A 72,089-nucleotide genomic window follows, 5' to 3' on the forward strand; every position below is an offset into this window, starting at 1 on the left:
AGAGTATACTTATCAAACTATGCCAATAGATCCTTTGCTTTACCCAAGTAAGCGACCATCTTCCAGCCCCTGGCTTGGTATTCTCCAATGATCTGATTAACCACCAACTGGGAGTCATTGTAGATTTCTAGTGACTTTATGTTCATGTCTCTGGCTAATCGTAATCCTACGAGCAGTGCTTCATACTCTGCTTCGTTGTTGGATGTCGTGAAGTCGAATCTAATCACGCAGTGAAATCGATGCCCTTCAGGTGTTATCAAAATCACTCCGGCTCCAGCATGATGCTCATTAGAAGAATCATCTGTGAACAACTTCCATGAGGGAGCTTGGCTTTGAGGTTCAGGCGCTTCGATCTGCTCACTGTCTGGAAGCCCAATGAGCTCTGCAACAAAGTCAGTCAGTGATTGTCCTTTTATTGCTGCTCATGGTAAGTAAGAGATATCAAACTGCCCAAGTTCAACCGCCCATTTCAATAATCGACTCACGGCTTCTGGCTTCTGCAGAACTTGCCGTAGAGGTTGGTCTGTTAAAACTGTGATTTGGTGAGCTTGGAAGTACGGTTGCAGCTTTCTGAAGGCTAAGATCAGGCAGTAGGCTAATTTCTCAATAGGAGGATACCTCAGTTCTGCTCCTATTAGCCTTTTTGCTTACATAATACACGGCCTTTTGCACATTCTCCTATTCTCTTACTAGAATAGCACTAGCAGCATATTCTGTGATCGCCAAGTAGATGAACAGGATTTCTTTATCAACCGGCTTCGATAGAATTTGTAACGCCCTAAACTCCAGGGACCGTTATGGTGCACATTATAAACAGTGCTAAACTCGCTAATCGAGTCATTTGGCCATAAATGTGTAACTAAGTATGATTAGCGGTTTAGGGATTAAAATTTTTGGTTAAGATATAACGTTTCATTAGAACATTTACTGTATACATTGGGATCCCAAAAATATAATTTAAATGTCTATTACAAGAAAATATTTACAACCAGCCGATCTAAGCGGCAAAACAGGGTTTAACCCTAGTTCCTCTTTCAACCCTCAGTCGTGGTGGTCGAGCAGCCGCATATGTACACATCACCGCCTAAACTCTCCAACTCAAGGATGGTCCAGCTTTCTTTTTCCTTTACCTGCACCACATAGCACCCGTGAGCCGAAGCCCAGCAAGAAAACTTAATATGCTCATGAACAATCATATCATGACATCAAATCATATCTGGCATGCCTAGCAAACATAGCTCTATTCATCAAGCATGCAAATAAATTCAGATAATGCTGGGGAATCTAGGATAAGAAATCCTGCCCTCCTGATTGGATGACTATCAAGTCAATCCTAATCAGATGAGTGATTTAACACTTGAGGTTTTGATAAACTATACTTAGTGACTGACAAGAAAGTCACCACGAGGCTCAGCACCCAAAGCCATGCAAATGATGATCAGAATGATCATACCGAGATTATAGCTCTGATCAGATGAGTGACTGATGGGTAAGTCAGTAGCACTAACAGATGAGTGATTGATGGGTAAGTCACTAACTTAAACAAATGAGTGATTGATGGGTAAGTCACTAGCTTAAACAAATGAGTGACCGATGGGTAAGTCATTAGCTTAAACAAATGAGTGACTGATGGGTAAGTCACTAGCTTAAATAGATGAGTGATTGATGGGTAAGTCATACGGGGCTCGGCACCCACAGCCCTGTGACTAAATAGTCACTATGGCTCTAAGTAACTAGCCTTTGGCTAGACAAGCGCTTATAGTATTCATCGAACTTGAGGTCAGTCCAGCATTAACGCTCTTCTGAGCCATTTAATGCAGATGTCGATTAGATCTAATCTTTTATCGGCTCTGCGTTCATAACGCTTGTGCCGTTTCTGGCTCTTAGGTCGGTAACACGCAACCAATGCCAAATCTGAATGGTCAGGGCCATGCACAAGTAAGCAATTCTATCAAAAACATATCATATGTCAAATATCCAAATACAGGGCATTCAACATGCTTACTTAACAATTGCTAGCATAATTGGAATTATGCATAAAAACAGAGGCTCAAGCTCTGAACAGTCTCATATTCAATATTCACGGCATGCCCTAATCACATGTTTCTTGTGCATCACATGCATCACATTTAAACATCCAACATGCCTCAATAATAACCATATACAAGTGAGCAAGATTGATAAGCATTCAATATGCTATCAATGCTCACATTTAAACATCCAACATGCATCAAGAATAACCATGCATGTCACATATGGGGTGCATATCCTTATTCCAAGCCCCTAGTGATAACCTAGTCACAACCATAAATGGTGATCCAATGAGTTCAAGTTCTAAAACCAATCTTGGAACCAAGAACTAGCCTTCGAGACATCGATTCCCACTAAATCGAGTAGTAGGAATGATCCCGAGGCCTAAGGTTTGAGTTCCCATGCTCAAAACATCACTTCGGCCATAAATTCCCTTAAGCGTCGCGGCCCCCAACCAAAAACAGAGGTGCCAACATCAGGCATCAGCACCAAGCGCCGCGGCGCTACTATTCAAGGGCCGTGGTGCCCAAACCCCTTCAGCAACCTTCACCTGCTTCTTCAAGCCTGAGCCGCGGCGCCCAAGAACAGGGTCGTGGCCCAACCTCAAACTAGCCATTTTTCCCCGATTTCTCCATTTTAAAACCTTCCAAAAACCTATCCAAACATCTCCAAACTCGAAAATCAAAGTTACCAAACATCCCCATGATCCAAAGCCAACAAAACCCAAGTCTCATATCATCCAAAAACTCATCAAAACACAAAATTCAATTCAAGCTTAAAAACTTAGAATTTAAAATTTGAATTACCTCTGATTGAGTTGTTTCCCAACTAAATCCTCCAGCTAATAAGATTCAATTTTTTCCTAGGATCGCTATGCCTCAATCCTCACTTGAATCCGAGTCCTAGAACTCAAGTTTCCTTCGAAAATGCGATCGGGAGACAAAAATGGAACTTTGAGGGAGAGAGAACGTTCTAAACGTTCTTTGTATTTCTTAAAAGGTTACTTCAAGCTTAAGTAGCCTCAAATAAATCCTAACGCTCGGGGTCCCAAAAACACCCCAAGTGACAAAATAGTTAAAACCTCCAGAATTTCTCCTGATCTTACTAACTCCAAATTTATCACCAAATATTTATTCTCATTACCCAATAACCTGGTAATGCTCTAAATACCCCTCGACTCACTCTGATTCAAGCATAAATCACATTGTGACTTTCCCACTAGCTTACCTCCTAGGATCGTCTCGCCCTGAGTAACCTTAGCATAACCAAATAATAATAAATCACCACACACATATCACATATATGCCAAATATGCCCGAAATGGCCAAAATATGAAAATCACCCAATTAATCAGAAATGGCTTCACATGCATATTTAATACACCTAAACATGCATATTATTATTTAATAGCATATTAAATCAATTATGGCCCTCCTGGACTCCTAATCAAGGTCCTAAACCTTATTAAGAATTTTGGGTCATTACAGAATCGGTGGTTGCGACATGTGCGTCTTTAAAGCTTGAAAATCCTGCTCGCACTCCTCCGTCCATTCGAACTTCTTGTTGCCTCTAAGTTGATTAAAAAATGGGACGCATTTGTCCGTTGATTTGGAGATAAATCTACTTAGAGCAGCAATCCTTCCGGTTAAACTTTGAACATCTTTAATCTTCATTAGCGATTTCATATCGACCAGGGCTTTGATCTTCTCAGGATTTGCCTCAATTCCTCGTGAGTTTACTATAAATCCCAAGAATTTCCCTGATCCAACTCCGAAGGAACACTTGAGGGGATTTAGCTTCATCTGATATTTATTCAAGACGTTGAAGCACTCTTGCAAGTCCCCTATGTGTCCTTCTGCCTTTTTTTACTTAACCAGCATATCATCAACATATACTTCCATGTTTGTACTGATCAACTCCTTGAACATGTGATTGACTAATCACTGGTAAGTCGCACCAGCGTTTTTCAAACCGAAGGGCATTACTTTGTAACAGTAAAGCCCTGTATTGGTCCGAAAGGTAGTGTGATCCTCATCAGGTGGATGCATACTGATCTGATTGTACCCGGAGTATGTATCCATGAATGTCAAGATCTCATGTCCTACAGTGGCATTGACCAGCTGGTCGATCCTAGGGAGTAGGAAACAATCTTTAGGGCAAGCTTTATTAAGGTCTGTGAAATCCACACACGTTCTCCACTCTCCATTCGGCTTGGGAACTAGTACGGGATTAGAGACCCAGGATGGATAAAATGCTACCCTGATGAATCCATTCTCCTTTAGCTTATCGACTTCTTCCTTCAGAGCTTTTGATCTGTCTTTGTCGAGCAGCCTTCTTTTTTTTTGTACTGGTGGAAAACTTTTTTCTATGTTCAGGATATGGCTGATAACTACCGAGTCTATCCCAACCATGTCTTTATGCGACCAGGCAAAGACTTCCTGGTTCTTCTTTAAAAATTCCACCAGTCTTTGTTTTCTTGTTGTCTCTAATTTTTTACCGATTTTCACAACCTTGGTCAGATCTACTTCATCGAGTTGGACCTCTTCAAGATCCTTGAAATCCCAATCCTCAAAATCCCCAAAGCGAGGATCCAAGTCCCTATCCTCGCTTTGGGCAACACCCTATTTGGTGACACAATCACCTGATTGGGCTTGCACTTCATTGGCTGTTTGCAACTCTTTTCCGACGGTTTCCCTCGATCTACCTTTCTTTGCCTTAAATATTGAGGCGTTGTAGCACTTCCTCGCTTCTCGTTGGCTTCCCAATATGCATCCTACCCCTGCGTCAGTTGGGAATTTCATGGAAAGGTACCAAACCGAGGTAACAGCTCGCAGGTCAACCAGAACAGGCCTCCCTATTACAGCATTATATGCAGAAGGACAATCAACTACTATGAAAGTAGTGAGTAATGTCCTGTTTTTAGGCGCAGTTCCTACCGTAACGGGGAGCCTAATCGACCCTATTGGCACAAGCCCTTCGCCAGAAAAACCATATATGGTTTGGTTGCACGGTTCCAAGTCCTTGACGAACAACTTCATCCTCTCCAATGAAGACTTATATAAGATGTTGAATGAGCTCCCTGTGTCAATAAACACCCTCTTAACCATCATATTGGCAATCTGGACGTCCACGACTAGCGGATCTGAATGTGGGAATCGTACATGCTGGGCATCATCCTCAGAGAAGGTAATCAACTCCTCCTCTGTTCGAGCTTTCTTAGGTGCCTGATCCTCCACACTCATCATCTCGATGTCTTGGTCGTAGCGTAAGGTCCGAGCGTATCACTCCCTTGCCTTCCCACTATCTCTTACAAGGTGTGGGCCGCCACAGATGGTGAGTAATGTACCTACCTCAGGAGCTAGTTGTGAAGGTGGCGAGTGTTGACGTGTAGGCGCCTGCTCGTTGCCTCCTTAAGCCTCTCGCTGAGACCCTCCTATGGCTCGTACACACCTCCTTAAGTGTCCCTATTTGATAAGGAACTCAATTTCGTCCTTCAACTGGTTACACTCATTGGTGTCATGTCCGTAGTCGTTGTGAAAATGACAGAATTTTGTTGTATCTCTCTTGGAGATATCCTTCCTTATATGCGTTGGTCGCTTATAAGGGACATTGGCATTGGTCGCCTGATAGACCTCTGCTCTACTTTTGACAAGGGTCGTATAGTTGGTGAATCTTGGCTCATATCTATTGCCTTTGGGGCGTTTATTTTTGGACGTTGATGGCTCATTGCTCGCCCTTTTTCCACCATTTTTGCCATTTCCATTCCCTTTGCCATTGCCATTGGGTTTATCCGACCCATTGTCAGCTTTGGCGGGATCTTCCTTTGGTCCCTTGTCTTTCATAGGCGACTTCCCCTCATTGGCGATCGCATCATCGAGCTTGATGTATCGATCAGCTCGATCAAGAAATTCCTAGGTACTTTTTACCCCATTCTTTCTTAGGCTGTTCCAGAGGGGAGAATGGCACCTAACCTCAGCAGTTAGGGCCATCATCTTTCCCTCATCACCCACTATTTTGGCTCCAGTCACTGCTCGCATGAAACGTTGGACGTATTCTTTTAAGGGCTCTCCCTCCTTTTGGCGTATCTCGACCAGCTGGTTGGCCTCAGTGGTGTGTACGCGACCCGCGTAGAATTTTTCGTAAAATTTCTTTACAAACATTTCCCACGATACTATACTAGCAGGAGGGAACTTAAAGAACCACTCCTGAGCAGTGTCAAATAGGGTGGCAAGGAAGATCCTGCAGCGGGCATCGTCCGACACCTTCTGAATATCCATTTGTATCTCAAACTTTTTTACATGAGATACTGGGTCCCCGTACCCATCAAATTTCAGCAGCACTTGCTGGGGGTTTCTACCAAAGCAATCCTCTGAACAAACGGAGTGCCTCTCCTCCGATCGTACTCAATGTGGGATGTCCGGCTCCCGACCAGCTGATGTACCACCTGATTCAGAGCATCAATTTGAGCTTGAACCGCGTCTGGGATTGCTAGGGCGACTGGTGCCGAAGGAGCGTACTCATCGTGCCTCTCACGCCTATCATTGAGCACATCCCTCAGGTTATCATCTCTGCGCCTTTGTTCGCTAGTGCCCAGCCGATCAAAGACGTTATGTTGTCGAGGCTGCCCCCCAGCAATATGGCTCGCATGCCTTTTTTTCTCTCGGTTAGGGGTTTCTGTCTCCACCTCTTTCCTCACGCCCTCGACCAGCATTCCTCCTGCCGAAATCAGCCTCATTATATTCATGGTCATCCCTAAACTGCAACCGACTATGGCGCGACTGGCTGGTCACGCTGTTTCCTCCTCTACCTGGCATCTCCCAAGCGTCAGGGGGAAGCCTACGTTGGTCGGTGGGTCCCCGTGCATTATTATGCCGTGGGGGGCCCCTGACCATAGAGCCTGACTCGTTGTGCCTTCTGTTAGCAGAAGGACGCTGCCCCTTGCTCGGCGGATTTGGTTCATCGTCCCCTAGGCATCTAGGCTTCGGGGAGGTTGCCCGGCTCTATTCTACCTCTGCCATTGGGGATTACCGCGACCAACTTGAGAAGGTGGCTATTGCTCAGGATCCTGAATTGGGACATCCTTTTGAGCAACAGGCAGTTGCTCCGGCCTTTGAGGGCTTGCTGGCTGGAGCGGAGAACTTGGATTCGGGGCCCGTTGCGGTGGTGCATTTGGTGGCTGATCCGGTTGAGAGGTCGGGGTAGCTTTTCCTTAGGCCAACTGAATGGCTACTTCAAGAACGACCGTGGCATCTCTCTGCCAATGGTCCATGTCTGCGTGCTGCTCATTCAGCTCCTGACGCTGACGCTCAATCTCCATCTACTACAGCGCCAAGGTCTCTGCCGCATTCTCCTTATCGGCCCTCAGATTGGCCAACTCGTCCTGCAACACACTAAGTGTTATCCTCAGCGTCTCAGAATCCATTTCTTCCTCCTCAAAATCCAAGTGTGGCTCATTTTCAGCCACATTTGGAGGAGGAGGTTGAGAGGATGCAGCGCCAGCAGCCTGTCCAGCTCTCTTGGATGTCTTCACCATTTTATCTTTAAGAAGTTTTTTATTGATCTCTCAATGAAAGCACCAAAATGTTGACCCTTGATTTGGTCAATGACACGAAGTCAAATAAATGACAAAGAACAAAAAGGAAATCCATAAGAGAATCAAATGGGAAGAAAGTGACCCAAGCAATTTATAGTGGTTCGGCCCCAACTAGGTGGTAATGACTTACGTCCACTTAGTGTTCTTATTGGTATTGAATCCCAAGACTATGATCAAAGAACTAGGGTTCATTAAGTTTCACAAGCCTTAGGAGAATTACAATTTCAGTGGATAATCACACTATGCTTTTCTCTCTAAATACAAAGATTAAAAGTGCAAAAGTCAAAATTCCCTTCTTTGAGCCCTCCTCTTCTTATTTATAGGCTCAAGAGGGTTATCTGGGCCGATGGGCCTTAATTACAATTAATATTCGCATATCAAGGTAATAAAAGGAAATATTATTAATGTAATTATTACAAGATTGTGTATCTTAAAGGAAGTAAATAGAAGTATGCGACCAGACTGGTCGCACATAAGTGCGAGATTTGATGAAGCAATAATCATCTGGTCAATAGTCGAACAGAATCCCTTCACTCAGAACTGCCACATGCCAACCACGTGTAAGAAATTCTTACCACGTCATCTGGAGCCATTTTTGGGTAAACAGTTTATATGTTATAGTATGTGTTATGAATATATGTATATGAATATGTTTTGTAGTCACTTGGGGCTTATAGTTGCTTAGATAGCAAACCACAGGTTTTTATCATTATCGTGGTTTAGAGTTATGATTTACCCACCTCGATTAGTAGACTAAGGACCTAGATGGGTTATCATATATTACCTTGTGATCTAACCTACCTCGATTAGTAGACTGAGGACCTAGATGGTTTTGTCACATGCCACAGTAATGAGTTAATGGCCATTAATATTGTAGTTCTATATCATATACGTTTTTTATAGTCATATGTTTTATAGTATATGTTTATTAATAGTCTTATGTTTATGATTTATGATACATGTTATTAGTAGATTTTCCTTGCTGGGCATTAGGCTTATTCCTTTCTTTTTAGATTGATGCAGGAAAGTGAACGTGGAAGGCGGGAAGGATTCATGGCAGCTTGGCATATGTGTTGAGGATGAATGGATTGAATGGCCTGCTGGAAGATCGAGGATGACGTTGTTTTTAAGACTTTAAATTTATGTTTTGATGTATTTCTGCACTTAGTATGTTAAACAATTGATTTAAATTTTATGTTTATGTTTTATAACAATGGGATCCCATACTATATATTGTATTTCGTACAATATTTTGGGTTTTAAATAAAGTTATGTTATTTTATATTAATGTATTTCAAAATAGTAGTTATGTCATGGTAGTTTTTAATGGTCCGAGATCTTAAAAATAGTCGGGGCATTACAGTTGAGTTATGAGAATCTAGAGCTGGAGGTAGATTTATCCTATGAGGAGCAGCCAATTCAGATTTTAAACAAGAAGGACAAGGTACTAAGGAACAATACTATACCTTTGGTTAAGGTTTTATGGAGGAACAATGAGGTCGAGGAAGCGACTTGAGAACTAGAGTCAGATATGTGGGATCAGTATCTCAAGTTGTTCTGGTAAAATTTCGAGGACGAAATTCCTGTAAGAAGGGAATAATTGTAACATCCCAAATTACCTAATAAGGCTTGGAGCCTTGATTAGGGGACCAGGATGGAAAATTAAGGAATTTATGTGATATATAGGGGTGTTCGTGGTGTAGGTGGTGCGGTTTTTCTCTAATTTTTTAGACCGCACTGCATATGCGGTTTGAGCAATTTTCCAAATTGCAACTCGCACCGCATAAACCTCAAATGCCATCGCAAAAATGCGGTGTGGTGTAGTGCGGTGTGGGCAGTTTATACCTATCGCCGAATAATTTAAAAATTAAACATATTAATTAATAAATATTCATAATAAATCTCATAACCATAGAATGTTTAACAAAATAATTAAATGTACAACAAACTAATAAACTTTTAGCAAAACAATAAAAATATAATAAACTAATAACAAAGAAAAAATGTAATATAGAAGTAAAGATTTTGGTTAATGAGGAATATCTTTATATTGAAGTAGAATATGTGTTAACATCCTATAAAACATTATATATTTTTTATAGATATTGTGTATATTTTACTATATAATTATTTATGCATTAATTTTAAATGTGGTAAAAAATACAAAAAAGTTAATATATATAATGGTGCGGTGTGCTGTGGTTTGAACTGGATTTATAAAATTTAAAACTGCTAACCACATTGCACTGCACGGTTTAACAAAAATACAAACCGCAACCACACCGTGAAGGATTCTAAACTGTAAATTGTGGTGCAGTGTGGGCGGATTGTGCGGTGTGGGCGGTTTTATGAACACCCCTAATATCTGTGTGTATCATTATTGTTAGGAACGAGTTTCCTAATGCGCAGTGGAATGGTGTTGGGTTGGCCCAGTGTACAACAAAAAATTTGTAACATATTTTAAGTACTTTTAAATATGCAGACTCATTAATATACATACATTAATCATAAGCAAGAATATAAAATATATCTCTTGATGCCTATCAAGTGTCCTTGATATCTTTTCGTAATTTGAATGAACTTCCTGTCTAAGCTGCTCCCAGGTACTCACAACAAGATCTTCCACAACGTTCTCTACACCTCAAGAAGTGTGTGGGCACTTAGAGAATAAAGGATAGTTAATTTATGATTCTACTTGATGTACTCAACACATGAGATCAAGAGAATAGGCCTGAGAATGGTTCTTTATCTTTTTCAGGGAAAGATAGAAAAGTATCGTTCTTTTCTTTAGAGCGAATAAAATTCTATATTGAGTATATTCCTTTTCTATTTTCTGATAAGTCTAACTTAAATAGAAAATATTCAAATTTAAAAAATAAATCTATAACCAATTTACAATTTATATTTTAATTAATTAATTATCTTATTAATGAAAATATCCAAAAACTAACTTTTGAATTTTCTATTAATTAATTCATTAAATTGAAAAATCTATCCTTGAAAAATTGTGTAGTACACACCACACACAGTCCATGGACTGTGTGTGTCGTGTACTACCCTATATTTTAGGGATATTTGATTTTTCCATAATTATTTAATTATTTATTCAAACTACCTTATTAGATAAAAATCCAACAACTTGATAATTAATTCAAATTTGAATTAATTAATTATTTTTTTAACTAATTATCAAATATAATTAATTATTTAAATAAATTTCAATCGTTTAAATTCAAATCTAATTTGAGCTTATCAGATTATTATCTCCCACTCAAATAAAGATATTTAATTAATTCTACTAATTAATTAAAACCAATTTAAATTAAATAATAATTTCAAAATTAAATATTTAATTTATTATAATTTCAAAAATTATAATTATTTAATATTGTACGCCCTAATTTTCCACAGGCTATTAGCGGGCTGAGGTATGTCATAATTATATCAGCCACGTGGACGCCATGTGGCCGGAGCTGCTGTTATCAGGTCCTACCTCTTTAGCTCGAGGTAGCCGAAAGTTTATCAAGATTACTAAGGAGCCGAGTCAGAGGTCTGAAGATCGTGGGTTAAGAAGCCATCCAGCTCGAGGACGAGCTTGAGTTGGAAGTCGTGACCCTTTATAAAGTCAACCACGCAATGTAAACGTGCATATATCAGACATCACGTGTCTGATATATCCCTAAATTCTCGGACACACAGCATAAACGTGTGTGTTCAGGCACCCACGACTGGGTTGGGCCGTGCGGCCCATTATCCCCCTTACCTACTGATTAGACCACACTTCATTTATCAGGTTTTAGGAATTAATCATGAATGTCACAGAAGTGACATGATGGGTAAGAGGTCACGGGATGACCCCCCTTGCCAACCCCCAGGTGTCCTCTCCTATAAATATGGAGAGGTTGGGAGTTGCAAAGGGTTGGATTCTATTGTGTAAAGAAATACCCTGTAAAGAATACCAGAAATATAGCAATAACAGTGGCTGGTGGAGTAGAAGTATTTTAACCTTTGAACCACCTAAAAAAGTATTCGTACCATCAGTTCATTTTAAGATCATTCATCTGTTTCGGTTCATTACTTTGCACTAATCTCATTCTCTTATTTTCTTAATTACCTGTTGGCAAAGAACCGCGTCAATAGTTTGGTGCTTTCATTGAGAGCTTGTTAGATTGGTGCTATTGCAAATACCCAACCATGGTGACCACTCGCTCAAGACACGGTAACGAGGCAGACCAACATGATGGGTAGGAGGCCCATCATGCCACCTTCTCCGGTGAGCAGAACCTTGAAGTTCAGTAGCGGCCGAGCAAGCAGCCAATAGGCCAAGATGACACTGGAAGTTTGCCACCCCGGCCGCCTAATCCAAACCCGGATTTTTACACGGAGGTAGAAATGGAGAATGCTCAGCTGAGGAGTCAGCTGGTGAAAGCTAACCAGCAGATTAAGGAGGTGTTGGCCCGACTACCCCCTCTTACAACTGACGCTAACGTCGGAAAGAGGCAAGGCGAGACTCATAAGTCCCGTCGGGGTAATCGGTCCAGGCCTAGCCGGTCAGCCAGACCCCCAGCATCCAACTCTACTCCCTCATCGCACCGCAGAGAGACAAACTTCGAAGAACTACCCAGGGCCGAGCAACAGTATAGTCGTTCGGTCCGAACTTCAACTCCCAGCTCGCTACCACCCTCGAGCGCACCCAGGAGGGCTCGAGGGAATTCTAGAAGGAGATCCGGGGAGGGCTCACAGCAACAGCCCGTCCCGGCCAGCCGTCCTGCACCCCGCTCAGACCGCCAGGCGCAAGACCCGTAGGTTGGCAGGGTTGAGAGACCCCTATCTAACCTAGTCCGCCCTGACGGGACCAGGATTGCATCCTCGGTCAGACACCCTCCTTCACCGATAAGATTTCCATCTCCTCCTCGGCCAGTCCGAGATATTCCGGCTTATGGGGGCAGTAGGCGAAACCCACCTTCCGCTGGCCCTTCCCCTCGTAGCAGGGCGCCCAGAGAAGTCCCAGATCCTCATCCCCAGAGGCGGGCTCCAAGCTTCTCGAACGGGAGCTATTGGACTGGAAGCCGCCGTAGTGACCTTTCTGGCGAAGACCTGCGCCAACGCCTGAGCTCGGCACAGAGTCCTCAAGCCATCCCGAGGGGCGATCTCCGAGATCGTCTTACTTGTCAAAGGGGACACCCAGTCGGAAATGGCAGCCATGCTCGTCCAAGGGAAGACCTGTCTGAGGTATGCGACAGCGGGAATGTCCCATATAACCTATCTCAAGATAGGATGGACAATAACCCGCCAAACGCGTACAATGGATCCGAAGCTGTTGAACAGCCCCGGAATAACCAAGGAAATCAGGATAAAACCCTTGAGCGTCTGGCTCAGATGGAGGAGCTAATGAGGAAGCTTCTGTCAGAGAAAGAAAAAGACGAATATGATTCAGGGGATGAACTTGAGCTCTTCGCCCCCAGCATAGCAGCAACGGCGTACCCGCCCAGTTTACGTATGCCGCACCTGTCCAAATTCAACGGAGACGGAGATCCGTCAGATCATCTGGGTATGTTCAATACCCTGATGATGGCATACAACATTGGCCCCGAGCTGAGGTGTTTAATATTTCCCTCCACACTGACTGGGCCGGCCAGGCAGTGGTTCAAACAAAGCAAGAAACAGTCAATCAGCTCCTGGAAAACTTTCTCTGCTGACTTCAAGAGAGCATTCCAAGCATCCCAGGCTGCCCACGTCAAGGCCGACTCCCTGGCCAACGTAAGGCAACAACCCGATGAGCCTCTGAAGGCTTACCGGAGCAGGTTCGCGAACGTCGTTGCTCGGGCTAGAGACGCAGATGACAGTTCCAAACTCATGGCTTTGAGAACTGGAATCCTCGTCGGGGGGGGGGGGGGGGGACTTTGGAATGAGATACAAAGGAAGGGAGTCAGCTCCATAAATGAATTCCTAAATAGGGCCCAGGGGTGGATCAACTTGGAGGAGGCCCAAGCCTCAGCTGCAGGAACCAGCCAGGTCCCTGAGCAGCCCGCTGGAGTGGGAACAGAGGCCGTGACAGTGACCCAGAACGTTACACAGAATAACCAGTTTGGTGGAGGCAAGAGAAAGGGGAACGGCGAGAGCAACCAGCACGGCCCAAAGAAGAATAAGTCCGTAGAAAAATTTAAGCCAGTCTATGCGACTTACACGGAGCTCACCCACTCCAGGGAGAACATCTTCCTAGCAAACTCTGTTCGCCTCCCCTGGAAGAAGCCGAAGCCGTTAAAGCACCAGAAGGGGAAGCGAGACCCCTCCAAGTTTTGCCGTTTCCACAACGACGTTGGCCACAATACCGATGACTGCAGACACCTGAAGGATGAGATTGAGACTCTCATCCGAGCTGGCCCCTTGGCTCAATACGCGTGGAACAGAGTTCCCGCAGCCCGTCAAGCTCCAGAAGTCCCGGTCACTCAGCCCGAGTCTCGGGTAGATCAAGACGTCCCTCCTCCAGTGATAGGAGGAGAGATCTCCACAATTTCTGGAGGTCCTCATTTGGCTGGCATGAGCAGAGGTGCCCATAAGAGGTACGTCAACGAACTTAAGGCTCATAATGGAGTAGAGTTTGTCCCCGAGCAACATCTGCCAAAGCAGCAGCGATTGGAAAGGCAACCAATCATTTTTACTAAAGAAGATGCCAGCCACGTTCAGTGCCCTCATAACGACCCTCTGGTCGTAGCAGTGCAGCTCGCTAACCGAAGGGTTAGGAGAGTGTTGATCGATAATGGGAGCTCGGTAAACCTTCTATTCCGTTCCACACTGGAGAAGATGGGTTTGTCTGTCGCCGAGCTGAAGGTGACCTCCATGATGCTTTATGGTTTCTCTGGAGAAGGATCAACGGATATAGGGATGATCGAGCTGGTGATCACCTTAGGAGAAAGACCTCGGACAGTCTCAAAACTCCTTGAGTTCGTGGTCATCGACTGTCCCGCCGCATACAATGCCATTGTGGGTCGACCTACACTTATAGCTTTTGAAGCCATCACCTCCATCTGCCACCTCGCGCTGAAATTCCCTTCTTCCACAGGGATATGCACTGTCCGCGGCGATCAACTTGCTGCCAGGGAGTGCTACATCATTTCCATGAAGGGAAAATTGAAACCCGGGCAGTTAACAATGGCCATCCAAGGTGGAGAAGAGGAATCTCAGGAGCCTTTGCCTAATCCTGAGATTGAAAAACCTCAGAGCGCTAAAGGGGAAAATATCATCCTAAGTGAGGATATTGACCCCCGAATAGGCGAGGATAACTTCGAGCTCCAAGCTATTGAAGAGCTCGAGGAAGTAAATGTCGATCCACAGAATCCCTCACGGATGGTTAAGCTCGGGAAAAACCTTTGTGGCAAGAGGAAGGCGAAGCTGATCAAGTTCTTGCAGGAGAACTTGGATGTGTTCGCATGGTCACACGAGGACATGGTAGGAGTCATTCCAAATGTCATCATGCACACCCTTCATTTGGATAAGAGCGTTCCTGCAAAGTCCCAGAAATAGAGACGCCTGGGAACAACTCGAGCTGAAGCCTTAGAAGAAGAAGTAGCCCGGCTCAAGAAATGCGGCTTTATCCGTGAAGCCAAGTTTCCAATTTGGGTCGCCAATCCTGTGCTGGTCCCAAAGCCCAACGGGAAATGGCGGACCTGCATCGACTTCTCCGATCTGAATAAAGCCTGCCCCAAAGACTATTTTCCCTTGCCAAGGATCGACCAATTGGTGGACGCCACGGTGGGGCACGAGCTCATGTCCTTTATGAACGCGTACTCAGGCTATAATCAGATTGCCATGAATCTGGTAGACCAGGAGCACACTAGCTTCATGACCCCGACTAACGTCTATTGTTACAAGGTCATGCCATTCGGACTGAAGAACGCCGGGGCTACATACCAGAGATTGGTGAATAGGATGTTCGCCAACCATATCGGGAAGAACATGGAGGTGTATGTGGACGACATGCTGGTCAAGTCGAAGACTACCAGCAACCATGTTTCCAACCTAGAGGAATGCTTCAAGATACTAAGGGAGTACGGCATGAGGCTTAACCCACAGAAATGCACTTTTGAGGTCGCATCTGGGAAATTCCTGGGTTTCATTGTCAACACTAGAGGAATCGAGGCAAACCCCGATAAGATCAAATCATTACTCGAGCTTCCATCACCTAAGTCACGAAAGGACGTCCATGGTCTGACAGGAAGGGTGGTAGCCCTTAATCGATTTATTTTTAAATCCACCGACAAGTGCCTGCCATTCTACAACCTGCTCCGGGGAAATAAGAAGTTCGAGTGGACAGAGGAGTGCGAAAGTTCCTTCCTCAACCTGAAAGCACATCTGGCCGAGCCGCCTGTATTGTCCAAACCAACGGCAGGGGAGCCTCTCTTCCTTTACCTAGCTATCACAGAAGATGCAGCTAATGCCGTATTGGTCCAAGAAGAAGACCGGGTTCAAAAACCAGTCTATTACATCAACAAGAGACTTCTCGGGGCCGAGTCCCGATACCCGCTGATGGAAAAAATGGCATTATGTCTTATCATGGCCTCCCAAAAGCTCAGGCCATATTTCCAATCCCACTCAATATGCGTCATAACCGATCAACCTTTAAGGCAGGTTTTGCAAAAACCTGAAGTGTCGGGACGCCTGTTAAAGTGGGCTATTGAGCTTAGCCAGTTCGAGATTTTGTACACCCCACGAATTGCGATAAAAAGCCAGGCCCTGGCCGATTTTGAGGCGGAATGCATAGGATTCAGAGAAGACTCTGTAAAAGACTCACCCCAGGTCACCTCGGTCCAGGCGTCATGGAAGATCTTCGTGAACGGCTCATCTAATGAGAACGGCTCCGGGGCTGGAATCATTTTGATATCCCCAAAAGGGCATAGATTCCACTCTGCGATAAGATTCGGATTCAAGGCATCCAACAACGAAGCCGAATACGAAGCTTTGCTGGCCGGGCTAAGGGTAGCCCAGGAGCTGAAGGCTAGCTCCGTTCAGTGCTTCAGCGATTCCCAGCTCATGGTAAACCAGGTGTTAGGCGAATATCAAGCGCGGGGGACCAAGATGGCTGCTTACCTGGCCAAGGTGAAATTCGAGCTGTCCGCATTTGGACGGGGCTCAATCGAGCAGATACCTCGAGAGCAAAACACTAACGCATATGCCCTCGCCAAGCTCGCTACCTCCAGGGAGACGGAAGCTTTGGGGTAAGTACCGGTAGAATTCTTGGAGAAACCAAGTATAGAAAAGGTCGGGGCGGAGGTCGAGATGATCGACACCAGACCGACCTGGATGGCCCCCATCCTTGAGTATCTCGCTGAAGGAAAGTTACCCGAGGGGCATAATGACGCACGGTGGATACGGTACCAGGCTCCAAGGTATACGATGGTCGAAGGACTCAATCTCATACGTCAAGAAATGTGACAAGTGCCAGCGATTCACCACTGTTGCCCGAGCTCCCCCAGTCGAGCTGAAGATGATCTCGTCCCCGTGGCCATTCGCGGTCTGGGGAATCGACCTGGTTGGCGCCCTCCCTACTGGAAAGGGCGGGGTCTGCTACGCTGTCGTGGCTATCGACTACTTCACAAAGTGGGCTGAGGCAGAACCTTTGGCAACAATCACTTCCAAGAAAGTCCTCGACTTCGTGGTCAAAAGCCTTATCTGCCGGTTTGGGCTGCCAAAGAAAATCGTATCCGAAAATGGGACTCAGTTCGACAGCGACCTCTTCATCGAATTCTGTGAGAGGTACGACATTGAAAAAAGTTTCTCCTCTGTGGCCTACCCCCAGGCTAATGGGAAGGTCGAAGCCGTCAATAAGACGCTAAAGGCGAGCCTTAAGAAGAGACTGGACGAAGCCAAGGGGATCTGGCCAGAACAGCTCCCCCAGGTACTTTGGGCATACCGGACCTCGCATCGGACTCCTACGGGTCATACTCCTTTCTCCCTGGCTTTTGGGAGTGAGGAAGTCCTTCCTGTCGAGATAAAGGTATCCTCGCATAGAGTCCGGGTGTATGACCAGGACCGCAACCACGAACTACTTTGCGCGTCCCTCGACCTAATTGACGAAAGACGAGAGGATTTGCAGCTCCAGCTCGCGCATTACCAGCAAAAAATCACTCGTTACTTCAACTCAAAAGTCAAAAAACGCGCCTTTAGCATTGGCGACCTGGTCCTCAGAAGGGTCTTCTTAGCCGGGAAGGATCCCAAAGATGGAGTATTGGGACCAAACTAGGAAGGGCCATATCAAATAACCGAGGTCATAAAGGAAGGAACCTACAAGTTAGCTCGGCTTAATGGAGAAGCGGTCCCATGAACTTGGAACGCCATCCATCTGAAGAAATATTATCAGTAACACCCTTGTAAGGCTTATTCAGTAACATCAGGCAATGAGAATTAAATATTTTTTCATTATTGTGTATAGTTGCGAATGTAATCTTAAGTAACCACGAAAGACCCGTTCCTAATTACTTGGGGGGCATATGGTGCCTGGATATAACCAGGTCGCCTTAAAGGCTTAGAAGTTGATTCAAATTGATTGATCGATGTTTTTCCTAAAAAAACATGTGATATTGATAAAGGATTAACGCAAACTAAGTCCCATCCTGGACATAACCAGGTCCTAAAACTTAGAAGTTGATTCAAATTGATTGATTGTTGTTTTTCCTAAAAAACACGAGATATTAATCAAGAATTAACACAGACTAAGTTTTCAAATTAACGTCTTGGATATAACCAGGTCCTAAAACTTAGAAGCTGATTCAAATTGATTGATCGATGTTTTTCCTAAAAAAACATGTGATATTGATAAAGGATTAACGCAAACTAAGTCCTATCCTGGACATAACCAGGTCCTAAAACTTAGAAGTTGATTCAAATTGATTGATTGTTGTTTTTCCTAAAAAAACACGAGATATTAATCAAGAATTAACACGGACTAAGTTTTCAAATTAACGTCCTGGATATAACCAGGTCCTAAAACCTAGAAGTTGATTCAAATTGATTGATCGTTGCTTTTCTTGAAAAACACGAGATATTAATAAAAAATTAACGTGAACTAAGTTTAAAAAAAAAAAACAATGTCCGGGATGCAACCAAGACTTATCTTAGAAGTTTACTCAAAATTGATTATGTTTTTTCCTAGAAAAGCATAAAATATCAATCGCAGCACCAACAAAAACTAAGACTATTGCCAAAACGCATAAAGGTAACATAATTCAAATCAATTAAAAGCAAAAAGTTGGTAAAACCAATTGTCTCGAGGTTAGAAAACCTCATACAAAGTTACAAAAAAAAAATGTGCATGCAAAGGGTAAAAGGAAAAGAAGTCCTAGGCCCCACCGGGCTGCTCCGATGAGGTCACCACCTCGCCATCCTGCTCGGCGGCTGCAAAGTTCTCCCCGGTCTTGGAGGGCGCCTCGTGCTGAAGGCGAGCTTTGAATTTCTCCAAGAAGCACTCCCACGCATCCACCCCCATGAAGGAGAAGTCACCATCTGGGTTATAGACCCACCAATGGTACAGCATAGCCTCCATGGAGGAGCTGGAAGCTGCCCTCTCCGTCGCCAGGGCGGCCCTGGCCTCCTCGGCCTCGGCTTTCGTGGCGTCCAATGCTGCCCGAGCAGCCCTGGCCTCCTCGAGCTCAGCCCTCGCAGCGGCTAGCGCGGCCTCGGTAGCCTCGGCCTCCTGCAGCTTAGGTCGGGATGCGTCCAGCTCGGACTGTGCGGTTGCCAGGGCATCCTTAGCCTCCTGCGCCTGTTTCTTGGCGGTCTCAAGGGCGGCCAGGACAATTTGATGTTCCCCCCTCATGTCATCGAGCCTGGCCCGAGATTGGGATATGCTCTGGTGGAGAGCCAGGGCACCCTGCAAAAAGCCAAAAAGATGATAAGGCACCTGCCTTAGGTAATAAATAATAAACATATGATGCATAGCGAGCAAGGAATTCCAAAGGTGAGGTAAACTTACCGTGAGAGCCATCCCTAGCAAAGACTCCATCACATTCTTCGGGCTCCTTGTCTCGATCGCCCTCAGGTCCCTCTCGGTGGCATTATAGTAATGGTCCACAGTGTAGCTCGCTATCTCATAGACTGTTCCCCGAAAGACGTCGGGGATCTTCTCCAGAGCCCGGGGATTCACTAGGATGCGCACCTCGGGGGTTCTGGCCACCAGGGTCCCAAGGGGCACCTCTGTATCCCGAGCTGGGTCGGGAACCCGCGGAGGAGGAGGAGTCATCCTCATAGCAGGAGGCGGAGGCAGTTTCTCCGGAGCTGCCGAAGCCTGGTTTTTCCCCTTTGCAGGAGACTTAGAGGTGCTTCCAATGGCTTTCTTCACCAGCCGGAGTTTTTTCACCATGGGCCCAGAGGCCCCAAAAGAAGGGTTCCCTCCAGGGAACATGGCTCGCAGGTCGTTGCCCCCAGACTGAGACATCTCCTCTAGAAAAGAAAAGGTAAAGTATTAATAAACAAGTAGAAACATTTATGCGAGACAACAAAAGTTGAAGGGAAGATAGATCTCAAGTATATTGAAAGGGATCCTACCCTCCGAGCTAGAGGAGAAATCTATGGTCACGACCACCGGCCCCGGAGCTGCAGTGGGGGAGTCTAGGTTAATGACCTCGCGGGCTGGAAGAGGCTCTAGGTCCGAATCTAGCTCGGGACTGGACTCATCTACATATTGCCTAAGGCCCGGAGTTACTATACCCTCCCGAAGGGAGGGCCACGACCAAAGATTGGTCCCATACTCCTCAAAAAGGGCCGACCTAAAAGCTATGGTGTTATCTACGACTATAGTGCCCCTAGGGCGGCTACTTTCGTAATCCAGCACGAGTTGATCGACGCACTGGAGTAAGGTTATATCGCGATCTGGATTACTCCGATGACGTTGAATGGGCTGGTTGGGATTGAACCTAGCTAGTCGAGGGTCTGCGGTGGCCATATATAAGCCCCTAAACATGTAAGGATTACCTTGCCCAAAGGGACCGGCTGCTACTCCAGACCGGGCCCTCTCCTCGTCCGTTTGTTGGGCGACCTCCAGAACCTGTTTCCGCCTCACAAGGGGCACCTCGTCCTCTTCCTATTCTCCCGCGGCCTCCTCCTCGGGGATGGGTGCTATCTCGCGAGTTGGGGGGAGGCCCCACGGTCTCCTCAAGGCCAAAGTCTGGTTTGGGGAGATTAGTTTGCACGCCAGCATCATCTCGTCTGACACAAGCTGGCGGTAGTCCTTTTCCCTGGGGGGCAGTCTCGCCAATGTCTAGTACTGACCCCCGAGGGTCGCAGATTTTTCCGTCCTCACGAAAATGGCTGCATGATTCTCTCTACGTCAAAAACTAATAAAGGAAGATAGCCAATAATCATATCACGAGCTAAGATCAAGGGGTACTTATGAGGGTTGTTGAAGTAGTGATGTTCGCAATTGCGGAACCCCGTTGACATGAAGAACTGGTCTTTGAAGTCGTTGGGGTGGCTGGGCAGCTCGATGACCGCAGCCGTGTTTGGAAAATGGGTCAAGTAGTAGAACCCGTCACCTCTCCCCCTCTGCTCCAGGCTGACCTTGAGGCAGAAGAAGTACAGGATGTCCGTCGGGGTGGGAACCTCTCATTCCTGCTTTAGGAATAAGTACCTCAACCCCGCTAACAAATGGTATGAGTTTGGGGGGAGCTGGAAAGGGGCCAACCTCACGTAATTAAGGAAGTCGGAAAAATACTAGTCAAGCGAGAGGAAGGCCCTGGCCTTGAAGTGCTCGTCACTCTAGGCCGCGTATTCTTCATCGAGCGGCGTGCAGCTCCGCTTGCCTTCTAGGGGAGGTCGGGCGATTAGAGCGCCCCTCCCGATATCGATGTTATGGGAAAGGAATATCTTATTCACTTTCCCCTGATCGGTGATCTTCGAGACGATCCTCTCAGCCTCGAAAAAAGTGTCAGGTCTCACTTCGAGCTTCTGCTCGACGGCCGGCCCGAAAATGGGGATGGGAGAGTCCATCACCACCTCCTTTCCTTTGGAGTGTTGAGAAGACGAGCTGCCAGCGGTCTTCTTAGGGGCGTTCTTCTTGGGTCCCATCGGGTCGCCTAGCGAACAAAAGAAGAAATTTTAGAAAAGGCGACCTAAGTATAAGAAAGAATCTAACACGAAGAGTTTCCTTTGCACGAGCTGAGGTAATCTCAGCCCGTGGAGAGTGAGACCACGCGGTTCCATGAACACGCGCCTGTGCTCCCAACGGATCCCCGATTACTCGGAATCCGTGTGTCAGGAGGGTCAGGATAAAAGTTTGCCCTGGAAGGAAAGTTTCAGTAGGAAAACAGTGCGAAACCGCCTGTGAAGCGTGCCCCCTAAGCTACCCGGTTTTGCACCCAAGGGGCTGGATATTTCAAGCAGGCATACCAAAAATCCTACCCAGAAAATTTCCCCAAGAAGTGTACCCTATGAGCCATGCTTCTAAATGTTTTTTTTTCCTATGCCTATCATACCCACAAAAAACCAGAAGAATGTTGCATGCGGCTACAGGAACAATTTACCTAAGCTACAGTAAAGAGAAAACTTAACGCATGCATAAGCAAAAAACTTACAAAGTGTTTTCCTGGGGGGGGGGGGGGGGGTGAAGGGGTCATCTGGGTTGGAGCCTCGTCAGAATAACTGGTGCCAAAGCCTCAAAAGAGTTCTCACGCCTAAACTTCTGGAACACTGGGAACAGTAACCAGAAGGAAAAAAGGGTTTTTTGAGGCTGAGAAGGAAGAAGAAGATGGGAAAATTAGAAAATTTTCAAATGAACAGGTGGCCCATACCTAAGGTGGGCACCCTTTTTATATATGTAAAAGGCCAAGTGAGGAGGGCCGTTGGATTGCCCTAATTTGGGATACGAGGCTCTTTACTCGAGAGGCGAAACGACGGCCGAGTATAGGCTAGGCCATTTAATGCGGTTCTCGAAAGACGTACCGTCACCAACCACAACGCTCCACGTAGTCAACGCCTGCGTAATGGGCAGAATGTGAAGAGTCCGTAGGGAAGCTTAAAAGCCCCCACTGTGGCCTCAGATGACGTCATATGCCACGAGCAGAGGCTTGGGGGGAAAATGTACGCCCTAATTTTCCACGGGCTATTAGCGGGCTGAGGTATGGCATAATTATATCAGCCACATGGACGCCATGTGGCCGGAGCTACTGCTATCAGGTTCTACCTCTTTAGCTCGAGGTAGCCGAAAGTTTATCAAGATTACTAAGGAGCCGAGTCAGAGGTCTGAAGATCGCGGGTTAAGAAGGCATCCAGCTCGAGGCCGAGCTTGAGTTGGAAGTCGTGACCCTTTATAAAGTCAACCACACAATGTAAATGTGCATATATCAGACATCACGTGTCTAATATATCCCTGAATTCTCGGACACGCAGCATAAACGTGTGTGTTCAGGCACCCACGACTGGGTTGGGCCGTGCGGCCCATCATCCCCCTTACCTACTAATTAGACCACACTTCATTTGTCAGGTTTTAGGAATTAATCATGAATGTCACAGAAGTGACATGATGGGTAAGAGGTCACGGGATGACCCCCCTTGCCAACCCCCAGGTGTCCTCTCCTATAAATATGGAGAGGCTGGGAGTTGCAAAGGGTTGGATTCTATTGTGTAAAGAAACACCCTGTAAAGAATACCAGAAATATAGCAATAACAATGGCTGGTGGAGTAGAAGGGTTTTAACCTTTGAACCACCTAAGAAAGTATTCGTACCATCAGTTCATTTTAAGATCATTCATCTGTTTCGGTTCATTACTTAGCACTAATCCCATTCTCTTATTTTCTTAATTATCTGTTGGCGAAGAACCGTGTCAACAAATATAATTTCGAAAATAAATTTAATTATTTTATGTAATTTTGAAAATTACATAATAATTAAATATTAATTAATTTTATTACTTACAACTAATTTATAATTAATTAAGTAATCACTATTATCACATAATTGCATATTTGGTCCGAAGAACAAATTTCTTCTTAAATATGTCTTTCAACCATTTTTCCCTTTATATCAACTCTTGCCTTGAATAGTGTTGTTAGAGCCGCTGTGGGGACCTATGGACCTATAATTCCAAGCTCCAATAAATTTGAGATTATTAATTAAAGTCTTTAATTAAATAATCTTAATTTACTAATCTCATGATTACTCCACTATAAATATTAGACTGCACTCTTGTAATTATAGACATTTCATTTACTGAGTACCTTATAAAATAAAGCGTCCATTGATATAATCATTACATACAAATTAACCCTCTAATAATGGTTCATAATTAACCGGGAATAAAATTACCGTTTTGCTCTTTTAATTATATCTTGTTTCCTTAAGTATCATTGACTTTACTAGCGAAGGTTAATTCATAAGTAAATTATGAATTTGAGCTCAATAACCTTTTAGTCCCAAAAGTCAACCTTTAAGAGAACCATTATTCAATCTCTTACGATAATGTATAGATTCCATATTTGTATACTATGTCCCAGCCATTTACATTAATGAGTTCCCAAAACAAAAGTTTCTAGCCTGATCATTCTGGCAGACCCTAACGAGTGAATCAAAGAACTCATAGAACATAAATAGGAGTTCATAGTAACTTCAAGATCAATATCTATTTGTATATGATCATCAATTGATATATTTAATTAATACTTCGAAACGATATTTAACTAAGTATTAATAAACATATCTGGTCCAGTTCTATATATTCTCTAATATATAAAGTACCTCCACTAAAGTGTCCTACTACACTAGTAATCCAGATCTAGATCACATGAATTCATAATAATAGTGGACCGTACTTGCAGTAATTAATCTAAAGGTTCCATAACTTTATTTTATTGCGAACTATTCAAGTTCATTTATCTCAAACACAATCCTCCCGTACCAATACGTGGTTGAGATCACATATATGAACTTAGGAATTTTTTTGATATTTACTTAATATTATCCCAGAATAATATAGTCCATAAAATATATGCAAAAAAAATTCAATTTATTTATTTATTTCTTAAAACAATGTCTACTACATATGCTTTCAGGGCACAATTCTCAACGGTTATATGATTACATGAGTTATATTATAATATGACTAAATATGCATGATTAGGTATATTAAATATGCACGTGGGTCCATTTCTCATTAGAAGGGCAATTTTTGTAATTTGGCCCGTTACGAGTATATTTGGAGTATATGTGCATATATGTGATATATGTGTGAGACCACATTGTTATGTGGATATATTTGGGTTATTCGGCACGAGGTGATCCTAGGGAGCAAGCTAGCAGGAAAGTTACAACGGGGTCAAATACCGGGCTCGGGGTGAGCCTAGGGGTAATTTGGTAATTTAGTACATTATTGGGATTGATCGGGTAATGGGAAAATTATTGGGTAATTATTTGAGAATATTAGAAGTAATGAGAATTATAGGGTGTTTATTATGATTAATGGGGTATACGACAAAAGACCAAAGTACCCTTGAGGGCATGTGATGATTAAGCTTAGGGAAAAGGGGTATTTGGGTCATTTGTGCCAAAAGTAGTGACTTAGTCACTCTTCCCTTCAGTAATAGGAAACCCCAAAATAGATAGAAACACTTACAACTCTCTCTCTCTCTCTCTCTCTCTCTCTATATATATATATATATATATATATTGTTCTTTCTCATTCTCTCTAAGATTGGTGTATGAATTTTGAGGAAACTAAGTGAATTCAAAGCTTGGAAGTGGAGGCTTAGGTCTATAGACTCCTTAGCTACAGCTAGAGGGACACAATTCACAGTTGAGGTAAGCTATAAACTCTATTTGTTTAATTGAGTTATGTTTTGGTTTTATGGTGTTCTTGAGCTTGAGGATCAAGGTATTGAATTTGAGATTTGGTGGATGTTTTTAGTGAACTAATGTTGGGTTTTGTTGCTGGTAATATTTTAATGTTGTTCTAGGATCGAATTTTGGTTTTGGGAATTGTTTTGGTGATTTTTGGGTAAGTTTTTGGCAGAGGAAACAAAAGAAATTCTGGGTTCGTAGGGTTAATCTGCGACCCTGTTCTTGGGGTGCCGCGACCCATGTGAACCCAGGGTGCATGGGCTCTGTTTGGTGTAGGCACGCCGTGACCCTCTAGGTTAAGTCGCGACGCGTGTCCCTAGGCAGAGGCAGGGGGAGGCCTCGGATTGAAGGCACGTCGCGGCCCTCTGGGTCAAGTCGCAGCTCGCATAGGCAGTTTTGGCCAAGTTGGGTTTTGAGTGACGGGAACTCAAACCTAAGGGCTCAGGATTGATCCTACTACCCAATTTAGTAGAGTTTGACGTCCTGAAGGCTAGGACTCACTACAGAAGCCTTTATTCGCTCATTATTGATGGGATTCCATATTATGGTTGTGTCTAGGTTGTCGTTAGGGTCTCAAAATTGGGATCATGCTCGAGGATCGTTCTTGATATACATTACACTCGAACCTGAGGTAAGAAAATTGCACCCAATACGTGATGTGCATGATTAGGGCTTAGCTCGAATGTTGAATATAGATTTGATCAGGGCTTGGGCCTCTAAGAATGTGCATGATTATGATTATGCTTGTGATTGTTGATTGGGCATGTTGAATGCTCTGTATCTGGATATTTGATATATGATATATGCTTGTCTGCATTATCTGATTGAAAATACTTGACTTATAAGTCAAGAACGGCAATAGTGCATTGAGCACTGGTCAAAAGCGTTGACTCATAAGTCAAGGGCGGAAATAGCACACTGAGCGCTAGTCAAAATGGTTAGGCTAATCAAGAGTGCATCATACGCTTGTTTGACCCAATGTTCGTGGAAAACTCAGCGCTAGGTACGTTGGGCCAGCTCCAAGGCAGGTTATACAAAAGATAGGGCAATGGGCCTCGGGGTGACTTATTAGACCCATATCCTAGGGCTAGGCCCTGGACTTGACTTATCAGTAAAGAACGACATTAGCACACTGAGCGTTGCTCAATATGGTTATGCCTAGTCAGGAGCGCATCATATGCTTGTCCGACCCAATGGTCATGGAAAACTCAGCGCCAGGTACGTTGTGCCAGCTCCGAGGCTGGTTATACAGATGTTGATTGGTTTTTTAGCCAACTGACGCGGAGTCAAAATAATTAATTAGAGAGCTTTCAATTAGACAATCAATGAACAATAAATAAGCCAAGAACCTAGTAGTGATGAGCAATAAATGTGGATGCTCAATATTCCATGCTTGTAAAAGATCCAAGGCACATGCTAAGGTCCCATAAAGGCCTAGATACATGTCTGAGCCGCGAGACCCTCGGGCCACCGTCATCTTGCAACTGCCTACTCTCGGTACACCCAGCGAGGCCCCGTCTCGCGCAAGTGCGTCTCGCGAGGCCCCTGCCTCGCACCACCTCTCGGTGCACCCAGCGAGGCGACATCTCACGCATCATAGCCGCATGCACCCAGCGAGGCCCCATCTTGCGCAAGTGCGTCTCGCGAGGCCCCTGCCTCGCACCACCTCTTGGTGCACCCAGCGAGGCGACATCTCGCGCGTCACAGCCACATGCACCCAGCGAGGCCCCGTCTCGCGCAAGTGCATCTCACGAGGCCCCGTCTCGCGCAAGTGCATCTCGTGAGGCCCCTGCCTCGCACCACCTCTCGGCGCACCTAGCGAGGCGACATCTCGCACGTCACAGCCGCATGCACCCAGCGAGGCCCCATCTCGCGCAAGTGTGTCTCGCGAGGCCCCTGCCTCGCACCACCTCTCGGCGCACCCAGCGAGGCAACATCTCGTGCAGGAGTATCTAGCGCAGGAGCGTCTCGTGAGGCCGACACAACACCCCTTGCCTCGCCCGCGCACCAGCCGCGCCAAGGGCTCGCGAGGCCGACGCCTCGCCCACGCATTAGCCACGCCAGGGGTTCGCGAGGCCAACACCACGCGCACGCACCAGCCGCGCCAGGGGCTCGCGAGAGACACCCCCACCTCAGCACGTCATGTTCGTGCCACTAAGGGTTGCCTACATAATGGGCCTCGTTGGGGGGGCTTAGTCACTCCCCTTGAGATAGGAGCTGGTGACGGGACACCACTCTTGCTGTGGGTCTAACATGAGGTAAGGTCAAGAACTTATTTCACGCACCCTTAAGAATGAAGTGGGGAAGCCTCATAGCGATTCATTCAAAGTCGAAAGGAATCAGAGTACGGACATGGTATTCGTGCCAGACAGGTAGTGGTCGTACATATGAGGTACCTGTTGTGATCCTCACCAGCCCATCTCTCACACCCGTACAAGGCAAGTAGTGGAGGCATAACCGAGTACAAAAGCTGAGGTGCTCCCACAAACTCTGACCATGTACTAGAGCCGACACAACTACATCTGATACCACTCTCCTGATAGTGTACTTGTGTACAATTTGGTCCCCTAGACCACAATGTATCAGGGGACATTAGAGCCCCCTATAAAGGGAACCCCTCTTCAACATTGAAGGGGGTTGTTGGAAAAATTACTGTAGCATTGCACCATAATGAATACAAACTGATTTCACCATTTTTCTTCTGCAATTATTCTTGGAGTTCCTACTCAGATTTTTAAAGCTTTTCTTTTGATAATCTCTACGTTGCAATTTTTCTAACTTAACTTAGTTGACGAGTTCTCACCGTCAACAATAAATAATAAAGAACACCAGAATCATAAAGGTTCGGCCCCAAGAAATGGTAATGACCTACTTCCTCTTAGATTTGTATTGATCTTAAAGGTTTAAACAAGATAACCAGTGAATACAAGTAGATTTCTAGGTGTAAAAGACAATACAAAATGGCAGAATTGCTGCTAAGTACTATGTCAGGCTGCTCAGTATGTTTATGGTGTTGGTCGGTAGTCTATTTTCATGAACCCCCTCAAATGTTGTGGGGAGTTTATATTTATCTATCCCTCCCATATGAGGGTTGCACCTAAGCATAACTAATAGGGAAATATCCCTCTCTTCACGCAGGTAATTACAGTCCTATTTGCTAGGAGGTTTGACTGAATCTTCAGGGATGTTAGGCGTTCTTTGCGGATGGTTGGGCGAGTGTAACTGCTTTCAACCGACCAGGTTTATTTGTCTGTCACTTCGACCAACAGGTTTTCTGGTGGTCTTGTCGAGCGGCAAATTATTGTATACCCTGTAGATATATACCAATCAGCATGTCGAGGGGCTACCCAGTCTACCCCATGTGGCCAAGCTTAATGCCATGTGCTCAAGACTAGTGCCACATCAGATATGCCAAGTTTTGGGATAACAACAAAGGATAGGGAAAAAGGCCTCAGGGTGACTCATTAGTCTCATATCCTATGTCGTTGAGCCCCAGTATGATTCATTAATCATGTATTTTGGGCAATGGACCTCGGTATGATTCATTAATCATTAATTAGGGCAACTGGCCACATTTGATGTTGTAGTCATTTATATGTATGGTATGCATGCATGAGTAGGGTTATTACTGCTAGGCATGCTTATTATGATTTGGTAACGTGTTAATAATTGCTTATGAGCATGTTTAAGTTTTCTTGCTGATCCTTAGCTCACGGGTGCCATGTGGTGCAGGTAAGGGGAAAAGGAAGCTGGACCATCCATGAGCTGGAGAGCTCCGGTGATGATGTGTACATATGTAGTTGCTCGACCACCACGGTCGGGGTTTCTCAGAGGAACTAGAGTCAAACCCTATTTTGCCGCTTAGGTCGGCTAGTTGTAACTTTTCAATTATAATTGACCTTTTTAAATGTTAGTTTGGGATCCATGTATGGAAGTAAATGTTTAGTGAAACGGTTATACGTTTTGACCAAATTTTTTAACCCTCAATCATTAATCATGTTTACTTACATGATTATGCCCAAATGACTCGTTTAGTGAGTCTAGCACTATTTAAAATACACAGTATAACGATCCTTTATTAGGAGGATGTTACATTAGCTCACCCCCATTTTTTTTACAGGAAAAAATTGATCATGTGTTGGCATGGCGGGTTGGGATCTATTCCAAGAAGGCGTGTGTACTTTGTGAGGGGACTGTATGAACGAGGACAATCTAAGAACACCATAGCATATTACTATTTTATGATATCTATGTGGGACATATTTTATTATGTTGCATGTTTTTCCTTAAAAGTTTCATCTTTATTTTGGAAACTCGGATCTGAATTATTTATAAAGTTTGATTTCATGGCATTTTGAAACTTTACTTAAAAGATATGTCATAAATAAAATTAAGGTGTTACATTAATAAATACAATAATATTAATTCCACTATTTTTACTAATAAATAAAATTGTCAATATACTTAATAAATTTATTGTATAAAAATATTTGTATTTTCATAATTTTCCTAGACTAAATGTCACTTTTATTAAAATTTAATTATTCTTATTAAACATATTGTTACGTCTCATATTTACTATATATAAAATATCACATTTAATAAATACAGTAATGTTAATGCCACTTTTTTGTTACTATTAAAAAAATTATTTATATACCTAATAAATTGATTGTATAAAAATATTTGAATTTCTATCATTTTCCTCACCTTATTAAAATTCAATTATTCTTATTAAACATATCAATCTTTGCAAAGCTCTACTCACGTTATTTGAGCTCTATGAAAAAATTATTATTATTCTTTCCAAATCTCGACCGTGGATGGTCGAGCTCTGCTCATGACACTCGAGCTCTATAAATATTTATCAATATTTGCAAAGCTTGACCATGTATGGTCGAGCTCGACTCACGTCAGTTGAGCTCTATGATGAAATTATTATTAGTCTTTAAAAATCTCAACCGTAGACAGTTGATCTCTACTCACTTTAGTTGAGCTATGTGCTGGAATATTTTATCAATCTTTGCAAAGCTCGACTATGGATGGTCGAGCTACACTCACGTCAGTTTAACTCTATGATGAAGTTATTATTAGTCTTTCCAAATCTCGACCGTTGATGATCGAGCTCTACTCATGTCAGTCAAGTTCTATAATGGAATATTTATCAATCTTTGCAAAGCTCAACCATGTATGGTCGAGCTCTACTCATGGAAGTCGGGGTTCATCTCAAGTAAACACAAGAAAATTTAAATTAATTCAAACCAATGATATAAATTAACCATAGTAATTCAAAATAAGCATGTGCATCAGCAATTATAATTTAGATGTTGTGGCTTGTAAGAAGCATGTTTTTGGAGTGACCAGACTGCCCGCATAAACCACACATTTTTATCCATTTTTTGCCCTCACCAACTGATGGGAATCTTTTCAATTTTTCTCTACCATGCTTGATTGGGACATTTGGAGGCAATACCTTCGCCAATACTTCAACTTCATCGATATCCTAATCTTCTTGTTGAAGGACTGGATAAATGGTATCAACATAAGCCAAGATCCAAGTTTCCAACTTATAATAATTACAGCACAAATCATACACTTCTATTCCAACTTGCTTATATGATGTTAATTCATGCACACATGGAAGTTGATCAAGGTCAAAGACACGACATTAACATTGTCTTTGACTTGGATCAATTATGGTATCATTGTCTTTACCAGTAACCTCATACTCAAATCGGTTAAGTTGTTTCACATTGATTTTCGATGCTTTCTTGAATCTTTTTCGAATAATATTATCTGCCATTGGAGTTAAAGGTGTACACTTTGTATTGATAGATGTCACAATATTGCGGCAAGTGTTGAACTACTCAGACACTTTTGCTTGCATAGCCTCCAACAACGCAATGATAGGGTACTCTCTAGGTTCCCTCAGTGCTGCATTAATAGATTTAGCATTATTCGTAGTCATGATATTGTATCGACAACCTATAAAGTGAGATCTCGCTCATTTACTAAGTGTGGGGTTTGATTCTTCAAGATACTTCACGGCTCTAGGATATCTATTCTTCAATTCATCATAGAGTTTGTTAAAGCCAGAAACTTTATAGGCATTGGCAATTTGTTCGAATAATTTTGTGACACCTTTAACTCTGACGCGTGTTTTAATATTCTAAGACAAATGCCACCTGCAATGCCCATGTTGTGACTTCCTATAAATAATTGACACCCCACTGACGATGCTTTGATTTCTATCTGAAATAAAGACCAAGTCACTATCATCAAGTATAAGATATTGTAACTTTGTAAGGAACCATGACCATTAAGCATAATTCTCTGAATCAACCACAGCCCAAGCAATAGGATATTGATGAAAATTACCATCTTGTGTTGTTGCAATGAGCATTACACATTTGTACTTGGTCTCCAACCAAGTCCTATCCACCGCAATAACCTTTCTCATGCAACGAAATCCTTTAATGAATGCTCCATAACCTAGGAAAACATATTTGAATTTATAATCTTCATCCACCTCCAAATGTGTGATTGTACCTTAATTCATCTTTCAAACCATGTACAAGTAAGCTGGAAGATTTTGAAAGCTTCATTCAAGTGAACCTCTAAAAAGGTTGTTTGCCATTTTTTCTCCCTTCCAAGCTTTCAAAGAATGTAATCTCTCTTTTGACAAAAATGTAGATGGAACAAGTTTATAGATTAAAAATATAAATCTCGACCAAGTTCAGTTGAGCTCTACTAGTATCTGAACCAGCTATAGTAAAGCAGCAGTTAAGCTCTACCATTATCTCGAATATCTCTACCTAGTTGAGCTCAATTGTACCAAGCCAAGAATTAAGCAATATCATATTTTTCATGGGTTTCACTTTGCAAAATCACTATTTTTAACTCAAAAACCACAAAATGGTAATGATATGGGTATAATTATACTTTAATTGTTATGTTTACCACATATTTATGAAGAAACAAACTTGTAAGAAAACAAAATGCAAACATTTAGTTCTAACGTTTAAATCAATAAAGATTCAAAATTTAATATACTAATCTCGACCAAGTTTAGTTGAGTTCAACTACTATCTTAACCAGCGATAAATGAGCAACACTTGAGCTCTACTAGTATCTCAACCATGTTCGGTCGAGCTCTACTGTAACTATCATCTCGACTGAACCCAGTCGAGCTCAATTGTACACAGTCGAGACCTACGTATCTTCTTCTTCGTGAGTTTCACTTCGAAAAATCGTCATTTTCAACTCAAAAACCATAAAATGGTAATAATATGACTAACTAGTACTTTTATTGTTATTTTTACCACATATATATATATGAAAAAACAAACATCTAAGCCAACAAAATACAACTTTCTTTGTTTTCACATTCAAACCAAAAATTAAAAAATTAGGGTTTCTCATTTACTTACCTCAATATAATCACTTTTTTCCAACAATGTCACTGAAATCGGTATGTAAGTGTGTCCCAAAATAAAATTTCTACATATTTGGAGAGATTTGATAGGATTTTGAGAGTTTTGATAGGATTTGGAGAGATTTTGAAGAAGAAATGGTGGATGGAGAAACAAGGGAAGGATGGATACGTTTTTTTTAATATGATTTTTTTCACAATTTGGTTTTTTATTATTTTAATTTAAAACAAATATAAAATAATAAAAGGGCATTATTGGAATATAAAAGTTTCATTAAAGGAGGAGGTTAGTGTAGCTAAATTTTGAAAAAATAAGGTTACATAGCTAATCGAAAAACTTTTTAAGGCCATATAGCTCAAAAATCATAACTTTTAAGGCTTGTCTAGTTTTGTGCCTTTCTTAGACCATCTTCAATGAGATATATAAATATTATGCTATATTTGACAAAAAAAAAATCAATATATGATATATTTTGCACAATTTTTAGCACTATGCTCCAATACACAATTGTAAAAACGGATGTAAAAATCAATATTTCATTAATGCTCCTTTGATATTTTATTGCAAATATACAAAAAGTCATGTTACTAGTTAAAGATAAAAGTCTAGCATTTAATAGTGATAGATAAAGATAATACTAAAATAATAAAAATGACATAAAAGTAAATAAAAAAATGTAACATTTATGGTGATGCAAAATATCCATCATGCTATATTGTGTGCTAAATTTGGCACAAATTTTAGCATACCATTGGAGCAACTTTTTTGTAGAGTGTGATATATTTTAGCACTACATCACTAATTTGGCATACCATTGGAGACGCTCTTAGGTGTCTTATGAGGTTTGTGTTATGCTATTATTGTTTGTCTTGTTACATTATTGCTTTGTATCATATCTTTTTAGGCTTCTTGTGCCTTCTTAGGTTAATTTTATTTCTTTTTAATTGTATTTAGAAGAAGTTTCTTATCTTTGTTGGAATGATGGTAAGTGTTTTATTGACATTTCAAGGAGAGATACTTGTTATTTTAAAAGATGTTTCAATATCTAGCTGAAAGAAAATATTTCGGTTAAAATAGTTAGTAATCCATCCAATAAAGATATAAGATACTTGTAACGTCCCGAACTCACTATTAAGGCTAAGTGCCTTGATTATCGTGCCTGGAGAGCATAATTGGATTTATATGTGGAGTTAACCGAATATATGTGAGATTATGTGGGATAAATGATGTATATGGTAATGTGAATATTTATGCATTTTTATGTGTATTAAATATGCACGTGGGCCCATTTTTATAAATTGGGGCATATTTGTAACTTTTGACCCATTGAGGGTATATTTGTATTATGTGTTATGAGTGAGAGCACAATATTATGGAGATATATTTGAAATATGTGGTTCGAGGTGATCCCAGTGAGTGGATTAGCGGAATAGTCACACCGGGGTTAAATACCCGACTCAGGGTGAGCCTAGGGATATTTTGGGAAACTTAATTAGTATTCTGGATTTACCGGGTAACAAGTAGTTATTTGGTGATTATTTGGGTATGTCAGGATTAATCGTGAATTTATAAGGCAATTTGAGGATTAGCGGGAAATGAGACACAAAGACAATTTTTCCCTTGAGGGCATTATAGAGTAAATCTTGATCTAGAGGCTTTTTGGTCTTTTGTGGCAAGGGATAGACTTAGTCTTGGGCTGCCCTATCTATCTAGGGGACTTAGGAAGTCTAGAGGCAACCAGAAGAAAAGAAAACAAAAATAAAGCCTTTCCTTCTCTCTTTATTCACTTCTCTCTTTCCCCCTTGATGTGCCTAGGGCTTTTGAGGGTTTTTGAAGTGGATGCTGTGGAAATTGAAGGAGCTAAGGCTAGGATTGGTGGAGGTTCAACTTTAGGGTCGCAATTCTCATTAAGCTTTAATTATGTTTTGATTAGTTTGAGTTTGGTTTTTAGGGTGATCTAGAGTTTTGAGTTCAATGATTGAGATTCAAAGTTTTGCTGAAGTTTTAGCTTAGTTCCTAATGGTTATATGAAGGTTATGTGGTGTTTTTATTAAATTAAGATTTGAGTATGAGTTTAGTTGAAGTTTGGGATTTGATTTTTGGGGTTTTGGCTTAGGAAAAATGCAGGAAAAACCTAGAATTTCTGGGTTTGTGGGGTCGCGGCGCGGCGCTGTTTTTGAGCACTGTGGCCCGCATGAACCCAGAAGGCCTAGGAGGGTTGCTGAAACGCCCAGGCGTCGCGGTGTGGGTTAGGCTTTGTGAAATCCACAGTGTGTACCTTTCTCCAACAACCATATTTCATAATGGCTTTGTGAAATCCAAACTCAAATGTGTAACATACAGTCTACACATTATTGGATAATATTTGGGAGTTACAAATTTGTAGCTGATTTTGTAACTCCAAAATATGTCACATTTGGACACACACATGTGTCCAATTTTGTAACTCTCAATAATATGTTACAAGGTATGACAAATCACATTTTGTCAAATTATTTAATCTAACATTAAATTATTTAATATAATATAACAGAATATACTTCACGAGCTGAAAACTAAAAGGTATGCACCTAAAAAAAATCCTAAATATATATAAAGTATATTATGGTAACTAATAAATCTTAATTATTTTTCAAGCGAAAACCTCACCTTTTTGAAGAGGTTTAGATGGAATCAAGCTTGCGAGCTTCCTTTTATTTGATTTAAAATTTTTATTGTCTATTCTTTCAAGAATAACACTAGATACGTCTAGTTAGACGATAATGTTATTCTTGTTGCATATCAATAATGAATAGTAATAAAGTCATTTAAAAAAAAAAGAGTAAATGATGGCTAAAATATTTGTTTTTTGGCAGTAAATATACTCAATGTCTTCAAAATGTTGCACTTTTATACTCAAACTTTTTTTTGGCGGTAAATATACTCAATATTTTTAAAATATTGCACTTTTATACCTATTTTTTTTTATTATTTTGATAAATAATAAGAAAGTGAATGAAAAATATAGGATTTTAATTATTTTTTAAAATTTTAAATTATTTTATCTTTCTTATTATTTCTCAAAATAATTTTTAAAAATAGGTATAAAAGTGCAACATTTTAAAAACATTAGATATATTTGCCATAAAAAAAAATTTGTGTATAAAAGTGTAGCATTTTGAAAACATTGAGTATATTTACCACTAAAAAAAGATTGTGTATAAAAGTGAACATTTTGAAAACATTGGATACTGCCATTTACTCTTAAACAAATGAAAATCATAGGAAAATTTCATGTTATATGCATGATAGCTTAGTGAAATTTTTTAATATGCCAACATAAGTTCTATCCCAAATATATGACAATTTTAATTTTTTGGACAAAAATACCCCTAACATTCAAACACTCATTTTCTCTCTCAGTCTGAACTCTCTCTCTCTCTCTCTAACGTCTATTATTCTCTCACTCCCTCTATCTTTCTAATCTTGTAGATTTTGAAAAAATACCAAAATTAAAAAAAAAAAAATCTAAAATGGACATATGAGTGAAAAAATATGAATCTCTAAAGTTTTCGTCAAATTTCAGTGCAGAGCATCAAAATTGCATCGGAAAAGCATCGTTTTGGCCAAAAATCAAGTTTTCATGATTGCATCCCAAAAGCATCGACACGCTATCGATTTTGCCTCGAAAAAGCATTGAGTTTGCATCGAAAAAGCATCGTTTTAGCATTGACAAAACACACTTTTGGCAAAGAAGAAAAACAAGTTTTCATGATTTGCATCACAAAAGCATCGAAACACCATTGACAAAGCATCGAAAAAACATCGTTTAGGCCAAAAATCAAGTTTCATGATTGTGTCGCAAGAACATCGAAATTGCATTGAAAAAGACCCGTTTTGGCCAAAAATTGCATTGATGGTGTTTCGATGCACTTGCGATGCAACCATGAAAACTTGATTTTTTTTGGCCAAAATGATGTTTTTCGATGCAAAATCGATGGTGTTTCGATGCTCTTGCGATGCAACCATGAAAACTTGATTTTTTTTTTTTTACAAAACGATGCTTTTTCGATGCAAAATCGATGGTGTTTTGATGCTTTTGTGATGCAATCATGTAACTTGATTTTTGGCCTAAAAGATGTTTTTTCGATGCAAAATCGATGGTGTTTCGTTGCGCTTGTGATACAATCATGAAAGCTTATTTTTTGGCCAAAACGATTATTTTTCGATATAAAATCGATGCAATTTCAATGCTCTTGAGATGTAATCATAAAACTTATTTTTTGGCCAAAATAATGCAATTTCCATGCAAAAATCGATAATGTTTCAATGCTTTTGCGATACAATCATGAAAACTTTTTTTTTACTAAAACGATGTTTTTTCGATGCAATTTTGATGCTCTGCACTGAAATTTGACAAAAACTTTGGAGGTTCATATTTTTCCACTCAAATGTCCATTTCAATGATTGTTTTTTAAAAATTTGGTATTTTTTCAAAATCTACAAGATTAGAATGAGAGAGAAAGTGAGAGAGTAAGAGAATGAGAGATGTTGGAAAGAGTTCGGACTGAGAAAGAAAATGAATATTTAAATATTAAGACTTTTTTTGTCAAACAAAGTTCTCATATATTTGGATAATCATATTAAAAAATGGGTTTATAATTTTTTAGACCCTGTGTTTTGTCTCATTATCTGTGTTGGACCCTGTGTTTTGATAAATTAATTTTTGGACCCTGTGTTTTGATAAATTACTTTTTGGACCCTATGTTTTGTAAAATGGTTAAAATATAATCCTAAACTCAATTTTGATGAAAAAAAAATTGAATATAACAACACCGTTTTTACGCAGAATGATTTTATTTTTATTCTGAATTGTTAATTTGGTAAATTATTTGTAATTTTAGTTGAGAAAATATTGACCAAAATCAGTTTTAGAATTTTATTTTAACTATTTTACAAAATATAAAATCCAAAAATAAATTTATTAAAATACAGGCGGAAAACAGTTAATGAAAAAAATACCAGGTTCAAAAAAAGGTATAATCACTTAAAAAATTTAACTAAGGTAACATGAAATTTCCCAAATCATATGCATATACGCCGGGTTGAATCGCTACTCAAGCCACTCGTTCACTGCCGTGTAGTGTAATCCAACTTAGTTCATCTTCCACTTCCATAACTCGCATTTCCTTCTCCTCAGTTTTGATCAGAGTCCTCGTAATCCTCTGCGCGCGTTAGCAAATCCAATTTTGAAAAAATAGTGTATAATGGAATACCTTCACGAGTCCCAAGATGAAATGGAATCCTTACCCCTCGACGATGGCCCATCTCAGCCGTCCGTATCGGGTTCGGGTGTTATGGACCGGCGGAGCTCCGAATCGACTGTCAACTCTATACTCGACCCACCTTCGTACGCCGACGCCATATTCATGTCCTTCGACTCATCATATTCGGGAAATGGACATCGAAGTCCCCGATTCGGATCGAAATCGGACTCGGACGGCGGATCCGAGTTCTTGAAAGTATGGGTTTCAGAGCCCCGAAAGGAGCATGAACTAGCCAATGGGTTGGTCCCGGGTGGAACCACTTTCTACACGTACTTGATCACGACGAGTACGAACATGCCCGAATACGGCGGACCCGGATCGGAATTCAGTGTGCAGAGGCGTTTCAAGGATGTGGTGACTTTATCGGACCGGTTGACGAAGTCGTACAAGGGGTACTTTGTTCCAGTACGGCCTGACAAGGGCGTGGTGGAGAGCCAAATGATGCAAATGGAGCACTTTGTTGAGCAAAGAAGGGTTGCGTTGGATAGGTACTTGAAGAGATTGACGGCGCATCCAGTGATTCGCAAGAGTAAGGAGCTGAGAGATTTTTTGGTGGTTCAGGGGAGGCTGCAGCTGGCGAATAGCCTAGACAGGTCGAGCGAGGTGATGGGGCAGACGGAGGTGGCTGTGCAACCTCCTAAGGCCGGCAGGGACTTGTTGAGGATGTTCAAGGAGTTAAGGCAGTCGGTGGTTAATGATTGGGGCAGAGTCAAACCTATGGTGGTTGAGGAAGATACGGATTTCTTGGAGAAGAAGGAATGGCTTCTTGAGTATGAGCAACACCTTAGCAATCTATCTGTACAGGTATTTTAATTTGTTTGTTTGAATCTTGTTTATGATTTTTGTGCAAATTTTCTATGTAAAGAACTCGTATGAAGGAAGAGATTGGGTATATATTGTGACAATACCAAATTTCGGGCAATTGAAACACGACTTGTTTTTATGGAAGGTTTTTATTTCGTTCAAAGCACAGATTTCATGATGACTAATTTGTCTCTAGGGTACGCTTTAAAGCAGAAGTTTTGAATTCATTATTCCCCCTGCTTACACGAGACAGTTTAATAGTGGTCATCTGTTTCAGTTGTGAATGTTTTTGTCTATTTGTGTTTTGCAGGCTGAGTCTCTTGTAAAAGCTCAACAAGACATTGGAGATACAATGGGGGATTTGGGATTGACATTAGTGAAATTAACCAAGTTTGAGACAGAAGAAGCCGTGTTGGACTCACAGAGAGTAAGAGCTACTGACATGAAAAATGTGGCAACTGCTGCTGTCAAAGCAAGTAGATTATACGGGGAGTTGAACACGCAAACAGTCAAGCACTTGGTAAAGCAGTGGTTTTTCATTGATAAAATACCACATGTTTGATTTAGATCACTTTTTAGGCTCCAAAAATTAATGTGGTATTGTTGATCCACTATTAAAGGAGAATTTTGACTTATTAAACTTGACATAATTTCTCATATTTATTGCAGGATAAACTCCATGATTATCTAGGAATAATGTTAGCTGCAAACATTGCATTTTCAGATCGATCTAGCGCTTTACTTACAGTTCAGACTCTATCAGCTGAGTTAGCTTCCTTGCAATCTAGGATTGAGCAGCTTGAAACTGCCTCGTCCAAAATATTTGGTGGGGACAAATCAAGGATGCTCAAAATAGAGGAGTTAAATAAGACTGTCAGAGTTACTGAGGATGCTAAATCCTGTGCAGTCAGGGAGTATGAACGGATTAAGGTATTATCTTCCTTCATGGCAGTATGCTGAAGCACGTGAAACTTAGGCTATTTGCTCTTGGTCCTTGAATCTGAGGTCCATTGGGAGAGTAATATCATGTTACTTTCTTGTAATGGTTTGCAACGCATATCCAAATTTTCAGTGCATAAAAATATCATAATTTGATTATTTGTTGTTTTTTAGCTTTATATTTTCAAGTTATCATGAAAAGAGACAAATAATAATGCATTAATAGGCATGCCTGATATACTGATCTTGCTGTTGAATACTCCACATGCCTACATGCCTAACTCCTAAATGGCTCCTTAATGCTTTTATTAAAAGCTTATAATATAAAGCATTGCAGCTGTTATTTTGTTACAATAGCTAACTGATGAGCTTTAGAGCATGATGCCTTAACTGTCTTTGTAAATTGCTTTTGTTGCACTGATAACTCATGAATGTTGATCTCACCTGTATATGTCAACATTTATATTAATTGTCTACTTTATGCTTCTTATTGCTTTGTTGTACAAGGCTGTCAGTGCGCTAACTCAAGGAAATAGTGATGCCTAACTCTAACATGCTCCTTGACAAGCCTTGCTTTGCTTCCATGAAATAAGTTCCTAAGTTGTGCACAAACAATTATTGGAAACAAATTCTAATCCTATTTCTCTTTTGCGTTTTTTGCGTTTTTTAATGCAGTATTATAGTTAGACTCTCTGTTGGTGTGTAAAAAAATTTCATTTATGCTTCTCAATGCATTTTTCTAAACCCCTCAGTGTAATTCCTTTGGAATGCTTAGATTTTTCAGCAATATTTGTGTCATCCCCACTCTTTTTATTTATATACATTTTATTATTAAGTTTCACGACCGTACACATTATAGGTTGCATCTGAACGAAAAACTCAAGACCAATTATATAATATTTCGATAAAAAAAAGACCAATTATATAATAAATATGCAAGTCTATGTAAGTGATTAATATGAGCGGTATGTTTCTTTGGCAGGAAAATAACAAAACTGAGCTTGAAAGGCTTGACATAGAAAGACACAACGACTTCATGGGCATGGTGAGAGGATTTGTTCTTAATCAGGTATCTTACTTTTGAAATGCCTTCATTGCCTACTCTCTTATATGATTTTCTGTATGCATGGCATTTTATTATACCAACCATTGACACTACCTAGACTAATTGTGTGGAATCACAGGCAGGATATGCGGAGAAGATGGCCAATGCATGGGAAGAACTAGCCCGGGAAACTAGTGGATACATTAAAGATGGTAGCTGAGAACTCAACTGTGAATTTTTTGTTTTTAGCTTTCTCTTTCCGTAAATGTACATAGGCAAAAATTGAAGCTGACAACACCGTTGTGATATACGACATGTGCTGACAAGAATCATTACCAATTAGATAGAATTGAAGCTGACAACACCGTTGGTAGCTGAAGGAACCCCTTCATTCCATTTTCAGAACATTCTTTAGTTGACGACTACGGGATTGACATGCCTTGTTTTGTTACCAATTATAATGTCAAAGAAAACTTAGCAAAATTCAAACTTGACCATATACTGCATTATTATTTGATACTTTTTGTAAGATTCAATTGCAGTATTTTAGTTATCTCAAGAACCATGCCGTTATGTACTTATTTAAAGGCGAAATTGAAGTTCGGTTTTACCATGGATTGAAACACAAAACAAGGTAATACGAAGAAAATGAACACTCAAATGGATCAAAACAAACGTGTATTTACAAGCCTAAGTGATCTCTCTACCAAAGCAAAATTACCATTGAAGAATGAAAGAATTCATCAACTAATGTACCTACTTCTACTATTCTTATGGCACCAGAATACATATCCTGTCGTATTCTGGAATCCATCACTAGTTTTCTTTTGTTTTACTCGCTAGTGGAAGGGGCTCCAATTCCATCATCACCAGAACTTGCACTGGCATTGTCAGGTCTAATCTCTTCAAGTTGCTGAAGAACCTGCTGAACTTCTGGTCTGGCTGATGGTGAAGGATCAACACAATGCAAAGCCAATTTTAAGGTGTTCAATAACTCGTCACCAACGCTTGGAGCATCTCTCATCAATTCCAAGTCAAAAACTTCGTTTGTCCACTCTTCTTTTACAATGGAAGCCACCCACTGTGGCAAATCAAGACCATTCGTTGTCTCACCTGGGGATTTCCCTGTTAGAAGTTCCAACATGATGACCCCAAGGCTGTACACGTCGGTTTTCGTGTTAGCTTTCTTGAGCTTTGAAAGCTCTGGTGCACGGTAGCCCAGTGCACCAGCAGTAGCAATCACATTTGAGGCAGCGGCAGTTGTCATTAGCCTGGAGAGTCCGAAGTCTGCTACTTTTGCGTTTGTTTGCTCGTCCAGTAAGATATTGCTGGATGTTAGGTTTCCATGAATGATATTCTCGTTAGAATGGAGGTAGAACAGGCCGCGAGTCATGCCCTGAGCTATTTTCATTCTTGTTGGCCAATTAATCGTTGTTTCAGGTTCTCGAGCTGCAGACCATAATGGAGCAAATTAAAAACGGTTATTACTGAAAAGAAAGCTAAGATGTAATCAAACAGTTAAGGGAGATTTGCATTACTGTGCTTACCATGGAGAAAAGTTGCAAGATTCCCTTTTGACATGTAATCAAAAACAAGGAGCTTCTCTCCTTTAGGACCCATGTAATAAGCTCTCATAGCCAAGAGATTTGGGTGTCGAATTTTTCCCAAAACATTAACCTCTGTCTCGAATTCCCTATGACTTTTTGTGATCTTCTCCCTTAATCTCTTGACTGCAACTTCATGCCCATCTTCTAGTGTGGCCTTGTAGACAGTCCCGTAAGTGCTCTTTCCCATTATCTCAGCTGTTGCACACAAAAGATCATCTGCTGTGAAGACCACTGATCCATCAAAGTGGACTAGTTTTCCTCCGGCCTCTCCACTGGATTCTGCTTCACCTCCCACAACCGGGACCCCCTTTTCGGTCCTTGCAACCGCACCAGCTCTTCCGGTGCCCTGGCCATCTTTGGCTTTTGACGCAGTCCTCCTCCTTAACAGGCAATATAGTAAAATGCAACATAGTATGAGCAAAACTAAAAGGAGAGCAGCCGCTGCTATAAGAATTATGTCTTTCGTACTTAGTTTATGTCGATGAGATTTCAATCTCTGAGGGGATGGAGGCGTGGCTCCTTGAGAAGGTACTTCAGAAGGGCATGGGATTGAGCCACTGTATCCACATAGTTGGATATTCCCAACAAAAGAGCTTGAGTTGAACTTTTGTGCCAGAGTAGTTGGAACAGAACCGGAGAGGTTATTGTAGGAAACATTGAAAAGAACAAGATGTGATAAAGCAGAAAGGGAAGCAGGTATTGATTCGTTGAGATTATTGTGTGACAATTCAAGTTGAGTAAGCGTAGAAATGTTTCCAAGGGTAGCTGGAATTGAACCCTTTAACTGGTTTCCTCTAAGGTTGAGAACAGAAAGGTTATGCAATCTCCCAAGCTCTTCTGGGATTTGAAAATCAAGGTTGTTTCCCTCCAAATTCAACAAAACAAGTGAGGACAAATTAGAAAGACTAGTGGGCAAGCTTCCATTTATGGCATTATTTGAGAGATCAAGTGTTTTAAGCTTAGAAAGCCTCCCTATTTCATTTGGAATGACTCCAATAAATTTGTTTCCATTAAGGGAAACCTCTTCAATCCTAGTTAACATTCCCAAAGAAGCAGGTAAACTTCCTGAGAGAGAGTTATGATCAAGGGTTAAGGAGTGAAGACTCCTACTCAAAGAGCCGGGCATAGCACCAGAGAGATTGTTGTGTTGAAGAGAAAGGAAGATGATTGATGGTAAGCCAGTAAGGCTAGAAGGGATAGACCCAGAAAACAAATTGAAACTAAGATTGACTCTAAAAAGCTTAGTAGAGTTTGCAAGACTAGGTGGGATAGTCCCACTTAGTGAGTTATTACTAAGGTCAAGAGTCTGAAGCATAGGACTAAAACCCAATGAAGGAGGGATTGAACCTGAAAGCCGATTGTTGAATAGTTGAACTCCTCTGAGATTGGGAAGGAACCCCAATGCTGAAGGGATCGAACCCCCAATAAGATTATCGTGGAGGCTGAGCTTACGAAGGGCCTGAAGTTGACCAATATTCTCAGTGATTTGACCACCCAATCCCTTCCACGGAAGCTGTATAACAATAACCTGTCCCTGAGCGCATTTGATTCCAACCCAACCACCAGAGCAAGCTCCATAGCCACTATCGTTCCAGCTCCTCAAAAACCCTTTTGGGTCAGTTAGTTCCTGCTTAAACGCTTGAAGGGCTTGAAAATCAGCTGCCGTGACTATTACACCATCCCAATCTTGGCCTGAAACCGGCTGAAAGACCCATATCAGTAACAGAAGAGAAAAGTACAATAAATGGTTATATCTCATACACCCAGAAGAAATCTTCCTCTTTTCTCTCTTCTTTTTCGAAATGTGGAGCCAATCTGTCACCCTTTTCATCTCAAACTAAAAAGAGAAACTCAACTGGGTAGTTCTAAAATCTAAAATACCAAAAAAAAAACTGATAAGAAGAAGAAGAAGAAGAAGGAAGCATCTAGCTTGGGTCTTTCTAGCTTTGGTTCGTGATAGAGTTAAACTAACTAACTAACTAGGAAGCCGAGAAGGATGAAACAGGACTAATCACTTGGAAGAATGTTAAGTAGTGAGAACAAAGAGGTGGGGTTTTCCTGTGAGCGTGAAAGAGCACGTGACCATGTTTGCAGGGGAGAGAGAGAGAGAGAAAGAATCTTGTATTGAGAGAGAGAAATTGTTGAGTTTTGTGGTGGGTGCATTAAGATTTTTTTGCAGGGGTGGCTCTTCTTCTTACAAAGCCTAGACGTAACGGCTAGTTTTCAATTATAATTTGTTTCCGTCTTTCTTTCTTTCTTTCTGAGCATACATTATTTTTTTTAAGCATATGACTCTCTCAATCTCATGGCCATGGGTGGATTGAATCCCGAGTACCCTTTTATTGCTTCAACCGCTCCTCCCAACGGCTATCTTTTTCAAAGGGTCCCACTAAACACACCAGTCTGTCTTCTTGTAAGATTGTTAAGACCGTTTCGCCACTGGTCGCTTTAGTGCGTCATTAGAACATAATAAAATTAGAATTAATACGAGGTTTAAAAATCGACGTGTCAGTTTCCTTGTATTAAAAAAAACAACGTGATGATTGGGAAAGCTTTGCTTGCCTTTGTTTGATATTTACACCGTTTGATGATGATGATGATGAGATGTGAGGTTCTTACCTTAGCCTATATTTGAGAAAGAAAAGACAAAAAGTGACAGTAAAAAGGAAAGGGAAAGGGAAAGGGAAAGGGTGGGTCAATTACGTTCGGTCCTGTTTAATATAATGAGCTCTTCAGTTTGGAAAAGTTTTAAGAGTCTGAGATTTTGGCCAATGGTATCCGCTCACAAGCTCAATCAAAGTAGAAAACGGTCACAATCATCCACTTCGTGCAAGTGTGACGTGGTTTGTGAGTGTGGTCCGCATATAAGAGCCAATTAATTCTTGGCTCCACTTTATACACAATAGGTGACTGTATTCATTTTTGTGTCGGGGGTCGGGCTTTCCCATTTTAATCCAATGAAAGTTTCAATTCGAGAACTCAACAGTAAACACTAAACATTATTGTGGTTGTTATTAAATAACAGCAGCGATTATTTAAAGAATGAGAAAGTCTTTTTGAAACGAAGGTAACAATATATATATATCTACTAGGGTGTACATTCAATGTAATCTTACTTATACTAATTCAATCCAATTAAATGTTAGAATTTGAAAATTTTCATTCAATTCAATCTAATAGAGTATTAAAATATAATCAAATCTAATTAGTAATTAGATTGATTCAATATTTTAATTTGATATCCTCATTAGTATGGTTATTTTTATTTTTGCTATGCGAAAAAATTATAATATTATTTTTTTTATATGAAGGTATACTAAGAGTGTTCATCCAATCCGATCCAATATTTTTACTCATAACCAATCAAATTCAATTAAAGGTTGGATGTTGGAAATCATCATCCAATCCAATCTGATTTGGCCAAAAAATTCAATCAAATCCAATCTAATTGTAATTGGATTTTATTAGTTATTTTATCTTTGAACCTATATTTTAATTTTAAAAAACTTAACAAGTAAAAAAATATACAAAAAATACTAGACAATATGTAGCAATAATACTAAATTAAGTCTTTACAATTGCATCATTAAGTCATTGAAATATTAAGTTTACAACATTAAGTTAATTAAATTTTTATTAATATTGTGTCAAAACTAATGACTAAAGTGCTATAATAAACATAACATAAAAACAATAACAATAACATCTCTAAAGTCCGAAAAACTAAGAAAAAAAATAAGTAAATTAAATATATTTATAATTAATATGATATATATATATATGAAAAGAATATAATTTTTTTTAATTATAATTGAATTGGATTGGTTCCTAATTGGATTTCTATAGTCTCATACGTCATCCGATCCAATCCAATTAATATCCAACTTTACAAATCTAATCAAATCCAATTGTAATTGGATATCCAATATTTTGTAATTGGATTGGTTCGGGGTAATTGGATTGAATCCTGAGCACCCCTAAGGTATACAATGTAGTTATTTAGGGCCTCCCACTCATTTTCAAAATTTCGAATAATTTACGGTACTCAAAACATGTTTCAAAACAAATTATTTCACACGCATATGAAACAGGCTTCAAAATAACCTATTTCATATTTTCGGTACCGTAAATGATTCAAAATTTCACAAAAAATTGTGGCAGGTTCTAAATAACTACATTGTTCACTGTCATATAAAAATATATATTGTAACCTATACATGTGCCGAAAACACCAAAACATGTTGTTTTGAAGCTTGTTTTATACGTACGTGAAACATATGGTTTTGAAGTCTATTTTCGGTACCGTAAATTATTCATAAAACTAGCGGAATGTCTACTATAACTATAATGTATAACCTCATATAAAAAATAAGTTATAATTTATTTACATGCTAAAATTAGAAATGTCCCTACTAGTGGAAACAAAAGTTGTATCCCTACTATAAAATTTTCTTATGTTGTTAAAAAAAAGTAGAGAGGCGTACAATATTACTCTCGACGAAGAGTAATGATACGTTTTAGTGTAGGAACTAAAATGCTTATTAAGGTCGTTACGTTTCAGTGTAGGAACTAAAATTCTTATTAAGGAAATGTGTAAAACGCAATGTCTTATTACATATCTTCAACCAATGACACCTAGCATGAAGAAATCATTGTACCATCTCTTAAACATAAATGAAACCAGTATCAAATCCAAAACAAAGGTAGATAGTAGATACAAATTCATCTCATGAAGATCTAGTTGTAACATACTTAACAATTTAAAATCCACAAGAGGTGAGGTCGACCAATGATTTAAATTCATTTCTATTTACTTTGCCTTTGATTACCTATAAATAAAGGATTATGAGACATGTTTGCAGGCCGGGCCAGGTTTGTGGCTAAACCCCCACACAATAAGGCTTAAAATTTGGAAAAATGTAACTTTTTACATACATAAAAAATTCTAAAATTTTGAAAATTGTTACTTTATTTATAAATTTTATAAAATTAACATATTTTACATAAGGTCTCCTACAACTCAGGACTGACCATGCATGTTTGCAAACTTTTAGATTGATTGCTTACGGTTATAATCTGTTTAATATCTTCAGCTTTAGAGTCGCCTTGCATATATCCACAAAAGGTTTCTTTCCCCATTCTTATTATTGTCTCATTATAATTAATTTTAGTTTATTATGTAAAAAAATTATTTAAAACAAAATTTGGTAAATGTTAGAATAAGCTCGAAGTTAACTAAGTCAGTTATGGCAAGTTAGTTAACATTGGAAGGTTGTTAGTTGCTACAAATATCAAATTTTAATTTCATCTGTTTCTTGAACTAACTAGCTGACTTGTTGTACCAAAGGCTATATAATAATGAAGTTATGCTCTAGCTAGCAGGCTAATGCTTGAGTTTTCAATTCATCGTCTTCCATGCATGACATCAATAGCCTCTTCAATCTTGACCTCCAATTTCACTTTCTTCTTATAATTTTGTTCTCACTTACTCATCTTATTCTCACTTTGTAATCACGATGACAACTCTTGCTACTAGCAAGACTGATCCTCAAACCCTTGTTGCGCCTCCAACAATGAGTTATCAAACTCAACTATTCTCACAAGTTTATCTAATCTTTTAGGTGATGAGTCAACAAACTCAATTTTCTTTGGAAACTCGAGCCCAGAATCACACCCTACCTATTAAGGTGATGTTTGGTTAGGGTAATAGAGTAGAAAGGAGTTAGTTTTCATTCCATTCATTTGTTTGATTGCATTTTAGAGTATTAAAATGACATTCCAATGAAATAGTTTTCCTCCCATTTTAGTGGAATGACTATTCCATTTGAAAATGGGAGGAAAGACCATTCCAATACAAGATTTAAATTCATATTAATTTTTATTCAATTCCATTCATATTCTGTTTCTAATTCCCATTTCTGTTCCTTGATTTTCATTCCCTCCAAACAAACGTCACCTAAGCTCAATCAAGTAAACTTTGATATTTGGAAAGCTCAAATGGAAAACGTAATTATTACTAGTGATATTAACGACTTTCTTGATGGTGTGAACCCTGACATTGTGATATGGTGATGCAAAGATAAACTCATTCTAAGTTGGCTATTCTCTTTGTTATTTCATGAGATCATGTCTCAAATTATTGTTTTTCCTACTTTTGCATTCAATGCAACTTCAACGTCAATTATAAATTGCTGACAGTGAGAACTAGTCAATGACGTTAGGTTAGAAATCTCAAAACTTAGTATGAAAACAACTCAAAAAGAATATAGAAAGAACTTGAAGAAGACAAGTTATGAACAACAATGGAGCAAAAAGTCATATATTGCTTAATTACTTGAGTATACAATGAATTTTCCAACCCCATTGCTTGAGGGGTGAAAGCCTATTTATAGTGGAGCTCTAATGGCTCCTAATACATAGTGGTCTCAGGGGACAAGATAGTACAGGGGTACATTGTCAGAGTAATGTCATAGGTTGTATTGGTGCATAAGGTTGTGGTGTCAGCCCTGGTACATGCTCAATAGCATGCAGGTAGTGCCACCACTCTTTGCACTATTTCGAACCACCACTACTTGTCTGATACAGATGTCAAGGCCATGCCTCTAACCTCTTCAGGCCGGTACATTTTGTACCCATATGTATGCCCCGTACATGATGGTTGTTCTTGTCTCCAAGATATGACTTTGCTCCAAGTGTCTTTGTATTCTACTAAGTGTTGTAGAACTTATGAGCTCTTCAATAGGCCATAATGGGTTTCTTTAATGTAGCCTCCATATTGAGGAGTCTTTGGGAAATAAGCCCCACAACATGAGGTTTGGGCACTTTTACACGTATCATGTGCGCGCCTGGGCATGCTAGGCCTCGCATAGCAAGGCCCTTGTCCATATGGACCTTGCAGCAGGTGCCTTGGGTGTTCTCTCTCATGTCATGCGCGCATCTCAGCACCTAGGCACTAAGGTATGTCGAGCCTTGCATAGCGAGGCCTCCCTCTTCACTTCAGCCTCGCACGGATCGGCATGCTGGGCCTTGTTACTTCATCTTGGCCTTATGAGGGTCGTGCCCTTGGAATTTTTTCATGCTAGGTGTGACGTGTTGCCCCTTTGGCACACCCACATGGATTTTTTAAGTGAGCATACCCTAGTGCTTGATCATTAGTCAAGTCTTGCACCAAGCAGCCTCATGGGATAGGGTACTGGCGATATTGTAATTATGCATATGTCTCCCATGTAGAAATCATATATGTTCCTGAGAAGACCTTGTATCCCTAGAATACTCTTTAGGGGGGTGACCTGGTGACTTAGGGAAGCACCATGGACACCAGCAGATAGGGGCTCAAGCTGTGTACTTCCTTGCCCTATTAAGGCCATGTATTAATAAAATGACATTTATCCATACTTGCCTGTGTATGCGTCCTTATTGTCTATGTGTTACTTGATTGTTGCCTTCGTTGAGTCATCGCATGCCACTTGCCTTGTTGTATGCTTTTATTTGGTGTGGACGTTCTATGGAATGACTTGCTTTATGCTTGCTTATACTTCGTTATTTCCCATTGCATGTACAAGATGTGTTTGTGGCTAACCAATGAGTTAATTTGCAAGCAAGTGTGAGTTGTAGGCTCACTTGCTAGCTTGGAATGGCCGCAAAAGTTGCACGTTCCGTCTACTTGGAGATCCCAACTAGTCGACTCGTGACAGTTGGTATCAGAGCTAGGTTAGAGAAAGCTTTGTGGAACGCACAAATGGTGAGAAATACTCAGAGGATCGAAGCACTTGAGAAGCGCACGGGGGAAATAGATGGCCTAGACGAGAGGGTTAGAGATATATCCTCTGCTAGTCGTAATTATTGATCGTTTGACACAAGAAATCGCCTAGTCACGCTAGAGAAGGAGAATGATGTTCTGCTAGCCCGGATAATTGCGTTGGAGCAAAGAAATACTCCGACAAGCATATCTGATATCCCTCGGTGGGAGGAGCGTATTGCGGCAGTGGAGCGCATGTTGAAGGACCAACAAGACTCCATAAACGACATCATGGAGGACTATAAGGAGTCAGTTAGGGTGCTCAGAGATGAGATGACTAAGCTATCTGCAAAGGTGAAGCTAACCATGCGAGCGGTTGGGAATGTGCCTACAATAGGTCCTATAGGTATGGAGTATGGCAGAGTGAAAGTCCCTGAGTCGAGGCCCTATAATGGGGCTAGGGACGCAAAGGACTTGGAAAATTTCCTCTTTGACATGGAGCACTACTTTAGAGCCGTGCGGACCAAATCCGAAGAAAGGAAGGTCCATGGCTACCATGTACTAGCCTAGGGATGCCAAGGTGTGATGGAGGACAAAGTAGGATGACATTGAGAATGGTAGATGTACAATCACGTCATGAGGAGATTTGAAGAAATAATTGAAGATAGTTTCTATCAGAAAATGTCGCCTACATGGCTCGACACCAGTTTAGAGAGCTTAAGCAAGTCGGGACAACCCGAGAATACGTGAAGAAGTTTTCGGGACTGATGCTCGATATTAAAGACATGTCCAAAGTAGATAGGCTATTTTGTTTCCTCGAAGGACTAAATCCATGGGCCAAGCAAGAACTTCATTTGCATCATGTGATTGACCTAGCCACCACTCAAGCTGCTGCCAAACGCTTAACAGATTACACACCAAAGAGCATCCTACCGAAGATAACTACCCCTCCAACCATCTTAAGTAGTGCTGGGAGTAAGAAGTCTAGGAAGTTATGGTAGAGTAATAGTGGGGGAGAGAAGAGGGCAACAAAGTCCAGTTCTTCCGATGGGACAGACATCGCCGCAGGGAAGAAGTCACTAGCTTGTTGGTCCTGCAAGGGACCACATAAATCGGCAGTTTTCCCTTATAGGGGAAAGTTGAATGCCCTCATTGGCCAAGAAGAGTAGTGTGAAGGAGAAGAGGAGGACGAAGAGTATGCGCACATGGGCGCTGTCCGCCTGTTGAGTGCTCTAAAAAAGCATGGAAAAAAGGGAAGAAGGCCTTAGGAAAGGGATTGATGTTTGCAGAGGCCACCATTAATGACAAGCCGGCCAAGAGCGTGATGATCAATATTGGTGCCATACACAATTTCATCTTGGAGCTTGAAGCCAAACGATTGGGACTAAAGCTTGAGAAAGATGCAGGCCACATGAAGGCAGTCAACTCAAAGGCCTTGGCCACAAAAAGAGTGGCTAAGGGCGTGAAAGTTAATATCGACACGTGGGAGGGGCAAATCGACTTAGTGGTGGTCCATATGGATGACTTTGATGTAGTTTTGGGAATGGAATTCCTAACCGAGAAAGGAGCCATTCTGATTCATGCTATTGGGAGCTTGGTCATAATGGGAGAGAGAACATCGATGGTGCTTGCAAAGGTGACACCACCCCTGGTGTGAAGCTTCTATCAGCCTTACAATTTAAGAAGGGCGTGAAGAAACAAGAGCCCACTTATGTAGCGGTACCCGCTGTGTTTGAAGAACAGTGGAGGAGATTGTTCCACCTAAAATTTAAAGGGTCTTGAAGACGTATGGGAATGAAATGCTAGATAAACTCCCCAAAGCCTTGCCACTAAGAATGGGGGATTGATCACTAGATAGAGCTGGTCCTGGGAGCAAAACCTCCAACTAAAGCGCCTTACAGAATGGCACCCCCTGAGCTAGAAGAGTTGAGAAAGCAACTGAAGGAGTTATTGGAGGTGGGCTTCATTAGACCGCCGAAAGTGTTGTTCAGTGCACATTCCAGAAGAAACACGATGGGATCTTGAGACTGTGCATTGATTATAGGGCTCTCAACAAGGTGACATTTTGCAACACCTACCCCATCCCTCTGATCGCTGATTTGTTTGACCAGCTAAGTGGAGCAAAGTATTTCACGAAGTTAGATCTGAGATCGAGCTATTATCAGGTGAGGATCGAAGATGGGGATGAGCCAAAGACAACATGCGTTACTCGATATGGAGCATTCGAGTTTTGAGTTATGTCGTCTGGGTTGATGAATGCACCATCCACTTTTTGCACACTGATGAACCAAGTATTCCACCAGTATCTAGACAAGTTCGTGGTAGTGTACTTGGATGATATCGTGGTTTACAGTGCCATGATGGATGAGCATCGAGAACACTTGGCTCAAGTGTTTTAGAAGTTGAGAGAGAACCAACTATACGTGAAGCACAAAAAATGCTCATTTGCACAAGAGAGCATCAAGTTCCTAGGCCACATTGTGGAGCGTGGTCGAATTCGTATAGACCTGGAGAAGGTGAGAGAAATCCAAGAGTAGAAAGCCCTCCTCCATGCAAGCCCAATTGTTAAGGTTCATTTGCACGAGTTGGACTTAATTGTCTTAGGTTTATAATATTAGTTGAACCTAATAATTGATTACCAACACATTAATTATGAATTATAGAATAGGTTTTCAATGGGTATTTTCTAGAATTAAAGGGAAAATTAAAATTATGGTTTATAATTATTTTTGTAATTTGGAAAACCTAAGTTAGTAATTTTCAAAATAAAAATACCAAACATTTTTTTCTTAAAGCTTAGTTTAAGAGTATTATTCGATCTCCACCATATATTTAACAATGTTGGTGTCTTAATGGGGCTTCGCGATGCTTAGATTCGTCCCCTACTGATAAGGTCATTTTTGTATTAATATTTGTTAAGTTTTTCTATGCTTGGATGGTGTTATGATAGCACTTTTAATAGTTTTAACTAAGTTTCGTGATTCTACAACATATTTTCTACGTTGTGTTTTATGATGATAAATCTGACATTTTGATGGCAAGTGTAGTTAAAATAAAGTTTTAGGAGTATTCAAAGCTTTCGGGATTGAAATGTGGAAGTGGTGGCAACATGCAAGCTATCTAAGATCAAGAATTGAAGAAATTGGAGGTAGGCCGTGGCTCATAAAACTCAGGCCGTGGCATTTTAAATAGAATTGCAGTTTCAGAATTTTTTCTTCCAGACAGGCCACTACGCATAAAATTCAGGTCGCTGCTCATAATTTTCAGGCCCCTGCCTGAGTGACAGATTTGTGCACAGATTTTGTTCTAGGTCGCGGCTCGCATTTCTCAGGCCGCGGCTTGCGACGTCGTTTTCAGATTTTTTTATTACTTTTTAATTAGAATTTAATTGAGACTATAAAGGATGATTAGGGTTAATTTGAGAGAGATTTTTATGACGGTTTAAGAGAGAAAAAGACTGAGAAAGGGCTGAAGAGAAGACTACAAGACTACATTACTCTTGTTCATCAATCTAGTTTCTTTTCTTTCCTTAATCTCTTTAATTTTAATTATAATTATGTTTGTGATTATAATTACTATTATGGAGTAGGTTCTTTTTAGGTTAAGGGTTAAATCAAAACCCAAGACATGAATTCTTGATTATTGATAATGAATATTGCTCTTTAATTTCTCTCAATATTAGATTGTTTCTATTTTTCCAATTGAATGTTATGACTTTTGTGATTTCTTGTTAGGTGGCCAACTAATTAAGGTTTTGCATTATTCAATTGTCATCTTAGAATTACTGCTCACCTAATATTTTAGGATTCTAAGTGTGTGTGATAAATTGCAATTGATAGTGATGTCAAAAGAATTATTGATTGTGATGAAAAATAGAACCTAGGTTAAATGAATTATATGCTTCATTAATTTATTTCCTAGATTAACTTGTTTCCATAGGACTTAATGCTTTATCTAAGTTAAATAGATTGTATGCTTCATAGATTTATTGCTTAGATAAAAGAGTTAATTATTGAGCGCTTCGCCTTGATTACTTATAATAGGGAGACTGGGATAATTGACTGCTTCAGCGTTATCTGCGGGGTTAATAGTTTAATTGAGAAATCGGAATAATATTTATTATTAGTGATTAGGAATGATTGTTGAGGGTGGATATTAACCTTTAATTGTTTCTTAATATCGTAATATCAATCTTTAATTGCTTTCTAGTTTATGTTATTTGATTTTGAGTTAAAAATCAAAATCCCCTTTTAAGTTTTAGTGTTAATTCTTGAATAATAAAGAGAACGATAGTCCTCATGGGTTCGACCTGTGCTTGCTATTATACTGAAATAATTGGAATTATTGAAAGAAAAATCATCAAATTTGTGTGGTATACGACAACCATCAAATTTTTGGCGCCGTTGCCGAGGACTATTGTTATTCTCTTTTTTATTCAAATTTATTTATTTGTGACTAATTAGTTTTTACTGTGGAATTATCAGGTGTATATGTCTGGTGAAGATGATACTCAAGAAATGTTATCTCAGCTTAAACAATATCTTGAGTCATCGTCAGCTTCTCGTTCTTCAAGGATTATTATCAATAATCCTCTCTTTCAACGTCTCAATCCTGTTAAAGTGCCATTACCGTCTGACAACAAATCTGATTCTGACGATTCAGTTCGATCCTAGAGAACAATGGCCCAGCAAAGGACATTGAAAGAGTTGGCAGCGCCAAATCTTGACCAAAACCCACTTTGCATCCAGTATCCACCGTTGGATGTAAACTTTGAGCTAAAATCGGGCCTCATCCACTTATTGCATTCTTTCCATGGGCTGCCTGGTGAGGATCCGAATAAACATTTGAAGGAGTTTCATATTGTCTGTTCTAGTATGAAACCCACTGCAGTGACTGAGGAAAAAATTAAGCTGCGAGCTTTTCCTTTCTCCCTAAAGGATGCAGCTAAAGAGTGGTTGTACTATCTTCCACCTGGTACTGTTGAAACTTGGAATGGTATGAAGACTATGTTCCTAGAACAATACTTTCCAGCATCTAAAGTTGGAAGCATCAGGAAAGAGATCTGTGGTATAAGGTAGTATACATGAGAGTCTTTGTATGAATATTGGGAGAGATTTAAGAGGTTGTATGCTAGTTGCCCTCATCATCAGATAAGTGAACAAATCCTCATTCAATAATTTTATGAAGGATTACAATCACTGGATAGGAGTATGATTGATGCAGCCAGTGGGGGTGCACTAGTTGATAAGACTCCTGCTGCAGCCAGGATCTTGATTTCTAATATGGCTGCTAACTCACAACAGTTTGGCATTCGCCAAGATCCTATTCCACCACCCAAATCAGCTAATGAAGTGATCACCTCTAATGCTAATCAGCTGGGTCAACAATTGGCTCAATTAACTGCAGTGGACCAACAACTAGCCTTAGGCCAACAGGTGCGGCCATGTGGAATCTGTCAAGTTGTGGGGCACGCTACTGATACTTGCCCTACTCTAGTGGAGGGAGAAACTGAGGGTGTTAACGCTGTAGGAAATTTCCCTGGTCAATTACGTCAGATGTATTATGAACCATTTTCACAAACTTATAATCCTGGCTGGCGTGATCATCCAAATATTCGTTATGGGAATCAACAACAAATTTCTCCACAACCAACATCAGCGAGACCACCTGGTTTCACTATGCAACAACGGTCTCAAAATAATTTTGTACCTAGACCATCCAAGCACCGCAAGCTGTTCCACCACTAAGTGCCAAACCTTCTATTGAGGATTTAATCAATGCACTTGCTACAAATGCTCTTCAATTTCATAAAACCACCCAAGCTTCCATCAAAAGTTTGGAGAATTAGGTGGGACAATTAGCAGCATCATATAACAGGTTGGAAGCTCATCTGTCAAATAAATTGCCTTCATAACTTGAGATGACTCCCAAGGAGAATGCTAGTGCAGTAACTTTGCGAAGTGGGACGCAAGACGATCCACCTAGTCCTCCAATGCCCATAAATTGTCATCCAAGCCACAAGTTGATTGCTCAGTTAATGAAGATGTTCCTCCAAAGCCAACCACCCCTACACAACTAAGCCCTAAGCCTACTTTTGTCATTCCACCTCCATTCCCAAGCATACTAAAGAAGACATAAAAGGAAGAGGTTGACAAGGAAATTCTTGATACATTCCAAAAGGTAGAAGTGAATATTCCTCTTCTTGACGCTATTAAACAAGTGCCGCACTATGCCAAGTTTTTGAAAGAGCTGTGCACTAATAAGCGTAAGTTGAGGGGTAATGAAAAAGTTAGTGTGGGGGAGAATGTTTCCGTAGTTCTTCAAAAGAAGCTTCCACCAAAGTGTAAGGATCTTGGTACTTTTACTATCCCTTGCACTATTGGTAATAAAAGAATTGAGTGTTGTATGTTGGATTTGGGAGCCTCTATCAATGTCATGCCATTCTCCATTTATGCTTCATTGAATCTTCTTGATATGGAAGATGAATCTATTCCATGATCCACTCCAATTTTGTTGGGGAGACCATTTATGAAAACTGCGAGAACTAGGATTGATGTGCATGACAGTACGTTGACCATGGAATTTGATAAGGAGACTATTCGATTTAATATTTTTGAGGCTATGAGATATCCAAGTGATGTGCATGCTGTTTACTCTCTTGATGTGTTGGATATCCTTTCTCAACGAGTTTTAGATTTGCATAGTGAAGATTGTTTGGAGGTTGCGTTGAGAGACCATCTTGTGTTGACCGATGAAGATTTGTATCATGAGATCATGGATGTCATAACCACACTCAATAGTGGTTTTGACAAGACTTTTAAGAAGGTTGCATTTCTTAATTTTCTGATTTCTAATGAGAAATTTCAGCCATCAATTATTCAAGCTCCTACACTTGAATTGAAGCCACTTTCGGAGCATCTCAAATATGTTTACTTGGGGAAGAACGAGACACTTCCAGTTATAATTGCAAGAAATCTCAACCAAGTCCAAGAAGAAAAATTAATGAGAGTACTCAATGAATATAAAACAGCCATTAGTTGGTCTATTGCTGATATTAAGGGGATTAGCCCTTCTATGTGCATGCACCAAATTTTACTTGAAGAAGGGTCAGCCAACACGTGAGGCACAACGGAGATTAAATCCACCTATGATGGAGGTTGTGAAAAAGGAGATACTGAAGCTCTGTAGTGTGGGTATTATTTACCCAATTTCAGACTGTCAATGGGTGAGTCCTGTTCAAGTAGTGACAAAGAAGTCTGGAATCACAGTGGTAAAGAACGATGAAAACGAGCTGGTACCAAAAAGAATGCAAACCGGGTGGCAAGTTTGTATAGACTACCGAATGTTGAATGCGACAACCTGTAGAGATCACTTTCCATTACCTTTCATTGATCAGATGCTTGAGAGGTTAGCGGGTCATCCTTATTATTGTTTTCTTGACGGTTATTCGGGATATAATCAGATAGTTATAGCTCCTGAAGATCAAGAGAAGACAACCTTCACATGCCCTTTTGGTACATTCGCTTTCCGACGTATGCCGTTTGGGTTATGTAATGCTCCTGCCACATTTCAACGATGTATGATAAGCATTTTTTTCATAATATATTGAAAACCTCATTGAGGTTTTTATGGATGATTTTAGTGTTTATGGTGACTCATTTGATCGTTGCCTTCATAATCTCACTTTGGTACTCCAGCGGTGTATTGAAACTAACCTTGTGCTTAATTGGGAAAATTTTCATTTTATGGTAAACCAAGGTATAGTTTTGGTCATGTGATTTCAGTCAAGGGAATAGAGGTTGATAAGGCAAAGATTGATTTAATTCATTCTCTACCATCTCTGACTAGTGTGAAAGAAGTGAGATCATTCCTTGGGCATGTTGGGTTCTATCGAAGATTTATAAAGGATTTCTCTAAAATTTCCACACCATTATGCAACCTTCTTCAAAAAGATGTAAAGTTCGAGTTTAATGAAAAATGTTTAGTGGCTTTCAACTTATTAAAAGAGTCATTGACTACAACTCCCATAATTCAGCCACCAAATTGGGAGCTACCTTTTGAACTCATGTGCGATGCAAGTAATTATGCCGTGGGTGCTGTTCTTGGGCAGTGAGTTGACAAGCTTCCTCATGTTATATATTATGTTTCTCGCACTCTTAATGATGCTCAACTTAATTATTCCACCACTGAAAAAGAGCTCTTGGCGGTCATTTTTTCCTTGGAAAGGTTTCGGTCATACTTGATTGGAACTAAAGTGATTGTTTATACCGACCATGCTACTCTTCGCTATTTATTGGCAAAGAAAGAAGCCAAGCCTCGACTGATCTGGTGGATTCTACTTCTTCAAGAGTTTGATTTAGAGATAAAAGATAAAAAGGGTTATGAGAATAGGGTGGCGGATCACTTGAGTCGTCTTATTCGGGATGAAGATAATTTGCCCATAGAAGAAAAATTTTCGGATGAGCAACTCCTCGCCATGCAAGAAGTTATTCCTTGGTATGCTGACATTGTAAACTACCTTGCTTCAAAGGAGTTACCAAGTGATCTCACATAAGCACAACAGATAAAGATCAAGCATGATGCTCGCCACTACATATGGGATGAACCTTATCTTTGGAAGCATTGTACTGATCAAATCATTCAAAGGTGTGTACCTGAATCTGAATTTCGTTCCATCCTTGCTTTTTGTCATGCTTATGCTTGTGGTGGACACTTTGGACCCAAGAGGACAGCTCGTAAGATATTTGACAGTGGTTTCTATTGGCCCACAATTTTCAAAGATTCTTATGCTTATTGTAAGGCATGTGATCGTTGTCAACGAGTTGGTAACATAATGGCCAAGGATCAAATGCCTCAAACTCCTATTTTTATTCTTGAGATCTTTGATGTTTGGGGTATGGATTTCATGGGACCGTTCCCATCCTCTTTTGGCTATGAATATATTCTTTTGGCAGTAGACTACGTGTCTAAATGGGTGGAAGAAATTGCAACTAGAACGAATTATTCAAAAACATTAGTGGATTTCATTCGCTCCAACATTTTTGTGCGTTTTGGTACACCTAAGGCTATACTTAGTGATCGAGGCACTCATTTTTGTAACAAGAGTATAGAAGCATTGTTTCGATGCTATAGTGTAACTCACAAGGTGACAGTTTCTTATCATCCACAAGCCAACGGGCAATCGGAGGTTTCTAATCGTGAAATCAAATTGATTCTTGAGAAAACTATAAATCCAAACCGAAAAGATTGGAGTACAAGGCTTGATGATGCCTTGTGGGCGTATCGTACGACATATAAAACACCTATCGGTATGTCACCTTATCGGTTGGTGTATGGGAAGCCTTGCCATCTACTGGTAGAGCTAGAGCATAAGGCTTGGTGGGCTGTAAAGAAGTGTAACATGGACATGGTTACTGTAGGACAACAAATAATGCTTCAATTGCATGAGCTAGAAGAAATACGCAATGAAGCATATGAGAGTTCAAGAATCTACAAGGAGAAAACCAAAGCTTTTCATGACAAACATATTCTTCGGAATAGTTTTGTGGAAGGTCAGAAAGTTTTCATGTATCACTCTCGCCTTAAACTTTTTCCTGGGAAGTTGAAGTCTCGTTGGTTAGGTCCGTTCATTGTTACCAAGGTTTTTCTTCATGGAGCGGTCAAAGTTGTAAGTCCAAGTATCGAAAAGTCATTCAAGGTGAATGGTCAGAGATTAAAGCCATATTATGAATCAATGGAGGAAGAACAAGCTGCTGTGATTCATCTCATTGACCTAGTATATGTTGATGAATGAAGCATTAAGTCGAGCTAGCGATGATAAACTTAGCTACTTTGTAAATTAGTTTCTTTTCATTATTATTGTTTTTTTTCTTTATTTAAATTGAACATTATGTTTTTATTTTTATTTTTGTTTTTGTTGAGGTAATTTTAGTTTAATTTCTATACTTAGAACTGTGAAAATCGTGAAAAAAAAATGAAAAAGTTTGAAAAAAAAAGGGAAAGGGACTTAGGCTGCGGCTCTTTTATGAAAAAAAAAATGAATGAAGGGTTTAGAGGCTTAATAGGTCGTGGCACACCATTTGCAAGCCGCGACCTACGAACTGAATTTCCGAAAGCAGGCTTCTCAGGCTGCGGCACACTATTTGCAAGCTGCGGTCCTTTTCTCCAAAAAATTGCTCCAGGGCGTGGTAGGCTGCGACACACGAGATTTTTCAGAAAAAAAAAAGAAAACGACGTCAGGTGTTTTCGTAGGCCGCGGCCTACAATTTCAGCATACATAGTATATTTAAAGTCTCCATTTCATCATCTCTCTAACACTCACAAAGAAACCCCCATTCTTCTTTCTTCTTTTTCCCATAATTCTCATCACAAACCCCTATCAATTCCTCCATTTTCCCTTGTTTTCTTTATTCTTTTCCCATATCCATCACCCTAATTCATTCTACCCATTTCTTTCTCTCTTCCTCCATTACTCCATAAACACATCTCCACCTTAATTTCCCCACACTAATTCAAAATTCACACATTCCCTTTTGTTTTCCACATTTCCTATACATTTCATATTTATAATCTAAGGAGGTTTGCATTCATATTCATTGCTCTCATCAAGTAAGTTTTTCTTTAAAAAAATATTTATTTTGTAACTTGAATAATTGAAGTGTGGTGTATTTTGGAAATATTTGTGTGGTTGTTATTTTGGTAATCAATGTCTTTTGCATTACTTTGATTATTAATTCATGGAAATTTTGATTTTTGGGAAGTTTTACTTCATGGTCTATAGTTTTTTGGAGATGGTATTTTTCTGCACTCTATGTGTTTGATAAAAAGATTGCGAGGAATGGAGTATATGGTTGGTGTATGAGTGTTCTTGGGGTGAGTTGGAAATTGTTATGTAGGAGTTGAGTTGATGCATTGTGTCACTTTGACCCCAGATTTGGGGGCATTTAAACTTTGGTATGGATTAATGTTGGCCATTGTGGTATTTTTCTCTTAATCTTTTAATGACTAACAATGGTGTTTTTGGGTTCTTGTTCTTTAATTTTCTACTTTTTGGACAGCCATGGCTCCAAAGACAAATAGGAATCAAGCTTCTACATCGACACCAATTCCCTATGATCCCCAAAAATTTGTGTCTATTGAGGCCTATGAGAGTTACTTGAATGCCATTGCTCGTGATAAGGTATGGGTCCCTGAGCGAGGATTTGATCTTCATATGCATCATGATCAACCTTTCCTCATGCATCAAATTGAGTCTCGAGGTTGGGAAAAATTGTGTGCTCATCCTGAACTGGGCATTGGTCCTATTGTTCGTGAGTTTTATGCCAACGCTGTGGCTCATGAAAATTACAAGGTGAAAGTGAGAGGTGTGAAAGTGTCCTTCAAAGCAGCTGATATTAATAGCTATTATGAGCTACCTCACTTTCAGCGTGATGAATATGGTGTGGTTAAAGATAACTTTGATCATCAAGCTATTATTGATGAAATTTCAATGTCGGGTGTTGTATGGAATTTATATTATAATGGGGCTCCTCGCTACATCAAAGCCGCTTATCTAGATAGCAATACAAAAGCTTGGCAGCGGTTCATGGGGGCAAAATTAATGCCGACAGCCCAACTTGGTCATGTTGATATTCATGAAGCAATTCTTCTTTATGCAATTCTCACTGACAAAATCATTAATGTGGGGAAAATTATTCATGCTTCCATCATCCAAAGTATGAGCCAAGTGACGAATGGATTTTAGGTTCCCTCATTGATCACTGTGTTATGTAAGAAGGCAGGTGTTCCTTGGGATGAGTCTGAAGACAAGGTGCATCCATTGCGCATTATTGATCATAATACCCTTTATCGATTGAAGGGGAAAACTGCTATTCAAGTTAATGATCAAGGCCAATCTTCTATTCCGGCCCCTGTTCCTCCTCTGAATGATAGTAGAAGAACCACTCAACAACGCTTGCAAGCTTTGGAGCAAGAGGTTTATTATGGCCGACTTGATATTCGGGCGAATACTCAGCATATCTTGGATCACAACCAGAGGTTTGTGGAATATGCAAGCTATCAGGATATTTGTTATAGGATGGATCAGGCTCGATTGAATGTGGATATGTCTAGATATTCACCTGCTCCTACTTGGTTGCAGCCATACCCACCACCGGTTCCCACGCCCATGGTGCCATATCAGGCCCCTGATGATGAGGATGTTGCTAGTGCGACAGATATGGATATTCCTGAGGAGTGATATGTTATGAGGGAGTTTTTTTTTTCTTTCTTCTCTTTTCACTTTATTTTCTATTTTCCTAAGTCCATTGAGGACAATGTACTGTTTAAGTGTGGGGGAAGAAATTTTATGTTTTGTTTTGTTATGTCTTTGTTAATTTTCTGTTCTTTTAATTTTATTTAGTATCTGTTAGTGTTCAGTTGTGTTGATCTTGTTGAAATCATTGGTCGATGATGAAACTTTGAATTATGCTTAAAGTGATGTTAGACAATGAGGAATTTTTGTATGATTTGTGTGCTTGACTCCTATGTGAATTGCTATTTTGATTTATGATGTTTTTCACTTTATGCACAATTGAATTCACCACTTAGATGTGTTGAAAATTTTTTATGCTTGTTGAATTTTTTTTTTAAGTCCCAACCACTCTAGAATCATTAATCAATTGTTTGAGGCGAAATCATAAGTTCACATGATTAGGAAGATGATTAAGGCAGTTCTTTGGATCGTTTGAGCCGTTCAAGCCAACCTATTATATGATAATCCTCAGTTTCCCATGTTTGAGCCATGATGACTATTTCTTTTATTCTATGAACCGAAATTTTTGACCTTATACTTCCTTGAAAAATATTTCTTTTTGTAACCCATTACACCATGGTTATTTATATATGATTTGATCTTGTGGGATGGTTTGTTAAAAAAAATGGGAAATACTATGGGTTATTTGTTTGGTTGTAATTTGTGTATGATCTCTATTTCTCTCCTTGGAATATTATGAAAGAAAAAAAAAACAAAAGAAAAAATGATTTGCAATGAAAGAAAATGCATATATATGCAAATTTTGCAAAAGTATAAGTGTGGGGGAAATAGTGAGATCATTATGGAAAGAAGAGTAAAAAAAAAAAAAAAAAATAGGTACTTCTTGATTTGTATGGGAAAATTTGGGGCAAGTTCAAAGAATGAAGTTGATGTATGCTATGGTGTGATTTGAGCTTAAATGTATCTTTCTCAACTACCCTTAACCTTAGCCTTACATTACAAGCCTATAAAGACCTTTTGATTTTTGATCATTGTGTGTTTATATTAGTGGAGAATGATTGATTAATGTCTATGGAGTGGATGCTTTTCATTGAAAAACATTTTGGTATGTAGGGATTGATTTAAAAGAAAATGATTTGGCAAGTATGGATTAAATTTGATGCATTTGAGTTGGTGTTGTGATTAAGTGCTTAGTAAATTATTTTTGAAAATCAAATGGTAAATTACATATGGACTTGAAATTCTAATGAGTATGAAAATCTAAATTGTTTTGTCATTACTTATTTGTGTGATTCTCAGAGACATTCAAGCTTTTGACAAGTCCTTTGTTTAGTGAGTCTAGATTAGTTTGTTTTATTTTTAGTTTTGTTATTTGTTTAGTGTTTTGCTAAGGGACTAGCAAAATTCAAGTGTGGGGGAATTTGATAAGGTCATTTTTGTATTAATATTTGTTAAGTTTTTCTATGCTTGGATGGTGTTATGATAGCATTTTTAATAGTTTTAACTAAGTTTCGTGATTCTACAATATATTTTCTACGTTGCGTTTTATGATGATAAATCTGACATTTTGATGGCAAGTGTAGTTAAAATAAAGTTTTAGGAGTATTCAAAGCTTTCGGGATTGAAATTTGGAAGTGGTGGCAACGTGCAAGCTATCTAAGATCAAGAATTGAAGAAATTAGAGGTAGGCCGCGGCTCATAAAACTCAGGCCGCGACACTTTAAATGGAATTGCAGTTTTAGAATTTTTTCTTCCAGACAGGCCGCTGCCTGAGTGACAGATTTGTGCACAGATTTTGTTCTAGGCCGCGGCTCGCATTTCTCAGGCCGCGGCTTGCGACGTCGTTTTTAGATTTTTTTATTACTTTTTAATTAGAATTTAATTGAGACTATAAAGAATGATTAGGGGTTAATTTGAGAGAGATTTTTATGACGGTTTAAGAGAGAAAAAGACTGAGAAAGGGCTGAAGAGAAGACTACAAGACTACATTACTCTTGTTCATCAATCTAGTTTCTTTTCTTTCCTTAATCTTTTTAATTTTAATTATAATTATGTTTGTGATTATGATTACTATTATGGAGTAGGTTCTTTTTAGGTTAAGGGTTAATTCAAAACCCAAGACATGAATTCTTGATTATTGATAATGAATATTGTTCTTTAATTTCTCTCAATATTAGATTGTTTCTATTTTTCCAATTGAATTTTATGATTTCTTGTTAGGTGGCCAACTAATTAAGGTTTTACATTGTTCAATTGTCATCTTAGAATTACTACTCACCTAATAGTTTAGGATTCTAAGTGTGTGTGATAAATTGCAATTGATAGTGATGTCAAAAGAATTGTTGATTGTGATGAAAAATAGAATCTAGGTTAAATGAATTATATGCTTCATTAATTTATTGCCTAGATTAACTTGTTGCCATAGGACTTAATGCTTTATCTAAGTTAAATAGATTGTATGCTTCATAGATTTATTGCTTAGATAAAAGAGTTAATTATTGAGCGCTTCGCCTTGATTACTTATAATAGGGAGACTGGGATAATTGACTGCTTCAGCATTATCTGCGGGGTTAATAGTTTAATTGAGAAATTAGAATAATATTTATTATTAGTGATTAGGAATGATTGTTGAGGGTGGAGATTAACCTTTAACTGTTTCTTAATATCATAATATCAATCTTTAATTGCTTTCTAGTTTATGTTATTTGATTTTGAGTTGAAAATCAAAATCCCCTTTTAAGTTTTAGAGTTAATTCTTGAATAATAAAGTGAACGATAGTCCTCGTGTGTTCGATTTGTGCTTGCTATTATACTGAAATAATTGGAAGTATTGAAAGAAAAATCATTGTTAAATTTGTGTGGTATACGACAGCCATAACCTACGTATGGTGTTCATTAAGCATTTAACATGGTTAAATTTTGTTAGATAGAATTCTATTAGACTCATCCCTATGGTGACTGCTAGGACTAAATCTATATTATCGATGCTGTGGGTCAAGTTCATTAAGAAAGAGATAATTGGTTAGAGATAATTTGTTTTCTTACTTTGATCAAATAGGAAGGTTGTTAATAATGGTTTTAGGCCACCATTAATTGAGTTTTCAATCTATTTAACTAATGATGTTTTGTGACTCTCGCCAATTGGGACATAAGTGTCATTGACTAGTTAAGTTCCTTAGAAATAGAGATATGTTTGTTTTAGTATTTTTCCCATATCTTACATATTTGATAGATGTTTACTATTTCTTAAAACTTAGTGATTAGATGTTTATTGAGCAATGTGTTAATTTCTATTTATTGATAAAAATGTATTTCTCTATGGCATCCAACCCCACCCTCTCTCTACTGTCCAAAGAGCTTTTCACTGGAGAGAATTTCATGAAATGAAAGTCCAACAACAACATCGTATTGATCAGCGACAACTCTAAGTTTGTGATGACTGAGGAATCCCCTAAAGTTATAGCTGAAGAAGCACCCAAGTATGTCTATGACAAGTATGAATGTTGGCAGGCATCAAACAATAAGGCTAAGGCATACATGTTGGCTAGCATGTCAGACAAGTTGAGGACAAATCTGGAAGATGTAGAAACTGCATTTGACATCATGGAACAACTTCAAGAGATGTTTGGACACAAATATGGGTAAGTTCGTTTTGAAGCCACCTAGAAGTATACAAATGTTAGGATGACACACACAATGCATGTTCGTGATCATTTCATAAAGATAATGAACTATTTTTCAGGAGGTTGAATTGCATGAAGCCATCATAAACGAAGTGACTCAAGTAAGGCTCATCCTGAATAGCCTTGCTCCTATTTTTCGGACGTTTACCACAAACTACTTCTTAAACAAGCTGAAGTATGGGATGACTCAATTGCTGAACGAACTCCAAATGTATTAAGCAAATAATGGTGGACCAAGCAAAGGAGGAGAGAAGAAGGCTTCTACTACTGCAACTGCTGCCGAGGGTGCCCAAGTCGAAGCTAACCTAGCTTCCGCTTCAAAAGGCAAGAAGCAAAAGGGTGGGTAGACCAACAACCCTAAACAAGCCAAGGCTGCAAAACCAGAAGGTGATGCGAAGCCTGCAAAATGTAAGAATAAAGGCAAGAAAGGTAAAGGTGCAAGTTTGCACTACAAAGAGAAAGGGCATTGGAAGAAGTGCTGCCTAAAGCTCCAAGCAGCTAAAAACCAAGGTAATGGTAGTTTTTCATTTGCCTTAGACGTATGTGTTTTGGAAGATGATAAATCTATTTAGATTATTGATTCAGGATCCACTAACCATGTATGCACTTCCTTACTGCTTCTTAGCCAATGGGAGGAAGTGAAAGATGGTGAGCTAAAGCTGAGAGTCAGGAACAGAGCATTAGTCAAAGTCAAGGCTAGAGGACAAGTTTGTCTAAACTTTGGAACTAAATTTTTGTTTTTAGACAATGTTTATTTTATTCCAAACTTTATTCTTAATTTAATTTCGGTTTCTTTATTACATGAACAACAGTTGTTGTAACTTTAACAAGTTCAAATATATCTATTACTTTCAATGGATGAGAATTGTGTGTTGCATGTATGGAAAACAAGATTTATGTTATGCAACCAAACGATCCCTACACACTAAATAAAAAATTATTTAAAGTAGCAAAACCTAGGATGGATAAACGACAAAGGATCAATAACGATAATATGATGTATCTATGATACTTGTGTCTTGGTCACAATAGTTTTGATAGGATTCAAAGACTTACAAAGGATGGGTCTTTGAGGGAACTCGCCATTGGTGAATTACCTGTCTACGAGTCTTATCTAGAGAGCAAAATGACCAAGCGTCCATTCTCTGTAAAGGGAGATAGGGCCAAAGAACCACTCGGGCTAGTGCATTCAGATATTTGTGGACCTTTAAATGTACAAGTGATGGGTGGTTTTGAGTACTTCGTCATTTTCATTGAATATTACTCTAGATACTCATCTATTTACGTAATGCATAGGAAATCATAAACTTTTACAAAGTTTAAGGAATTTCTAGCCATGGCTAAGAACCAATTAGGTAAAACGTTAAAGATCTTGCAATCTGATCGAGTTGGAGAATATTTGGATATGCAATTTCAAAATATTTAACTAAACTTGGAGTTCTATTCAACTTATTTCCCCAGGAACCCCTTAACAAAATGGTGTTGTGGAACATCGGAATTGCACTTTGTTGGAAATGGTTAGGTCTATGCTAAGTTACTCGACTATACCCACATCTTTCTGGGGACATGCGATAGCGAGACATCCTAAATGTTGTGATGTCCAAATCAGTTCCCAAAACACCTCTAGAACACTCAAATGGTCATAAACCTAATTTATGTCACTACAGAATCTGGGGTGTCCCGCCCATTACCTGAGGAAAAATGAAGGAAAGCTAGAACCACGAACTGAAGTTTGCATGTTTGTTGGCTATCCTAAAGGAACTCGGGGTGGTCTTTTCTGTAGGTCTCTAGACAATAAAGTTTTTGATTCCACAAATGCTACTTTTCTAGAAAATGACTATAGTTAAAACTTCAAAAATCGGATCAAAATATTATTAGAGGAAATGCTTGTAGATTTGATTCCTATCAATGTTCTGTCATCATCAACGCAAGTTGATGTTGACCTTCCCTCCTTTTCTCCTCAACTAACAAAAGTCATTTTGAATGAAAAAGATAATACCACTGTTCTAGTTCAGATAGTCACGGAGCCACATCGTAGTGGGAGGGTTTCTCAAAACCTTGTTCGCTATGGTCTGGATGGTGAAACCAACATAGCCGTTGGAGACACAAGTGATGACGACTCGTTGTCTTTTAAACAGAAAATGGCTAGTTCTAAAAAGGAACTATGGATCTAAGCCATGAAATATGAAATGAAGTCCATGTACTCTAATTCCTTCTATGATCTTGTAGAAGCACCTAGTAACATTAGGGCCATTGGGTGCAAGTGGATCTACAAGAGGAAACGAGGAGCTGATGGAAAGGTCGAGACTTATAAAGCTTGACTCATGGTAAAGGGTTATACCCAGAGAGAAAGAGTAGGCTATGAGGAAGCTTTTAGTCTAGTTGCCATGTTAACAACTATCATCATACTCCTATCCATAGAAGCATCTCTCGATTATGAGATTTGGAAAATGGACGTCAAGACTACTTTCCTTATGGGGAAACTTGACGAGACCATTTATATGGATCAACCAGGGGATTTAAAGTAGTTGGGCAAGAAAAGGAAGTTTGCAAGTGTAATAGGTCCATTTATGGACTTAAGCAAGGTTTCCATTTCTAGAATCTTAGGTTTGATGAAATCATTAACTTAGAACAATTAGTTAAGTTTTTTCGCTTAGGTCGACTATTTTTGTAATGTTTAATATAACTATTCTTTTGTTTATAAACTTTTGGGTTCCCATGTATATATTCGAACCTTTTAATGAAAAGTTTAATTTTATCGACCAAAATTATTAGAACAATAAACCATAGTTAAATTTTAATGACACTTTTGAATCCAAATGTCTCGCTTATCGAGTTAAGCACTATTTTAAACACATGGTGTAACGGTACTGGTTAGTAGGGTGTTACAACTTGGTATCAGAGCTGCCAAGGCATATGGTTCTTGAAGATTGATCGAACATGTATGCTTGCTGCTAATGACAAGCTTGACTCACGGTTTGGTATTTAATGTTTTTGAATATGTGTTTAACAACGTAATTAAATTATATGCCTTATATGCTTCACAAGCCGCTATATACTCGACTTGCATGGTTGAATTTGCTATACTAGATTGTGTAATACTTCTCTGAACTACAGCTTCACCACCAAAAGTGAACACTGTCCCAGACGTCGACTTATGATTGTCTTTGTCTGATTGGAAATCAGAATAAGTGTATCCAGTAGGGTTTAGCTCACCCCATGAATATACAAGCATATAATCTATCATTCTCCTAAGATACTTGAGAATATGCCTTACTGCAATCCAGTGTTCCAAACTAGGATTTGATTGATAATGACTTACAATCCCTACTTCATAACATATGTCAGACCTAGAACACAACATAGGATGCATTAGGCTCCCAACTACTAAAGCATAGGGATACTTTCTCATGTCTTATTCCTCTTAAGATGTTTTTGGACATTGCACTTTGGAAATAGTAATTCCATGTCTGGTCGGTAACTAACCTTTCTTGGAATTCTCCATAGAGAACCTTTCAAGCATCTTATCTAAATAATTAGCATGAGAAAGTGACACGAGCTTGTTCTTCCTATCCCTTAGGATTTGGATTCCCAGAACATAGCTCACTTCGCCCAAATATTTCATTTGGAACTTTTCATCTAACCACTTCTTCACGTTTGACAGTGCCTTTACATCACTACCAATGAGGAGAATGTTATCCACGTAAATAATTAAGAAAACCACCACTTTACCTTTGACATATTTATACACGCATGCTTCTTCTATATTCCTTTCGAAGTCATATGTTTTAATTGTCTCATCAATGGTGATATTCCAAGATCTAGATGCTTGCTTTAATCCATAAATGGATTTCAGCAAATTGCACACCTTATGGGTCTCCACATTCTTAATGAACATTTTGGTTGTATCATATAGATACTTTCATCAAGATAGCCATTCAGAAAAGTTGTCTTGACATCCATTTGCCATATCTCATAGTCATAGTTGGCAGCTATGGATAAGAGGATGCGAATAGATTTTAGCATGACCACATGAGAAAATTTTTCTTCATAATCACACCCTATCTCTAAGTGTATCATTTGGCTACTATCCTTGCCTTGAAAGTCTCTATGTTCCCATCTACACCTCCTTTCTTCTTGAAGACCTATTTGCACCCAATGGGCCTGACATCTTCAGGCGGGTCTAAAAGTTCCTAAACAGAATTAAATTACATCGATTCCATTTCTTGGTTCATGTCTTCTTGCCATTTCTCCTTTTGAGGATCATCCATTGCCTTTTTGAAGGTTAATGGATTGTCCTTCTGTATGAGAAATAAGGACATGTGCCTCATGTTCGTAGCGAACACGTTGTCTTACAATCCTACCACTACAACGCTACTCTAGGGTTTCCTTTTTAGGAATAATGGTTTCCTCAGTTTATCATTTATCATTTAATGATTACGATAAACGGGATGAAATCTTATCAGCTGTGAGTTCCTCCAAAACTACCTTGCTTTGAGATTTATAGTTATTCATATAGTCATGTTCAAGGAAGGTCACATTTGTTGAAACAAATACATTTTGGTCCTTGGGACTATAGAAATAATAGCCTCTTGTTTATAGAGAATAGCCCACCAAAATGCACACTTTAAACCTCGAATCAAGTTTCCCTGATTTAGGTCTAAGAACATAAGCAGGACAACCCCAAATGCAGAAATGGTGCAAACTAGGTTTGTTACCATTCCACAGTTCCAGTGGCGTTTTTCTTATGGTCTAAGATGTAACTACATTCAAAATGTAAGTCGCCTTTTGAAGTGCATATCCCTATTATGAGAGAGGAAGTGAAGAGTAGCTTAACATAGACTTGACTATGTCCAACAAGGTCCTGTTTCTTCTTTCTGAAACACCATTTTGATGTGGTGTTCCAGGTGCTATGAGTTGGGATAGAATACCATGCTATAGAATGAAATCTTTGAATTCTAAATCCAAATATTCACCACCTCGATCTGATCAAAGTGTTTTAAGAGTCTTACCTAACTACTTCTCAGCCTCAGCTTTGAAGTCATGAAACTTACCAAAGGTTTCACACTTCCTAAGCAATAGGTAAGTATGACCATTTCTTGAGTAATCGTCAATAAAGGTGACGAATTACTCATATCAACCTCTAGCTTGTACATTGATTGGACTGCATACATCACTATGTACAAACTCTAAAGGTTATTTAGCTCTATTGCTTTTCGCTGAGAAAGGACGTTTGGTCATTTTGCCTTCTAGACAAGACTCACAAACTGGAAGAGTTTCAACTTTTATTTCTCTCAACGATTTATCTTTTGTTAACCGATTTATCCTGTCTAGTCCGATATGACCAAGTCTAAGATGCCAAAGACACGTGTCATCCTCATTTGAAACCTTTTATCTTTTGTTTCCTTTTGGTTTAGCTACTTTAAATAATTCTGAGTTATTTAGCGATCGTCCATTTGGCTTGAGCATATATAGTCTGTTTGTATGTTCCGCTTCACAAATTTTGAAACCATTATTCGAAATAAAAATTGCATTATTATTAATATAAACGTCAAAAGATTGTTCATGCAACATAGTTCAAGGAACTAAGTTTCTAGAAAATCCATAAATAAAATAAACATTATTCAAAATAAGATAATTGTTCCCCAAAAATAAACAGATTGTTCCATGTGCTCTTGCTGAAACTAGCGCTCCACTTCCAACTCACATAGTCACCTCGCCATCAACAAGTTCCCTTGATTGCTCAAGTATCTGCATAGAAGAACAAGCATAGTTAGTGGCTCCTGAATCTAAAACCCAGGATGACATATCGTCTTCCACTATACAAGCTTCAAGT

At 39.7% G+C, this 72,089-nt stretch overlaps 3 protein-coding genes and 1 non-coding gene across 4 annotated transcripts; 2 read left to right on the forward strand and 2 right to left on the reverse strand.

The window, feature by feature from the left end:
- The first annotated feature begins 37,948 nt into the window (after positions 1-37,948).
- Positions 37,949-41,585, forward strand: LOC133798190 (sorting nexin 2B-like). The gene is made up of 5 exons (XM_062236405.1): positions 37,949-38,988; positions 39,299-39,508; positions 39,658-39,918; positions 40,910-40,996; positions 41,112-41,585. The coding sequence occupies exons 1-5, from the start codon at positions 38,125-38,127 to the stop codon at positions 41,190-41,192; spliced, it is 1,503 nt and encodes a 500-aa protein (XP_062092389.1). The 5' UTR covers positions 37,949-38,124; the 3' UTR covers positions 41,193-41,585.
- A 22-nt stretch (positions 41,586-41,607) lies between these two features.
- LOC133798189 (probably inactive leucine-rich repeat receptor-like protein kinase IMK2) lies at positions 41,608-44,887 on the reverse strand. The gene is made up of 2 exons (XM_062236404.1): positions 42,520-44,887; positions 41,608-42,421 (listed from the first exon to the last, which is right to left on the reverse strand). Exons 1-2 carry the CDS (start codon positions 44,408-44,410, stop codon positions 41,805-41,807), a joined length of 2,508 nt encoding a protein of 835 aa, XP_062092388.1. The 5' UTR covers positions 44,411-44,887; the 3' UTR covers positions 41,608-41,804.
- Positions 44,888-55,362: 10,475 nt separating this feature from the next.
- Positions 55,363-55,469, reverse strand: LOC133799049 (small nucleolar RNA R71). Its single transcript, XR_009876257.1, has one exon. It is a non-coding gene; the product is annotated as a small nucleolar RNA R71 (small nucleolar RNA).
- A 4,158-nt stretch (positions 55,470-59,627) lies between these two features.
- On the forward strand, positions 59,628-60,110 carry LOC133795852 (uncharacterized). The gene has a single exon (XM_062233306.1). It carries the CDS (start codon positions 59,628-59,630, stop codon positions 60,108-60,110), a length of 483 nt encoding a protein of 160 aa, XP_062089290.1.
- Positions 60,111-72,089: the final 11,979 nt, after the last annotated feature.

This window comes from Humulus lupulus, chromosome 8 (assembly GCF_963169125.1).
Source record: "Humulus lupulus chromosome 8, drHumLupu1.1, whole genome shotgun sequence".
In the NCBI taxonomy this organism is placed as follows: domain Eukaryota; kingdom Viridiplantae; phylum Streptophyta; class Magnoliopsida; order Rosales; family Cannabaceae; genus Humulus; species Humulus lupulus.

Coding starts and splice junctions, on each gene's coding strand:
- LOC133798190 (XM_062236405.1), top strand. CDS start 38,125: ATGGAATACCTTCACGAGTCCCAAGATGAAATGGAATCCTTACCCCTC. Junction 38,989..39,298: donor TTAGCAATCTATCTGTACAG/GTATTTTAATTT, acceptor TGTGTTTTGCAG/GCTGAGTCTCTTGTAAAAGC. Junction 40,997..41,111: donor GAGGATTTGTTCTTAATCAG/GTATCTTACTTT, acceptor GTGGAATCACAG/GCAGGATATGCGGAGAAGAT.
- LOC133798189 (XM_062236404.1), bottom strand. CDS start 44,410: ATGAAAAGGGTGACAGATTGGCTCCACATTTCGAAAAAGAAGAGAGAA. Junction 42,422..42,519: donor TCTTGCAACTTTTCTCCATG/GTAAGCACAGTA, acceptor TATGGTCTGCAG/CTCGAGAACCTGAAACAACG.
- LOC133795852 (XM_062233306.1), top strand. CDS start 59,628: ATGTCACCTTATCGGTTGGTGTATGGGAAGCCTTGCCATCTACTGGTA.